Genomic DNA, 72,089 nt, shown 5'->3' with positions numbered 1-72,089 from the left:
CCTACAGCACAATCAAACCCTCAGAAGGGAAAAAAGAAAGTTATGCTAAGATAAAAAGGGTAAGAAGCAGTTGGCTTAAAATTACTGCCTGTTTAAATTGTAAACTTTTTAAGTAATTTGGAAGAATCCTATTTTCCCTGTATAGTTAATTACTTCAAGAACATGCTGTGTATTTTTAAGCTCTATCAGTGATACCTACTTGAGAGAAGAAATAATGCATTTGTTCTTCAACTCAGCTGAACATACTATGCTTGTAATTCAGGATGATATGTCATAATTCTGTGGTTTTTGAACTAGTAAACTCTGAAAGGTGCTTGTGAAAGGCAGCAACTGTACTACTATAGTAGGAATATAAATTCAAACCTATCTAGAGTATAAAGTACAAGGAACATTTTTGTTAACTACACTCCGAATCTTCACACAGCAATGCCGCTGTAGTCACTTGCTAAATGTTAGCTGTTTCCTTTCATTACAGTCTAGGGCAAGGGGTAGACACTTGCAAGATTTCCCAACTCCTGGCTCACAACCCAAAATTGAGTCACCAGAATGTGTCAAAGAGTCGTGGAGCTGGCTGGGTTCAGCTCCTCACCCTGGGCATTGCAACTTTGTGCGGCAACCTTGTGGCTCAGGTATAGTCTCACCGGGGGGTTGTAAGGGACAAATTTGAGTGAGTGCCACTGAAACCCATTGTGTCAGGTTGTAATGCCACTCACAAAAATTTGATCCTGCAGTGCCCTTTGGGATGGGCTAGGCCAACTGTGATTGGTGCTATGACCCCACAGGTCACAATGTGTGGAGTGGGGAGCTAAACCCAGCCAGCCCCACAGGAGAGAAACTGGGAGGCCACAGTTGGTGTCACATTCTCTGGTAAATACCGGGCCCCTGATCTATGCCCTGCCTGCAGATGCATGACACCCTATATTTCATACCCCCAGAGAGGGCCCCCTATTGTATCCCTTTCCCACAGTTGGGTCACTCTACCTCTGTCATGACGCCCATCCTAGTCCTCAGTCCGCCAGGTCTTTCTTATTTCATCCTCAGCTGCTTCTGCCCCCCAACTCCTTTACCCTATGTCCCCATGGGCCATGTTGCAGGGACTTTGTGTTTTTGAGGTGGGTCTTGGCTCACTGCCCTTCCCCACAGTTGCCAGTGTAGAGGGATTCCCCTGCTGTTCACATTTGGCCAGAGCAGCTAGAGTCTTAGCTACAAGCCTACCTCTCCTTCCGTCCTGATGGACTCTTAGCGGGGGGGCAATCAGATCTGGGAGCATCTCCAGGGATCTCTGAGTCACAACGGGTCATCAAAGTTTACAAATGGATTCTGAGCCCCAAAATATCATGGTAGAACATGCTGTATAAGGATGGCTGACTCAGACCAAAGAGATTAGGAAAGCACCAATGCAAGTAGCACTGACATGAAATTTCATGACATGGTATAGCTAATAAGTCCTGCAGGAGCTATTAAAAAGTAAATCACATGTATTCATTGTTGAAATTTATCTCATTGCTATATTTTCAAATTTTTACTTTATAGTTTGACTAGGAATAGTCTAAATTTTTAATTATGTGGCTTAGATATCATTGGATTGGTAGGTCACATGGCATTGTTTCTGTTCACTAATTGGTCCAGTGTGCAAACTTTCGGTCCAATTCCTAAATTTTTATTCCATGGAGGGCCAGCGCTACCATTTAGGCAGCCTAGGCAATCGCCTAGGGTGCCAGAATAATTGATGGGTGCCGTTTTGCCGGAGGGGGCAGCAGGCGGCTCCGGTGGAGCTGCCGCAGTGGTGCCTGCAGACGGTCTGCTGGTCCGCGGCTCCGGTGGAGCTGCCGCAGTCGTGCCTGCAGACGGTCGGCTCCTCACGCAGCTCCGGTGGACCGCCCGCAGGCATGACTGCGGCAGCTCTACCGGAGCTGCGGAGCACCGGACCCTCCGCAGGCACCCCTGTGGCAGCTCCACCGGAGCCGCAGGACCAGTGTGCGGGGTGGCGAAATTGCCGTGCGCCTAGGGTGCGCAAACCCCTAGCACCGGTCCTGATTCCATTAACAGTGTGGCTGTAAAGTTGATTGCTCCAATGTAGATGAAAAGAAAACACTCAACAGGAGAGAACATGGGCTAAGAGCACCCTACTATATAAACACAGAACAAACAGATGGTTCCTGTCCCAAAGAACTTACAATTTAAGAGATGATTGTTCGACATCATAAGCTGCTGCTTAGTGCAATTTGGACAAAACCAAAATTATTGTTCATATTGAAGTAATTCTTAGATGCTCCAATTGAAATCAGGCCCTCATTGTGCTTTACACTGTAAAAACACACAATAAGAAAGAGTTCCTGCCCTGCGAAGTCGATTATCTGAATAGATACGACAAACAAAGGGAGCAAGAAAGGCAGTGATACAGATGGGGAGTTGAGACAAAGAGGAATTAAATGCCTTGCTTATGGTTGCCCAGGAAAGCTGAAAACTGAACCCAGATCTCCTAAGTCCCATTCCAATCCTTTAAACTCAAGATTAAAATAAATAATATATTTAATAAATAAACATAAGCACATGCAAAAATATCACTTACCAAAAGTTTAATTTGATTTCTACTATTTGTTTGTTTCTTTTCTTTATTCCTTTTTTTTTTTGAGAATAAAAGATTAAGTGCTATTTTTCCCAAGTGACAGAACCCAGAATCCTCTTAACTAATTTGTTGAGGAAATATGCCATAGTGGAATTTAGTCTGACTGATTAAAGTATGCTAATACATTTTCCAGCTTTGGGTCTCAAGTCCCATTGCCCTATCCATGACCTTTCTTACTTGGGAATTATGTTGCTTCTGCTACTGCCAAGCATACATCCATGACCCAGGATAGGATGTTTGAACAGAAATTATTTAAAGCATAGGCAAAAAACAAGAGTGTGTGATACCCTAAATATATGTATTGTTGGATGCATTTACAAGGTAGGACTCGGATGATATTATTACCAGTGAATGTCAAACCACATGGTGTACTTTTCCTGTTGCTGCACAGATTCAGTCAGTTTTACATGGTTGATCCCTCCCATTAAGACTGTAGATATATCACATCTGTAAATATAGCACCTCCAATATCTTCTCCTTGTCTATTTAAGGAGGTATTATATGGTGGACAATAGCAGATAGGAAAATAACACTCCTTTCACAGATTACTTTTACTAGAGTTGCACTCAGCTGCTTCCCATGTGTTTGCTTTGGTGATTGAACTTTTCCAAGCTTCTGCTCATTTAGGTCCCTCTGCAGCAAAAGTTCGTAAGCATGTGCATAAATTTAAGCACAATAAATTCAATGTACACTCATACTGATTAGTGAGTTGGCTGTGTCTTTTTAACTTTCACCAATCCTCTTAATAATGGTGTGATCAATTAATTCCCAAGATTTATTCATTTGAGGATGGTGCACTGCATGTCTAATTTTATGAAGTATCAACAATCATCCATGCTTGTCTTCTTCCATGCTGACATCCATTCCTGAGCACTCATTTCCAGAGTCATCTTCAGAACAGAAATAACAGCAACAGACCAAACAGCATAGTCTAAGTATCAGCAAGAATATCTTTGCCATGTACAAGCCTAAGAGACAAGACCAGCAACCACCTGAGTATATGCTTGATTTTAAGTATGTGAGTTACAGCAGGGCAAAGCAGCTTTAGTGTGGCCAGGATGTTGCATTACTGGGTTTATAAGCAATCTGTAGAATCCTATTTAATTTCCATAGAAATCTACTGGTTACATCTCTCTTGAATTTTATAGGGATTTATTATAAAAATATACCATTAAACCTTCCTGTTTCTCTCTCTAGCAACCATCTAAACACATCCCTATCCAAAAAGTCCCATTGCATTTAAAAGTGACCAGCTTTTCCATGCACCAGATCCTCCCTGGACTACCCCATCCCAGAAATGTTTCAATTCTCTGAGCTGCCTTGAGTATCCAAAAGATAATTCCTCCCATTTTCTGGGACTCTGCTCTATAACTATCCTTTAGTCCTCTGTCCAAATGATGATGTTGGTTACTGAAATTAATGGGGCATGATTCTCACTTACATCTGCTTTAAGGTGCCTTTACATTACCTAAGTGATGTAAAGCGGCCTCTGTGTAAATAAGACCCAAACAGTTCAATGACATTTAGACCTGATGGTGTCAAGCTGCTGCTGATGCAGTGAAGTCTCCCTCTCTCCTGACCTCAGTCCTATTGCTGCTGCAGCATTTACTGTTTCCTTTCTAAGGTCAGGACAATTTATGGCCACTTTGAGGTAAATTGGAACTCCAGTTCCACATGGCCTGGGGGTGGGAGGCATTTGAGACCAGCTGCCCTGTCCAAATTTACTTGTGCTGCTGCAGGCAGCTTTTGAAAGAAAACTTTTTGTGCTTTTTTTCTTACTATGGTTATCACTCATCATGTGCATAACACTGGGCAAGCTATTTTTGGAAAGTAAGACAAAATTCCTATTATAAGTGTCTGCAGTCACAGGAGGTTTTTCTATACAACATTCTAGCTTCTACTAGTAGTTTCAACATCTGGAGGACTGAGCCTTAGGCACCACTACAAGAAGCAAGAGATTTGGACAGGATACATTTAATCTTGCTTTAATGGTATGATGTTCTGCCAAGATAAACTTCTAAGCTTTAACATATTTTATTTTGAAAAATGTTATCGTCAGGTGTAAAGGAAATTCCTCTTCACTAAGGAGAGTTCTGCACTGTGTATCTGATGACATAATTACTATATGACTATATATTTAATGATCATCTTTCCTGACCTCAATAAATAAGAAGCAACCAACAGTTTTTCTTGTGACAACTCTGTGCACAAATAGATTTTAAACAATGGAAGAAGGACAGGAGACAAATACTTTATTGTGCAAATGGTTTGAGATGGGATTCCTTTCATCAGGGTGCTGAACTTCAAATCAATTGATACTAATTAGGAATCTTAAACAGAATATTATATAATTTACTTGCAAGATAAGATGCAAGAGAAAGAGCTGTAAATCAAAAGAAAAATCTTATATTGTAAGTGTAGAGATATCTTTGAAATTAGGGATATAATAATTATTTTGGGAAAATATATTTCTTACAACTCTTGTGGTAAGACTCAAATCTCGTTCAACATTTGCAGTGGGAAAGTTGATTTGCATTTTCCTGCACCAGTGTTCTTCTGGGCTCTTGATGACACTGGAAGTGAAATGCCACCAGATTGTTTGTTCTCTTAGTATTTCTGATTGGGATTAAGGGCTCAATCTTATAAAGTGCTGACCACCCTCAAATCCCACTGACTCCAACTTTATATTGAAAGATCAAGCCAAAGAAGCAGAAGTGCTGGAAATTGCATAAGAAAGCCTGTTCTCCTGAGATATGACCCTCCTCCCTCAAATTTTGCAGACTCACATGGATAAGATTGAATCTAGCAGAAGGTGAAGTGAGGTGACAAAAGCTAGAAATACTTTTTTTATCTTTTCAAAATAAGTGATTATTTCTTACGCCAAAATGTAGTTGTGGCGTCGAATTGTGGGCGACTTGTGATGTCCCAAACAAAGCCCTGATGGAAAATCCAAGTCCTGGGATTCTGCCTTCTCCGTAGGCAGTGGACTGCACTTGACCGTGTTCAGACAATGCATGTAAGGTGTAAATATCTCCTCCACAAACGGAAAATCAAAGAATCGCCAAATTGTGCTTGTGGTGAGGTATAAACCATGTGACACTGCCCCCTTCACACATACAGTATTAACACAAGAGGGATTCACCTACCTACTCCAGAAGCATTACAATGGCTTTTGAATCTTGAAATTGAATGATAATCCCAGCCCATTGCTTTTCAAATGCCACATGAAAGAAGAAGAGCATCCTGCCGGTTACCAGTGTTTTCGATTGCAGGCTCTTTGGGAAAGGGTCCAGGCTTCTCTCTGTGCACCAGATTCTGTCTGACCTTTATGCATGTATGTAGAGTGGGAAAGGATGCAAGGCCCAGTGTAGAAGCCAAGTAGAATCGTAGTCTCTGAGTTCAGGGGAGCACAGGAACTGCTCAGTTTCTACACTCTGGCAGGAACTTGGAGCCAAAAGGGAGCATGGAGGAGATATTACCCCCCAAAACAGATTTAGGTTACCGCCCCAGAATTGCTCACCTATTGCCCCCTCCCTCGTTTGCTAAGGGTCCCTACTGAAACAGCTTACCTAGCCTGCTAATCTGTTTCTGTCAAGTGTGGGTTCCCAGGGTGGGCAAGGAATCTTGGGTGTACCAAAGATTCTCCCTTTGAGATACTCCCCAGGACAACTTGGGCCTGTTACCCCGAGAGGACAGGGATACAGCCTTCTGATAAAAATGATTGACACACAGGCACTCTTTTTCCAAAACAAGGCACCTCTTTATTTGGTGCAAATAATATAATATAATAATCTAAACCGAAATCCCTTTTATTAACACAATCTTTGATGCTAAAAGCATGCAAACAGCAATGACATATGATTAGCGCAGTACTCAATGGCTGCGCTCTGCATGCAGTGATCAGTCACTTGCTGTTCGCTGACAGCAATCCTTATATATATCCTTATTTAAATTTTATACATACAGATTAATATAACACACACAATATACACTCATTTTTATTAACTCAGACATATACATTCACATACACTAACCTTATATTATAACTACAACTAGCAGGCTCACTTTCTCTGTTGGCTTCTATCCCCTTTTCTGTCAGGGCTCCTTCTGCTCTGTCACTGCATGTGTTGGCGATGCTGGGGCTGCTGCTGCTTCGGCTGCAATAACCACACAACCCGATTTGACCCTAACCGACCTATCTTGACTTTCTTTTTCAACCTCTTGGATGACTCTTCCCTAACACATTCCATAACAACTCCCTTAATATCTTCAAAAGTCTCTCCTGGCACAGTGCCTTTTATACAGTTTAGCCAATCATCAGACTCTCATTTTAATGGCTACTTTTCTAATCCTTTCTTTATCCTCCAATCATAACTGTCAATCACCATTGTAGTATTATGGTTTGTAGTATTATAGTCTGTAACCGTTAGCCTATATTCACACTGAGTATACTTAGGTGACCTTTAGTCTACATTTGTACTGAGCATGTCAACATCTGACCTACTTTCAGTGGCTGTGTGGACTTTAGCCTACTTTTGTTCTGAGCATGCTCCACTTTTTACTTGGAGGCATGCCAATATTCTACACATACCAAACTATGAACAATTACCTCATCCTTTCAGTGCACACATACACATTTCAATTATTTATCTTAATGTTATGGTCTACTATTGCCACCCTATTTCTTGCCAATTTAATTTACCTTTTCCCTTATTTTCAGCTAAAGGTGGATGCTTTTAGTGATGACTTTAGTGCTGTGTTTAAAGGACAGAATGGAGTTGTTTTACAATCTTCGGTATCAGAGGCAGGGCCATAGCTCCATCCCACCCATGCACTGGCCAGTGGGCCAGGCCAGCAACATGGGGGCGGGAAATGACAAAGTCTGCTGCATCCCACAAAAGGATGTGCAGCCTCTGGGGAGACAGAGTGCTTCTGGTGCTCCTCGTAGTGCAGTGTGGCTCCTCCCTGATCCTTACTTGGGGCTGTCCCTACAACAAGCACAATCTAGCCTTAAGTTTGGACTGACTCAACACCATGGGGTGTTGATCCTGAGAGGGTCCTCGGGTGCAAATGTAATATAAACATTAAATAGTCCTTATCCATGTGTCTGCTGTTCTGTTCTCCTAATTATTCTTCTTGCTTTAAGTCTATTCCTTTAAGAATGGAAATGACCTGGCAGTCCCTGCCCAAAGAACTTATAATGTAAACAAGGAGTATAAATCAATGTTGATAATTTGTGTTAGTTATGGGCTAGATCCTCAACTAATGGAAGTCAGCAGAGCTCCACTGAAATCAGTAGAGTTATGGTGACTCAAGCCAGCTGAGACTCAGGCCCTGTATCTGTGATGGTATGAATGGTACAAATTAAGCCAAGTGAAAGGGGAAAAAATGTCATATTATCTTAGAACCCTAGAAGTTAGGAGTGTTTTAAAACAGCCACATTAGCAACAACAACCAAAAGTTCCTCTTCCTCCACCTTTTCCTGGAAGAATGGAATATTTGTATAGAGAAATACTTTTAACTTCACCAAAATCACAGACATGTCATCAACTACCATCCTATACAGCCCCCAATTTTCTGAACTAAACTACAGATGTGCTTAGTGTGATAGTAAAAAATCCACATTCCAACAGCTTTAACACATCTCCAACCTGGCTGGGTCATCCTTGACTTCATACTCACATGCACCATAGATGCAGAAAATAACACCTTGTGCATCAAATCCAGTTGTTTACTTTTCAATATAATGCTAATATACCACAACATGAATATTCCCACAGGAGAAGTATTTTATTACAATACAGGAGTAAATTCATTCACTAAAGCAATAGTTTGCAGAGCTCCTGGAAGTGGCTTGCTTCAGATAAGGAGGCCAGTGGATTAAATATAAGTTTTGACTTAATCATTTCCTTTATCTTAATCCAAATCCTCACTCCCTTTTGGCTGTTGTGACTGCAGCACTTCAGCTTCTGGCACAGAACCAGTAAAGGAGGTCCTGCAAGAGTTGGTAAATCAACTTATTCAGTGCTCTCTCTAGCTTCCTCTCTCTGAGGCCAAATGTGTTTGTTTCCAAATCAGTAAGAGAAGTGAGAGTTCCTTCATGTCTGGCTTCCAGCAAGGCAGCACAAGGACCAGCCAAAAAAGCAAAAGGATTTCCCCCAACCTCTATTTCTGAGTATGATTTTTTGACAAATAGTTCTCCAGAACAGACTCCATACTTCCCTGCACTATGGGCTGTACACTAAGGGTAGGCTACCTGACGTACTTCCTCCCCGCAAATAACCCATTACGTGGAGTTTTAACAAACAGAACTGGGAATTGTAGGATAATGAATGTATTCATATTTCATGTTTCATCATCCATTCTTCTTTTTCACTAATTCCCACAATCCAAACTCGGGAAAAAAATGCTGGAACTAATGTATAACTGGAGACATATGCCTGTATTTCATGAACAAAGGCTTGTACAAAGAGCAGATGCTTAACATGTAGTTAGTCCCTGTGAATGATAAGTTCCAAATTCCAAAATGCATTCATAACCTTAAATGTTAATATCAGCTCCAAAATGGAACATTCTTCTAACCCCTCAACAAATAAATGACTGAAAATCTCATTTGCAAATCATGTAGATAGGACTATGTGATGGCATGGAGGTCACTCCCATGTGCCTCCTTTTGGTCAGATGTGGTGCTACAGGTGATCCTGGCTTTGTTTCCCTTCACTTGGATTATAAACAAGTCCAGACAGACTTTTTAAATCAAAGAGCACCTGCTTCCAAGGGTCTCTTTTATTAATGACATCCATAAGCACAAGTAGAAGGTCACATCTTGGACTGCCTCGTGCGGGGGTGGAGTCGCTGCTCACCCAAGACTTGCCTGTCCCCTGTGTGGAGCTGCAGCTGGCATCACTGTTCACTTGAGCCTTGCCTGGCCCCTGACTGAGCCCTGCCTTCCCCCACCCTCCCCACCCCCGGCACAGGGCTGGTGTCAGTTCCTCCACACTCCACTTTTGATCATGTTGGCAAGAGCTAATGGGATAAATGTCCACTTTTGCCCAAAAAGTCGGGATGGCTGGGACAGGGCTTAAAAAAGCCTGTCCCAGTCAAAATGGGCCATATAGTCATCCTAGTGAGAGTGGAGCCTTGCCCCTCCCTCTCCGCAGGGCTCCTGGTCCTGGGCCCTTAAAGAAACAGGAACCAGATTTCTTGCACTCCCTGTCTGACAGTCTTTCCCAGGTCCTTGTATATATAATCAGACCTTTTGACCCACGTCATGAGGTGGGCTGACCATTAGGTCCCACTAACTGTAAAAGGCTGACTACTCCGTCATAGACTATCATTGCATTTCAGAATAGAGTGGCTATTGTTGAAATTTAACCTTAATTCCACACTCTTTATAATCACAGTGCTAATAAAAGTACCTATTTTCAACTAATTACAGTGACTTCAGCCCAAATCTTAAAGTAATGCAGTCAAGAATGACATTGCAGAACACAGAAAGGCAAGGTGGGTGAGGTAATATATTCTACTGGACCACCTTCTGTTGGTGAGAGAGAAAAGCTTTCGAAACACACACAGCTTATATCTCTCACCAACAGAAGTTGGTCCAATAAAAGATATTATCTCATCCACCTTGTTTCTCTAATATCCTGGGACCAACATGGCTACAACTACACTGCATTGCAGAACACATACATACAACTATCTTGACAGCTGGACCTGCCAGACTAATCTATTTGTCCAGAAAATGAATCACCACTTTAATATTTAATTATTGTGTGCCAAATATACCTTAATTTTTTACAGTGAATGCTAATCAACACTGGCACTTGAAATTTTCACACAGCTGATTTTCGTAGGCCTGGTCTACACTGGGAGGAGAGGGGCAGTCGATCTAATTTATGCAACTTCAACTACATGAATAAGGTAGCTGAAGTCAATGTACTTAGATTGACTTACCATGGCGTCATCGCCATGGTGAGCTGACTGCTGCCGCTCCCCTGTCGACTCTGCCTGCTCCTCTCACGGTGGTGGAGTACAGGAGTCGATGGGAGAGCGCTCGGTGGTCGATTTATCATGTCTAGACTAGATGCAATAAATCGATCTCCACTGGATCAATCACTGCCTGCTGATCCAGCGGGTAGTGTAGACATACCCTTAGAGCAGAGGTTTTTCGGTTGCCCAAGTTTATATGCTTTATTTTGTTAATTATTTTAGCTAATTAGTCAAAGACATGTATAGGACAGGCAGTTAATAACAGTATTGGCAGTATTTATAACAAACCTGCTACTAAGGGAAGTGATGGATTCTCCATCTCTTGAGTCTTCCAGTCAGATTGGATGCCTTTCTGGTAGATATACTTTAGTCAAATTCTAGTTACTGAACTCTATACAAGAGAAACTGATTGGAATTCTATGGCCTCTCTTGCACAGGGGATCAGATTGGATGATCTAATGGTCTCTTCTGCCTTTAAAAATCTAGGGATCTATGAACAACATATGGTATTTATATAGTTCCTTTTATCCCAGTTTAACAAGCTATCAACTACTTCAACTGATTCACCTACTGAAATGCAGCCACTGTTTAGCAGTACATACTATGCAATGGTGGAGAAGAGGAGGTAAAGACTGTCTCCAGCTGAATCTACAGGGAAAATTTGAATTATAATGGTAATAAATAATATATAGATTTAATAAACCCCAACAACTTATTGTTAGTTCTTTTCATCCACAGATCTTAAAGTGCTTTTTCAAAGAAGGTTAAGTATACTTATGGCCATTTAATATCTGGGAAACTGAGGCACCGAGAAGTTAAGGCCTATATTTTCAAACTTTGCCTACAGTTCGGCTCCTAAATCTGTATTTAGGCATCTTAATATTAGCAGCCAGATTTTCAAGTATGGTGAGTACCAAATGACTTGAATGGGAGCTGTGTGTGCTCAGCATCTCAGGAAACCAGGACACTTTTATGTAAATACCTAAATATGTTTTTAAGGGCTTAACTTCAGGACTTTAATCATTCCCCTGCCATTGCAGGGGCCTCAGGGAATGGTACACCTTGGTCCCTTGTACTGTTTACCTGCAGTACATAATAGTCTAGTCTCCTATGGGCTATAATACTTTGATCTAATTACAGTTGTTGGGTTGTAGGTGCTGGGAGGTGTGGGTGGCCTGTGATATACAGGAGGGCAGACTAAATCATCTGATGGTCCCTTCTGGCCTTAAGATCTATAACTTTATAATTTGGGGCAGACAAATTCAAAAAATCAGTCTAAAAGTCAGCAAGTTTATGAACAGAATGAAAGGGAATTCAGATGCTTTGTCTGCCAATCCTATACTTTATCTGCAGGCCCACAGCCCCTAGGTACAATGTAATCATCTGAGTTGGAGTTTGGTCAAGACATTGGATTTAACATTCCTAACTTATAAAAACATGCAGTTAGATCTTTAATACACATGGGCAGGAGTTTGCTATCAGACTGACTTTTAACCATGGCTTCACTAGTAGTGGCACCATGTTGGGACATTGTTTTGGCCTGGTGTCAGAAGAAAAGACTACTTACAGCTTTAGATGGGGTTCATTAGAGGGCTCCCATCCAAGTAATAGCAACCCAACTCAGCTAGTGAGATCAGATAGAATCACAGCTCAAGCTAGCATGGCTATGAGAAACATAATACACAGTGAACTAGGAGAAATAATACCTGAGTGTTTTCAAATGATTTAGCAGATTTGCTATCCTTATTCATCTAAGTTTTCTTTAAGAGAGATTAATTAAAAGTTCACGCATTGACAAAATTAAAAATCATCAAAATGGAATTTACAAGAACATATTTTGTTGACTTCTCTGAAACATACATAACAGATTTACTGTTTTAGCCAATCTTTCTTTCTGTGAATCAAAATCAAATCAAATAAATCAGAAGAGACCATGGTAAAATATCATTTAATCTATCTACCTACCTATCTATATCCTTTTCTTGCTAGGCGTGATACTTTTTTCCCCTCTAGTGGTAGTTAGGCCAGCTAGAGATTGATGTGCTTGCTGGTTGCAGCCTTGGCTAAGAGACATGTGTCTTTTAGCTCATGCAGTAAAAGCTCATGCATTTAGTTTCTGAGGTTTGATCCCCACTGCTGATGCCCATGGGTGGGTCAGCATTACATATCTATTATCTATCTATGTAATAATATTCATTCTCTGACTATTGTGGATATACTCTAGTTCAACTACATTCAGTTGGCTGGCATCCAATGTAAGCTTGTTACAGGATTGTTGGCTGACAAAAGAAAAAAGAATGCCCCTTTTCCTAATTATACACAACAGACTCTTTTTGTGTGATATTGCTTCCAGAGCTGGTAAGGAATTAGGCCATAAAGTGTCATGAGTCAGTGAGAGCAGGATACTGTCCAACCTTGAATCTGTGCTGCCATCCTGACTTGTTTCTGCCAAAAACAAATCTTCACCAGTTCTCTAAAACCTTGGCATAGGTGATTTTCAACATTGATTTATGCTGATTTGGCTGGCTGTATAAAGAATGCAAGTCAAAAGAGCTGGAATGCTATTATCATACTACTACCTTGCCAAAATGCTACGCATTTAGCACTCTGGGGTTGATGTGATGAAAGTTGTTGTAAGAAGTCGATGTGTGTAATCTCAAGCTGAAAATAAAATATAATAAAATTCCTTGTCACCATTTACTTATTCACTTCCTTTTTACATAAACTCTAGTTCTTTAAAAATAATGCACACTTCTGCTTTCTGTGGATAAAAGCACCTGTATACTGTACATCTGTAAATTATGCAGAAATATGTGCACAGTGTGATACAGGAGAACCAGGGAGCAGTGGGAGAGTGGAAGTATATAAGCTCTAGGCTAATTAAGGTGTGGTTCTCTGTAGACTAGGGAGGGTTGCTACAGGTTAATTGAAGCACCTGTAGTCAATTAAGGCCTGTCAGGAAACTAGTAAACCCCCCTGCTTCAGGCAGTCAGGGGAGGAGGAGGAAGGAGAGAGGATTGAAGCTTGGAGGGGGTGCTGTGAGATTTGAAAGACCAGAGAACTGAAGTAAGGGAGATTCTGCCCCAGCAGGGGAGGGAGACTCCCTTCCCCGGTGTCTAAGGACCGAAGGTACCCCACCCAAAGGGGGAAGAGTGTACGAAACCTGTAGGGATTGAGAGGGGCTGGGGCTCAGAGTGAGGAGCAAACCCAGACCCCTCCTCTGCTTCCCTCCTCTACCACCTTGCTGAGCCACTAGGAGGGACCTTGGTGCTCCAAGAGCAGAGGCAAGGGATAGCATCTTAGCCTGCCCACCAAGAAAAGTGCAGGACCCACCATACTAACATTGGCCATCTTGGCACAACGGGTATCAGAAACATTCTAGTAGCAAACATATTTAACAGTAATCAGTGTTTAGTGATGAAGTTATGACATTGTGAAAACAAATACCAGCATCATTAGCGCAGAAAGCCTTTAGCCAGACCTCACACTGTAACCGGTTCATACCTATTAAAGCACTGACAGATAAAACATTTAACATGTGATGTCTGATCACATTTAATGCAGTCTTCCAGTACAAAGGAAAATTACAGCTCTGATGAATGGGACATAAACACACGTATTTTAACTGACAGACTAAAAGAAAGAACTTCCTAATGAATGAAACAGAAGAATAAAAACAAGTAGCTGTATTTCAAAACCCCCAGGGCCATATTTTCTAAAGGTATGCATTCTTCAGTACATTCTATGACCCTGGCATGTTTTAAATAACATTGTTTAGATGTTTTGCACAGGGATTGAAAGGACTTTCTCATTTTAATTGCCATTTCTGCTACTGATGTTTCAGGTTTCCTAATCTAAAATCACTAAATGCCACCAATTAGCTGAGACCTTGTCAAAAGCCAAACCTGAAAATCTAAGCAAATCTAATACCTTAATTGTATGCAAAAGTCTGGGGTGCATATGCCCCAGATGTCAGGATGTTCATGCTACATTATGCCCTGGGTCAACCAACTTGGCTACAAGGCCAGAACCATTCAAGATAAGAGGGACATGTCTCCCCACAACTTTTAACTCTCCTGTTGATCTCACCTTCACAGTGGCTGCAGTGGGTTCACTCCTTATCCCCCCCAGCTTTTTTCTTAATATGGCTACAGCACTGACTAGCACTCACATACCATTACTTCCAGTTCTTGTCTGTTGTTCTTAACTTGCCCCAATAGTTTTGGGGATTAAGGCAGCAGTAATGGCTGTATGTGGTTGTGGTAGCAGGGAGGTGGTCAGGTCTAGATGTTATTGTGCTCAGGCACTCTGGTGATGGGCACCACATAACACCCCAAGATGTGTAATAACCAGGGACAATCCTACATAGCCTGTGTGATCCGAAAGGTTCACAGTGGAATGCTGCAGGCAGTAGGAAACCAAATCTCAAAGATAACATGTTTTTCCTAAAAGAAACATCCAGTTACTTGTTGCAGAGCAGAGACATTTACCATTAAGCTAAATTTTCTGCAGTGTTTGCTTCTAAAGAGCCATAGAGTGAGCAAAAAATTTTATTTAAAGCTTGGATATCTTCAGACTATAAAATAATCAGATGATGATCCTGTTGTATAATGATCAGAAATGCACAGAATTTTGCAAATCCCCTTTTAACCTTCTATTTAACAGAGTTTGCTTTATTCAAAGTTAGTATTTTTTTGTTTCTGTTGAGTATAAAGTGACTGCAGCTCTCCGTAAGCAGGAAAACTAGTCAGACTTTGCAGAGGAGTATATTATAGGAGTTGCTAAAGAAGAGCAGACTCTTGGTGCATCAAGTCCAGTATCCTGCCTCTCACAATGGCCAATAGCTTTGGAGGAAGTTTGAAAAAAAAACCCTCCAATAATGCACCCAGGCAACATTTTTCAAAAATTGGGTGCCTAATATTTGGAAAGAGTGGCTAGGACGTTCAAAGAAGTCCAGTGGAGGTAGGCACCCAATTCCTGTTGACAGTCAGTAAGCAACTTTCAGTTTTCTAAGGCTGATTGTGAAAAAAAGAGGAACTAATAGGATGTGTGTAGCCTCTGCCATCTCGTTCCAGTACATCTATGGTAAAGCTCATAGACTCATAGACTCATAGACTCTAGGACTGGAAGGGACCTCGAGAGGTCATCGAGTCCAGTCCCCTGCCCTCATGGCAGGACCAAATACTGTCTAGACCATCCCTGATAGACATTTATCTAACCTACTCTTAAATATCTCCAGCGATGGAGATTCCACAACTTCCCTAGGCAATCTATTCCAGTGTTTAACTACCCTGACAGTTAGGAACTTTTTCCTAATGTCCAACCTAAATCTCCCTTGCTGCAGTTTAAGCCCATTGTTTCTTGTTCTATCATTAGAGGCTAACGTGAACAAGTTTTCTCCCTCCTCCTGATGACACCCTTTTAGATACCTGAAAACTGCTATCAGGTCCCCTCTCAGTCTTCTCTTTTCCAAACTAAACAAACCCAATTCCTTCAGCCTTCCTTCATAGGTCATGTTCTCAAGACCTTTAATCATTCTTGTTGCTCTTCTCTGGACCCTCTCCAATTTCTCCACATCTTTCTTGAAATGCGGTGCCCAGAACTGGACACAATACTCCAGTTGAGGCCTAACCAGCGCAGAGTAAAGCGGAAGAATGACTTCTCGTGTCTTGTTTACAACACACCTGTTTATGCATCCCAGAATCACGTTTGCTTTTTTTGCAACAGTATCACACTGTTGACTCATATTAAGCTTGTGGTCCACTATGACCCCTAGATCTCTTTCTGCCATACTTCTTCCTAGACAGTCTCTTCCCATTCTGTATGTGTGAAACTGATTGTTCCTTCCTAAGTGGAGCACTTTGCATTTATCTTTATTGAACTTCATCCTGTTTACCTCAGACCATTTCTCCAACTTGTCCAGATCATTTTGAATTTTGACCCTGTCCTCCAAAGCAGTTGCAATCCCTCCCAGTTTGGTATCATCCGCAAACTTAATAAGCGTACTTTCTATGCCAACATCTAAATCGTTGATGAAGATATTGAACAGAACCGGCCCCAAAACAGACCCCTGCGGAACCCCACTTGTTATACCTTTCCAGCAGGATTGGGAGCCATTAACAACTACTCTCTGAGTACGGTTATCCAGCCAGTTATGCACCCACCTTATAGTAGCCCCATCTAAGTTGTACTTTCCTAGCTTATCTATAAGAATATCATGCGAGACCGTATCAAATGCCTTACTAAAGTCTAGGTATATCACATCCACCGCTTCTCCCTTATCCACAAGGCTCGTTATCCTATCAAAGAACGCTATCAGATTGGTTTGACACGATTTGTTCTTTACAAATCCATGCTGGCTATTCCCTATTACCTTACCACCTTCCAAGTGTTTGCAGATGATGCCTTTGATTACCTGCTCCATTATCTTCCCTGGCACAGAAGTTAAACTAACAGGTCTGTAATTTCCTGGGTTGTTTTTATTTCCCTTTTTATAGATGGGCACTATATTTGCCCCCTTCCAGTCTTCTGGAATCTCCCCCGTCTCCCATGATTTCCCAAAGATAATAGCTAGAGGCTCAGATACCTCTTCTATTAACTCCTTGAGTATTCTAGGATGCATTTCATCAGGCCCTGGTGACTTGCAGGCATCTAACTTTTCTAAGTGATTTTTTACTTGCTCTGGAGATACACTAGTAATTTATGTGACATGTAAATAAACAAAACTTCTACTTTGATTTACGAAAGCTGGACAGGCAATAATAAAATGTCTGAAGATACTTTCATTACTGCAAGAAGTGTAAAGCAGTTTCTCTTGCATTTAACAGTTTTTATGGGACAGCTTTGAAGACTGTCCCCCAGGTTATCGGTATGCTGCTATCTGCTGCATGTAAAATATGAACAAACAAAACAACCTAGAAAATAGTTTTCAAGTTGTGGCCCGTGTTTACAGCTGGAACCATGATGGGCCAGCTCTTCTGCTGGTGTGCATCAGAATAGCTCTAATGATTTGAAGGGAGCTACACTGATTTAGTCCAGCTCAGGATCTGGCCTGATATAGCTCTTTAGTTAGTCTTACAAACTTTTTCTCTCAGGTCTCAGGCACCAATACCATTTTGGGCAGCCACAAATAATCCTGGAGGGTTAATGCTCCTGTTACCTTGTGTTTGAAAATGAGTCTCAGATGCAGGAAATGAAAGCCTTCCCCTTAAACGTAAAGCAGATTCCAACTGAAAGCTAACGGATTCACGCTTCAAACCACCCCGTGAGGATGTCTTTTTCTATTTCTAACATTTGGACATGTTTGAAATGGAGCTAATGAAGACACGTTTATGAGACTGGTAATACTTTTATGTTCATAACTGCATATTTCAGATTTATCTCAGTGCATTATCTGGATAAATATTTCACCATTGATCTGAGATAATGAAACTTTAAAAGGGGTAGTGACTAGTGAAATGTTCTGAGCTAAATTTTCAAAAATAGGCACTAATTTGAGCCTGCAAAATAACACACAAAACTAAGCAATTCCTCACTCATGAAGAAAGTTACAAGAAAGAAAGATAAATGTAAACACATGTAGACATTTGAATGGTATATTTCAAACTGACTCAAAATATGATGCCAAGACTTCAGGGCAAGCCTTAAGCACAAACAAGTCCCCAGGCTTTTAAAGCAAGGTTTTTCCAATGTGCTCACTACCTAGCCTCTCCCACTCTGATGCTTAGGGTTAGCTTTTCAAGGAGGCTTAGCTCCCAGCATGAACCCATGAGCTCTTTAGAAAATCTAGCCACATGGTGCCTACATGTGAGCAGAGTTCTTTTGAAAAGTCTGGCAATGGGGCTCAGCAGTAGCCCCCTTTGGACTAGATTCACAAAGGGACTTATGCAGTGCAACACTCAATGTTGTAACCCTTAACTTTTAGATACCTAGAAAATTACTGGGATCCAGGGTCTTCCACTTCCTGGAGCCTATAATCACCAGGCTATAGAATCAATCTCATGATTGCTCTCTCTTTTGGGAGAGAAGCAGAATATCTCTGGGGACAGGGCACTCCCGAGAGGTGGCAAATCACTTCTCTCCCTCAGATGTAGGGGTCTCCTACATCCCGGGTGAAGTAGGGGTGCAGGAACAATTTGTATACCGGGGTGATAAGAGACATTGAACCAAACTGATGGACACCATAGGCACCGACTCCATGAGTGTTCTGGGGCTGGAGCACTTATGGGAAAAAATGGTGGGTTCTTAGCACCCAATGGCAGCCCCCATATCAACACTGCTCCCTCCCTCCACTTCCTCCTGCCCACCGGCAGGTCCCGCCAATCAGCACTTCCCCTCTCCCTCCCAGTGCCTACCAGGATCAGCACTAGGTGGGGAGGAAGAGGGAGTAGCGAGGGCACAGCATGCTCAGGGCAGGGGGCAGAACTGGACGGGGAAGAGGTGTGGTGCAGCGGGAAGAGGTGAGGAAGAGGTGTGACGGGAAGAAGCAGGGCAGGGGTGGGGCATTTGAGGAAAAGGTGTAGGGACTGGGTGGAGCAGCCCCTGGCAGATTAGAAACTCAACACCTATGATGGACACTACTTCAATCCAGGGGGTGTGGCAACACTCCCAGCACCACTAGATCCAGCACCTATGGGTGAATACCCTAACCACTGGGGTAAAGTTATGAAAAAAGTCCTCTTCCTCCTTCTTTCCCATGCTGCCATTTTGTGTGGACTTAGATGTGCTCGGAACATGCCTACCAGATTGGGTCCAGAGGCAAGAGAACGCCTGTCTTCCCTGGTTCATGCATCGCACTGGCATGTAGGCCTCTGGATGCCTAGCGTGAAGCAGCAGCCTGCATGCTCAGAGGCAGAAAGACAGGTGCTTAGAGAGCATCTATTGCAAAATCTTAGGTGCTGAGTGAGTTAAGGCACCTGCAGGGTTTGGTGGCAGCTGAGCAAGGCTTTTTTGAATACCAGTGGTGCCTAAATTTGGAGCTTAGGTGCATAAAGTGGCAATTAGTTAGGTGCCTACACCCCTTTGGAAATCTAGCCTTTGAGGGGAATTTGATGAAGCTGCTCAGAGGTCCACAAAAGCAAGTCATGGTCATACCTCCACTGTGTCGCTCACTAGCAGCAGGTCTTGCAGATCAGTTTCCTTTTCCTTTCACCAACATGGGGCTCTCTTTTGCTTGGGTATCTTCAAATGAAAAGGCTGATTGTGCTAGACAGGGTGTATTTTAAAAGTTGAGTCCAATACAATGCTCATTGATATCAATTAATCCAGCTGGTGTTGGAGTAGGTTCGAATTATCTTTGGTGGTCATGCTCTTGACCACCAAAGAGACATGGAAATGCAGGCAAGGGTTCGTATTATACATCACAAAACAACCCATATCTGGGCCAAGGCTGACATTCAAGAATTGGCTGCAGTATACATTTCAAACATCTTTGAGACACTGAGAACAACTGGTGGAGGATGAATATTATTTGTTTGTATTATAGCAGTGCCAAGGAGTCCCAGTCAAGAAGCAGGTCCTCACTATGCTAGACATCATACACACATAAAAACAAGAACCTATCTGTTTCACCTTTTAGCTTCCATCAGGGACAAAATGTAAACCCACAAAAAATCCCCAACCTAAATAGCTACATATTTTAAAGAGAAATATTTCTGACCAAAAATAGTTCCCACTTAACATATATTAATGTTCAAATTATATATCCCCACCCTGTAACTGGTCCATGAGGTACACTTCTTTTGCCACAGCAGTTGCCTTGCAATGCACTTTGCACGTCAACAAAATTTATGCTCTCCCTTGTATCTGTACATACAAGAATGTAACTAGAGAACAATCTACCTCTGAAAACATGTCACTTGTGATGATGCTGCATGTGTCACCTAACTCAGTAGCAAACACTTGACAGTGATTATATATCCGTCATATTAGGCTGAGGAAAGTGCATGGGCAAAAAAGTTTGAAAAAGGAATTATTCCTCAAACTTTGGACTACAATGGAAACGGGATTGGAACTCAAAGTATTAACACAAATAGTGGGGCAGAGTTTATGTTGTCTGGATGACAATCACTGAGAACTTTCTTTGCAATGGGGAGTGGGTGCAAGAACTGAGGCTAGTGTCAGAACTGTTTGTGTAGCCTTAGCTTGTGATTTCCATAATTTGTAATGCCCTGGTACTTTTTTATTTATGTGTTTAGTTGCTATGCTTTTTATTACATTACACTTAGCAGCCTTGACTGTAACTTCATGAAGTTCTTTGTTTTATAATACAACTGTAATGTACCAAATGCTTACATGTTTATCAAGCCATATATAGAGCTTGAAAAATCTGTTGTGAGTAGGATGCTTTCCTGGGCAAGTGCCATCAGCTTCTGCCAAAGCAAAAAAAAAAAAAAAAAAAAAAAAGGGTTCTAGCCCTTCTGATTTTGATGACAACCTTCCAAACCTGTGGGCTTGTCTATATGGCAATTTAGCATTGGACAAGCCAGGGTGTGACTCTACAGCTCGCTATCTTGTCATGCATTAACTGGCAATGTGGATCCTTCTACCCTGTGATTTGATTTTTAGGAACAGTAGTACATCAAAGTGCACCATGGACCTTTTATTGCACGGCAGCAGGGTGCACGCAGCCAGTTAGTGTTCAGCAAGTTAGTGCATTGTAGATTCACACCCTGGCTTGCTACACACCAAAATTGCCATGTAGCCTGACTGTAACCAATGCAGCGTTGCCTTCCTGAGTCTACAAACAGACAGGTCCTTTGCCAGCAGTAAAAGTGGAAATTGCTGCTGTCCAGAACCGTCCGAGTAGCAGGACGGAACATGTGGGGAAAGTAGAAGAAAGGAGACAGAAAATCTAGACAAGCAGGTAGGACACATAATGTAGAGAGGGAAAGATACAAGGAAGGGGACTCCATTGAACTGAGCTGTACAAATGCACAGGAAGACATGGCACTCTTATCTCAGTGAGGTCCCCTTTCTGCTATCATCCCCTCTCTACTTTGTGTACTACCTGCTCGTCTATATCCAAATGTTTCCTGTTAACTAGTGGCAGTTTGGTGGCCTGCTTGAAGTGAATCTAGGTGAAGTGACTCAGGTTCTCATGTGCACACAATGCTTTGAACACATATTGTACCGCATAAGGTACATGACTAATTTTTTAAAAGTTTTCATGTCACAGGAACCCACTGTAAGTTTGGAACCCTTGCCGGTAATTTCAGCAGAGACACTTCAGGCCAAATATTCATGGAACTTCTCTATCTCACAGGGTGTTTTGAGGATAAATATATTAAAGAGTGTAAGTTGCTCGTATACTGCAGTGGTGGACGCCGTGTAAGTATCCCAGATAAACAGAAGAATTCAATCGCCATTTCTGTAAATCTAGCATTTTTTAAAAGTAAAAAAAAGATAGAAAACCAGCTCTATCTTCAAACACCTGTCTTACCCAAGAATATTATCCATTGTCATTTAACAGATGCTGCAGAGTTCTTTGTTAAGTGAAATAAAGCATCCTACATATCATACTACCAGGACTGTGAATGTTCAAACTCAGGGCCTTATTAGTCATGGCACGGAAGGTTTTGCAATTCATTTTTGTGGGTTGGAGGCAAGGGGGCGGGAATGAGTTATTCCAATTACATAATGGTTTTGTCAAATACACCCAGAAGACCCCATGATTAAGGAAATGTTCATTCACAAGGGGGAAAATAAAATACATTTAGTGTGCAGTCAGGGACAAAGAAAATTGGGTGTTTAAGTGGAACATGTGCCAAGATCTGGGTGGCTCTTCCAGCATATCAAGTAATATTATCCTGGATTACTTTGGTTTTCTGAGAAGGCAGGAGGCTGGGAGTACATGAGGGAAGGAGATATATTTGGCCACATAAGAAGTTTTCATTGTATGATATTCCTTAATGAAAGGAAAATGTACAATAGCCATCACCATTAGCACCCACCTATCTTAAATATGCAGGTGCATGCGACTCCAGGGCATTGAGCACAAAGAATTGTAGGACTCATCATGAAGCCAGATTAGAGACCGCAGCACATGCTCTGGCTTTCACCACTAAGTTAAGAAGCAAAAGTATGTTTTATCCTTGGGTGATGTAAATGGTTTTGCGATGCTAGCAGTCCCATCAACTGATTTTTATGACGGTTGAGATAGTGAATCCAAAAGTCTGGGAAATGGTGGATGATAAGAGTGTGCACCCCTTGGAGGCAACAAGAGAAGGATTAGCAGCCTTAAAAATCCACCCTGCAGCAAAGAAAACCACACACAAAAACTGCAATAACACTAAACATTCTAAAGTTCATTATTAGTTCTCACAGCATGTCATTACATCTCATCTGCCCTGATGCATTTAATAAGGCTGCAGGCTTTTAGGGGCAGAAACTTTGTCTCCTTACACATCTGTAAAGCACCCGGGACCAGACTGTCAAAAGTACAATATTTAGGCAATGGTGATCGACTCCTCTTTTGGGTCAAGTATGATATTAACATGTCTGCTTAACTCTTGTTATATGAACAGCCATTCCTGATTGTGAACATTAATAAGGGATCGTGTTGATCAATTAGTTGGTATGCTATTTAGGCGCCTAACTTCCATTAATTTCATTTTTTGTTAATGTAAGCCAAAAAGAAAACAAATTTGTGCAGTCATGTCCATGCTTCACAGAATGTTCAGCAGGTGAGACTAGACTGAAAAAGGAAAACAACAGAATTGTATTTTTAAAAATATTTTTACATCCACAGTTAGCACAAAATGCTGAAATGCTGAATTAGATAAAGAAAAATATATTGTTTTTTTTTTTAAATCCTCCTTATTTCAATAACTTGAGTTAAGGTATCTGATTTCTTGCAGGACATCCACTGCCCTACCCCCTTTATATAAAACAAATATACAGGGAAACCTGTCTTGAGCAACTGACTACCCAAAGAAGCAGCAAAAATCATTTTCTGGCACAGGTGGTCTTTAATTAAAGATTGAACAAAATTGCAATGGAAACCCTAGGGATACTTTAAAATAGTCACTCACTTGAGAGGCACAGTGCAAGGGTCTGGTCTGAAGTTCTTTGAAGTCAATGGAAAGACTCTCATTGACTTCAGTGGGTTTTGGCTCAGCAAACTGTTGCTAGATTTTCAGTATCTATATTGTTTACTTTCACTATGGAAGTAATGTTAATAGCATACCAACTAATTGATCAACACGATCCCTTATTAATGTTCACAATCAGGAATGGCTGTTCATATAACAAGAGTTAAGCAGACATGTTAATATCATACTTGACCCAAAAGAGGAGTCGATCACCATTTCCATAAAGAAGAAGACCTCATTAAAAAGGCTACTGAGAAAATTCAGCGGAGACAGGAAATTATGAGAATACAGGGAGAACCAAGCAACAGATTTCTGAACATACAATCAGATGGCATCCAGTGTCCATCCTAGGGACACCTCCAGAGATAGATAGCTAGATACGGAATTCAAGAGCATGTGGGAGACATGAATAGTGAATTTAAAGGAGCAAACCATATATAATTGCTTAAAATTGAGTGAAGACCATGAATGAGGAGAATGTATAAATTGCTCACACACTAAGATCTCTTAAACAAGCTCTAAGCCACTAAAGGCTATTGATATGCAAGGAGAAAAAAATAAAAATTAAATAAAAACCATCCACACCTTTTTTTGAGCAGCCAAAATATACAAATTAATGCAAATTAATTATATTTAAACCTTTTATGGGACTTCACACCTTCAGAGTACAGAATACACGTTGATTAACTAATTCCCTTCTCTTGAGTCCAAAATGTGCTTTTGGGGCAGCAAAAAAGCTGGAGCCAGCCCTGGCCCCATGCAATGGGGGGGCCCTGTGAAGCTAAGTTGCTCAGGCTTCAGTTTCAGCCCTGGGCAGCAGGGCTCAGGGCCTCAGGCATCAGCCCCATACGGTGGGACTTTGGCTTTCTGCCCAGGGCCCCAGCACATCTCATGCTCAAACTGCAGACTCCCTGAAACCTGCTTGCAGCCCCCGCAGGGGGGCCTGGAGCACTGGTTGAGAACCACTGGTCTAAAGCATGGTGCTTTTACAATTCAATGTGCCAACTGAAGAGACTGCGGAGGGGATTTCCCTGCCTCTGGTAAGCTTCATCCCCGTCTGGAAGTTGCTTAGCCATTCTTCTCAGGGATCATTTTTATTTCTCACAATAAATATACTTGCTGAACAGAAAGCAGTTGACAGATTCATAGGTTTTAAGGCCAGAATGGACCATTACGATAATCGCATCTGGCATCCTGCATAGCAACGATGGAAGAGCCTCTCACAATAATATGTGTTTTGCCTTTGGAATACACCAGGTTGCACAAAGAAGACTTGGTTTCAAAATAAAGGCTCCTGAGAAGAATGCCCCAATCCCACCTCCCCGTGCTTGAGTATGTGCGAGGGTGTCACAGGGGGTTATACACTGAGCTGGGCCCTGGAGAGGTGCACTTGAAGTCCTGTTTTACCCTAGCTGCGGCTCCCGGATTATGAGACGGCAGACCCCAGGGTGTTTTCAGGACACTTCAAGCACAGCCCCCACCCAGGCATACAACCCTCTCCAGAGCAGCCCATCCCCTGCTCCACTCTCACCCCCCCTTCCCGGGCATGCCCGCCTAGAACCCAGCCGCTCCCTCCCCACCCGTCCTGCACTGCCGACCCTGAGCGCGCCTATGGCTCGGAGCCCGCCGCGCTGCTCTTGGGAAACGCGCGGCGCCTCCTCCTCGCGCTTCGCTTCTGCTGCCGCTCGCGTCCGCAAGGTGTCGCCTTTTGCAGAGAAAAGCCTGGGCAGCAAGCGGCATTTTAATTATTTATTTACAATGTGGGGGAGGGGCAGCACTAGGGAGAGGGACGCGGGTGGGGGGGGAGCTCCTTTATTTATTTACTTTGCAATCTGCCTCCTCTGGGCAGCGCTGCCGTGGTGCTCACACCCCTGCCCCCGCCGGGCAGACTGGGCTGTTATTTGCACAACAACAGAATCAAGCCGACACCTTGGATTGAACCCTCCATAATGACTTCCTTTTTGTCCTGGCCGTGCCGGCGAAGCTCGCCGCCTAGATCTTCCCTTCTCTTATTAGCATCTGCTGCAAAATAAATCGCGCTGGCAACCCTGAATGGCTACAACTCTCTTAAAAAGGGGGTGGGGGGAGAGATACAAAGGAGCAGGACCCTAAAGGCACCCACCCGCCTCCTCCGCGCTCCATGCAAAGCACTGAATAGGCACATTACTGGTGCAATTACGACCCAAATCCCCCCCACCCGCCCCCTTACAAAGTGCATCCCCTCCCCAACTGCTCAGGGTGGCCGGGCGTGCAGTTCGGACTGTGCATTCTCTTTATTATTATTATTTATTTGCAAAGGGAATTGGACCTAATTCTCCTTGCAAAGCATAAAGAGCAAAGGGGCTTTTGGCGCCAAATACCAGGCACCTCCCCTGCTTTTATGGAAATTAGGGAGGTGGGGTTAAGCCTCTCTCTCCTCTCTCTTTTTCCTCCCCGGGTGTGTCAGGTTTTTTTTTAGTTAATAATATCCAAGAGCTTCAAAGGCAGCCAGTGACAGTCATCTGTCTGCAAGCAAAGGGTGAATGTGGAGGCTTAAGCCAGCCTTGGGGGACGAGCGGGCTGGCGCTCAATAAAGTGCAACATACAAGATCATCTGCCTCTTTTTTTTTCCTGCCCTCCTCCCCCTTTTGCAACACCACCCATCACCAAGGAGGAGGTAAGAAGAGGCAGCTGCAGGGACCGCGGTTGTAATAAGAAGGGAGAGCAACACCAAATAAATAAATAAAACCTCACGTTGTATTGGAGTTGCAAAACTAGGGAGGATGGGTTGGGGGGGAAATGCCGGGGCAGTTCAGTGATTTGAGTGGGGGGTTCACTGACCAGAGGGAAATCCTCAGGGTTTCTAAAGCTGTTGCATGGAGATCGCTGTATTTTGTACAAGTTTCGTTGCTTTGATTCATTTTAAACGGTTGCTATAGATTTTGTAAGCAGAAAAATGGTACAATAGTGGAAGTGGTCAGGGGGCGGGGCAGGGAGAGAGCAGCTGAGCTAGGCTCGTTTCATTGCATTTCATCATAAGGCTTTTTTTTTTAATGGAGATTTTCCTTTTGGTCTCAGTTTGAATGTCAGCTGTTTGAAACCCAGCAAACCGATTTTCCTGTGTGTTGCGCTAGCTGAGGTGACGGGGGGCACTGAACGCCTGTTTCAGACTTAAAAGGTTATTTTAAATGTCTGATGCAACTGGGCTCCGGTGCTGGAATGGGGTTGTGGTTACCTGGTCGGGGGCACAATTAAGGAATCTTCCGGAGGGAAAGGGGGATCGAAAGCTTAGTTTGTAGCAGGTCTCACTGAATGTAGTGGCAATGCGCAAAGTTCCCTTGTTTCATCTGCAGCCTTTCACCCCTTTGCTCAGTGTGCAGCTGAGCAGGAGAGAAACTTCCTGTACCTTTTTGGCATATCAAAAGGCTTTGTTAGCGCCGGCTTTGTTTTTTTAAATTGAAATTATTATATAAGGTTGCTGCATTTTGGCTACTTCCGATTTCCCCTCCACCCCCCGTGTGTTGTGCGCGGGTTTCTCTGAGTAGCTTTAAGTGAATGAACTGGCAAGCTGTAAAGTTGCACTGAGCCGCCTCTCCTCTGCCCCTTTTGCCTCCTCTTCTGTTCCCTTTGCACTGGACTGCAGATGACAAAAAGGGGGAAACTTCCACTATTTTTGTTGGCATATTAAGAGGGCTTTCTGGAGCGATTACGGTATCAAGCTTTGCATATGTGTACAGTATATTGGTTGGGTTACTCTGTGTTTGGTTCTTTGAAGCAGTTTAAAGAGCTTGCAATGTGTAAAGCTGCACAGATACCTCTTTGCAGCTCTCCTGTACCTTTTTGGCCTGTTTTGTTTTCCTGCAGAGCACAAGATTAAAACAGAAAACTTTGCATATGTGTGCACAGCTCGGTTGTTGTTGTTATTGTTTTGTCTGAGTGGTTTAAGCAATATTAAGGGAGTGAAATGTATTTCTCCAAATTTGCACAGTGCTTCCTGCATTCCTTCAACATTTTAATGATTATAGGCTTTACTTTTTTTTAAATTGAGAGGAAGACTATTGTATTAACAAATCATATTTAAATGTATTTTCTCCTGTTTTAACTAGTTGCTTATTTGGGATTTTTTATTTTCTTTCAGGTGTTGGGAGAAGTCTCTCTCTCTCTCTCTCTTTCTCTCTCTCAGTGGAAACACACTCAAACCTCCCTCTAAATAACAGCCCAACCAAGGAATTAGTAAAAGGAACCCAGTAATGCCAGGGATGGTCAGTAAAAACCCAGACCTCGAGTTTGACTCTTTGCAGCCCTGCTTCTATCCAGATGAAGATGATTTCTATTTGTGCGGTCCGGACTCTGCTCCCCCTGGGGAGGACATCTGGAAAAAGTTTGAACTGCTGCCTACCCCTCCTCTGTCTCCCAGTCGGGCAGGACTTCAGGAAAACCCCCCAGGAGGGGCCCCACTGCTATGGGGAGGGGTGGCTCTAGGGGGATTCCGAACCCGTGATCCTCTGGACTGGGCATCTGAACTGCTGCTTCTGCCCCCTGAGGCTGACCTTTGGGGAAGCACGGATGGAGGAGACTTATTGGAGACAGGCTTTGGGGAGAGCAGCAATCTCAACTCCATCATCATCCAGGATTGTATGTGGAGTGGCTTTTCTGCCCGCGAGAAGCTGGAGAGGGCAGTGAGTGAGAAACTACAGGGCAAAGTGGGAGCAGCAGTGGCACCAGTGACAGCTGGTGCATCCACCGCCACCGCCAGCCCTGTGGGCACCAACAGCCAAGCAGAGCTCAACAACTCTGTGTCAGAGTGTGTGGATCCTGCAGTGGTGTTTCCCTTCCCCATCAACAAGAGAGAGCCAGTGGCAGCAGCCCCAGCAACAGGAGGAATGGCTGGCATCCGGGTGAACATTAGTGGGAGCAGTGGGATCGCACAGGGGGCAGCAGCTGCCACCCAGCGCAGCAGCTGCCATTCAGGTGCTACCAGAGCAAACAGCAGCTCAGGAGATGATACTCTCAGTGACTCGGGTAAATACTCCGCTCATCACAGATTTGTTAGCCTGTGTACATATCCCCAGAGGTATTATGTGTGCATGGTTGTCCCACCCTCAAGTGCAGCTTTATGGGCAGCATCACCTTTATGATGCATCTCCCCTAACCAAAGGTACAGACAAAAGGAGTGAATTCATTGGGGCAGCCTTGCAAAATTCAGTTCACTTAGGGTGCATGTTAGTTTCTGGTCAAGTAAACTAGCATTAGTTGTTATTTATTATCATCCTGGTAAGGTGGGTGAGTAACGTTGTGCCTGGCTGGTACGTTATCATGAACATTTTGTAGGGCTGCCTTAGGCTGTTGGCAGTGAGAAAAAAGAAGGGGTGGTCTTTCTCTCTTCACACTTTCCTTCCTGTAATCAAAATTAAGCTCAGTCTTCCCTTTCCCCACCCCCATCTCTGCACCCATGTGGTCAGGAGACCAAAGAAAATAAATCAGTGATCCCAGGTCATGCCCCCTGTCTTTGTTTCTTGCATCTCTGAGTCAATAAAAAAAAAGATTGGGGGAAAGTTGGTGGCCATATGCCTTAGTGCCTGAGGAAGCCCCTGCCTTGAAGCGCTTAGGCAGAGAGGGAGAGGAGGGGTAAGTAAGGGCAGCTGAAGCGTGGGGGAGTGGAGTTGGGGAAGAACAAATATTGCACAATCAGTTCAGTGTAAAACACGGCAGTGATGTGAGCCCTTAGGACATGAGAACCCCTGCTGTTGAAGAGAGGGGAGGCTGGGAGAGAGTCCACCACCAGCAGATTCAGAAGAGGTCAAATAGATGTATAGTGCCACTAAAGTTAGTCTGGAAGAGGGGAAGCTTGAAAAATCCCAGACCACTCACATTTGCTTGTCTTTATTGATAAAAACATAACCAAGAACAAAACTTGTTGCTGTCCAAGTGAGTGTGTGTGTTTTACTCCCTCCCATTTCTAGCTGGTATATGGATTTGCCAGTAGGTGGCAGCATGCTTGTCCTAGGACATTACCTTTTGGAAAGGATTCCTTGAAGGAGACCCTTTGGCAGGCAGCTGATGGTAAAGCAGACAGTGTTATATAACTAAAGGGCATCTTATCCTGGGCATGTTTATACTTAGCAGATGCTGGATGAACTTTGAGTGGTTTTTTTTAAATCTTCTTCCATGCCAAAGCGTACCGTGTAGTTAATCTCAAACTTCATTCATGTGGCCAAATAAAATGCAGCTTATGCAGAATGTATTGTGTAGTAGTGCATTGACCATATAGTAAAAGTGTTTTTAGTATAAAACCATCCTGCCTTGTACATGATTTTGAAATGGCTAAGCAGTCTAATAATTTAGCGGGGAAATGTTTGATTTTGGGTTTTTGGATTAAGACAGGCAGAGGAAAATTTAGATGCAAAAAATTTCTCTCATGTAAAAACAAACTCCATCTCTAGTTGCAGAGAAGCCCAGTTCAGTTGTAAACACAGTTTCTCTCATGTAAATGAGTAAATCCATATGACCATCATCATAAACTTGATGATAAGCCTCCTGTTTCAAAAGGCTCACTGTCCCTTTAATGTCTGTGCCTTGACAGCTTTCTGTGAGGAAGCACTTCCTCCCAACAGCTGTCTTCTTGGCAGTAAACCAAAACATTGGCTTAAAGGGACTCTCAGACTGGAACAGCTTCACGTTCTGGAGCAGAACAAATCCAGCAATTGTTTAGTTTTCCAGCTCCTTTTTGATCAAGCCAGGGAGGTGGTGTGATTGTGGGTGTGTGTGCTCACATACATGTATGTTCTGTACTCCAATTTGTTGGTTAAAGTATAAATTAGGGCATTTTCTCGAATACTGTTTCCTCTAGTGTGTTTATTTGGGTTGCACCTTTATGGATCCTCCTATTGTACAGCTTAAAAGTGCAGAAAACTACCTGTTCTTAGGGTTATAATTTTAATTTAGCAGAGATACCCACTGATTGTGTCCAGATCTGAGTGTGTGCATAGTGTGTATATATTTATCTAGCTCCATCTATCTGCAGATAGTTAGTATATGCACCCTATTTTTATCCTTATATTTGTGCATATTTTGAACACTTAAATACTTATGGGTTGCCGTTTGTCCTGAGAATTCACACAGATATGTTACTAGTTTTTAAATTTCAAGGTCCTGTGTGAATATTTTTTGGAGAGAACAACTTACTTGCTTTATTTTACATTTTGTATTTCTAAAGATGATGACGAGGAAGAGGATGAAGAGGAAGAAATTGATGTAGTGACAGTGGAGAAGAGGCGCTCTTCCTCCAACAAGGCTGTTACTACTCTTACTATTACTGTGCGCCCTAAAAATGCCAACTTGGCGTCGGTGAGAATGCAGCAGAATGAACTGATTCTAAAGCGTTGCGCCCCGATTCACCAGCAGCATAATTATGCTGCCCCTTCTCCATACATAGAAAGCGAAGATGCCCCACCGCAGAAAAAGCTAAAAAATGAGGTGCCCCGTCCAGTAAAACCCATGATCCAACCAAAGTCTAAGAGTTCAAGTCCTCGAAACTCAGATTCAGAAGATAGTGAACGTCGACGCAACCATAATATTCTGGAACGTCAGCGGCGTAATGACCTGCGATCTAGTTTCCTCACATTAAGGGACCATGTACCTGAACTGGTTAAAAATGAGAAAGCTGCAAAAGTGGTCATCTTGAAAAAAGCCACTGATTATGTCCATTCCCTTCAGGCAGAGGAACACAAGTTATTGCTAGAAAAGGAAAAATTGCAAGCCAGACAACAGCAGTTGCTAAAGAAAATAGAACACACACGGACTTGCTAAACTTTTTTTGTCTGACTTGGACAGTCACTGCCATTTTGCACATTTTTGATTCTTTAAAAAAAAAAATTGTGTTTTTTGACGTTAAGAATGTTGGTTTTACTTTCAATCCAGTCCCTCAAGTAGTTAACAATCTGTGTTATCCGGGTACAGAGCACATGGATGTTCTTGCAAGGAGTTCAACAGACTGCCAAACAATGATGGACGGCCCTTGTATTTTTTCTTAAGAACTATAGATGTTCGTTAAAAGTTGTGAGCCTTTGGAGCTGCTGATGACACCTAGTTGAGTTTAAAAATGTTCATTCCTAATTTTTAATGGTGCTTATGTTCTAACAGATGTTACTTTAGGGGTTACCATTTGTACCTCTTTGGGAATTTTCTGTAAATACCATCTACACACTTGCCTTTTGTACATGTCTTGGGTTATGAGAGGTGGCTCTTGCTACCTGTATTTGACTGGAAGTTCATACCTAAGTACTGTAATACCTCAATGTTTGAGGAGCATGTTTTTTGTATACAAATATATTGTTAATCTCTGTTATGTACTGTACTAATTCTTACACTGCCTGTATACTTTAGTATGATGCTGATACATAACTAAATTTGATACTTATATTTTCGTATGAAAATGAGTTGTAAAAGTTTTGAGTAGATATTACTTTATCACTTTTTTGAACTAAGAAAACTTTTGTAAAGAAATTTACTATATATGCCTTTTCCTAGCCTGTTTCTTCCAGTTAATGTATTTGTTAATGTTTGGTGCATAGAACTGGGTAACTGCAAAGTTCTGTGTTTAATTTCTTCCAACGATGTACATTTAGTGCTGCGTCTTATAGCACTTTGAAATACCTCATGTTTATGAAAATAAATAGCAATTAAATGATGTACTCTTCACTATTTATTTATAAACGTAGTTATCCTCTTTTATTGTAAGTTGAATGGTGCCCATGAGACATGATTCCAGCCCTTCCTTCACTTACTATCACAGGATAGAGCGTACACTTCAGGAGAGGTGAGAAGCCAGCAAATTACCATTTCTGGTAACAAAGTAATTGTAATGGGAACAATTTTAATGTACTTGTGTCAATACACATGTTAGATCTCTTCTTTAATATTGTGAGCTCACTATGGGCTTAGCCGAAGCCCATTGAAGAGTCCTGTTGAGTTCAGTAGACTTTGGATCAGTCACTGAATGCACAGCACTTTCAGGGCTAGGATGCAATGCTGTTTTCCACCAGCTGGTGATCTGGCTTTCAGTGGCTGAGACATATGGTGAGAGCAGAATATCAGTGGAATAAACTACCATAGGGAGGAAAGAGAAGTGTCTGTGTAGTGAACCAGAATCTTGGGATCTGAGCCTTACTCTCTAATTCTGTTCCTTCCTTCTTATTGTGTCAAAAGCCATACCCCAAATGTTGGCCACCGTTTGTTAGGAGAGGCAAAATTTGTGCTGGTCTGTGGTTTGTATTGTATCTAAATGCCAAAGTGTCTATTAACAATGTTCAGCAATCAATTCAAAATCCCACTTCCGCTTAGGTAGCAGTCTTGCAGTGCTTGGCACTGAGCTGTGCTGTGTCTCAACACTTCCATCACAGGCTTGCAATGCTGCAGAAATGCCATTTCTGAAGCCTGGGGGCAAGAACAGAAGCCAAGCAGTGTGTATGCTGCAGAATCAAGATTGGCAGGTTGCTTTTTCCTCAGGAGCAGGAAGGGCGTTTTTGTGGTTGAGACAGGCAGGGCCGGTGGGTCTGTGAAATGCACTTGATCACTGGACCATAACCATTCCTAAGGAAGGTGTAGTGGTCCCAAGAGCTGCTGTATAAGTAGGCTTTGCAGAATTCGATATTTTTTTAAAAATAATTTTGACAGGTAATACCAATGTTTATTTATAAGCACTTTTTTATTTTTACTGACTTAAATTTTCATAGGTGCAGGAAATTATGGGGAGGGATGAGACAGGAAGAAGAGGGTCAGACAATAATTATTTAAAGACAGCCGACATTGAGATTCATTTTAAAAGTTAATGCTTTATAACCATTAAAACACAAATTGTCAACATCGCGTGTCAAAATATACAAAGTAAATATCTTTAAATCAAACTTTAAGAAGCTCTGATGCAGCATTTTTCTTACTTTGCCTATCTAGACATTTGATTATTATAGATGGAAATATTTTTTGTCCATGAAATCAACCTGTCCCCATATTTACCTGTAAAACTCGAACCCTTCCAAGCCTATGTATCAGCCAGGCTGGGCAAGATCTCCACATACAGCCCTTATTCTGCAACTGCATGGAGTTTCTACACTCCAACCAAACTCTTTATCAAAGGCAGTGAGAGTTTTGCTTAAGCAAGGACATCAGGGGTTGGAACTACTTAAGTATAATCCAGTAAATGTATAGGCACCAGAACCTCATCTGGTATAAACTGGTATAGTTCCATTGGCTTCAACCAAGTCTGCACCAACTTACACCATCTGAGGATCTGGCTGTCAATTTAGATGTGATTCAAGAGTTTATTCCAGAAATAAAATTCTCAGTGAAGTGAGGGGAGTTTTGTGGGCTAGGGAAGCTGGATCAGGCTCTGATCAAAGGATCAAAAGCTGGGGGAATAAATGTCACTTCATTAAATGTAATACACCTCTTCTTCGATATAACGCTGTCCTTGGGAGCCAAAAAATCTTACCTCGTTATAGGTGAAACCTTGTTACATCGAACTTGATTTGATCCGCCAGAGTGCGCAGCCCTGCTCCCCCCTGGAGCGCTGCTTTACTGCATTATATCTGAATTCGTGTTATATCGGGTGATGTTATATTAAGGTAGAGGTGTAGTTCCATTTTAAGTGTTATAATTTCTTTCAAGAAGCCAGTTCTGAACTGCAGCTTCTATTTTAATGCTTCATTAGTTCTTGAAAATAACATTCAAGATTGGTTGGTCAGAAATAAGTAAAGAGGTAAACGAGAAATGATTCTCTCATGCACACTACTTCAGTTGGTTTTGATTTAGGGCTTGTTCCAAAGCCCATTGAACTCAATGGGGGTCTTTCCCCTAAGTAAGTTTACTGAATTTCAACCATTCCAACAACACAAAATGATGTTACTAAAAAAAAAAAAGAAAGTCTGAAGACAAAAAAGTATTTTGCATAGACAACTACAGTCTCGTCCATGCTGGAGCACTTAGCTGTACTAGCTACAACTAGTTTGAAAACTGTTCTCAAGCCAGTTCTACTAGCAACTCCTGTTAGAATGTTGTTCTGAAGCACTGTTTGTGAACAGTCATAAGTAGCTTGGGTTTCATTCCCATAGGGAAAGAGAGTTTTTTCATACATCCATCCTATTGCCTTCCCCATTTCCACCAGCACAGCTTCTTAACATTATTGTGTAATCATGCTGAATATTAATGTAAAAACCATATTACAATTGTCATTGTTTGCATATGCTGTTGTACATGCTTACAAGCCATAATATAGGCAGCCATGAATCACTAATAGAAGTGGCAGTACCCATTTATTGGATATGCAATATACAGAAATATTTCCATTATTTATCAGAAACAATTGCTATCTGTTCTGTTTATATGACATGTTCATTGCTGTGGCATCTGAGAGAATAGGGATGAAGATGAGTGTAAAACTAAGATGTAAAGTGTTTGTTTAAAAATTGAGTACAAAAGCCCATTTTTAAGTGTCCTTTCTGGAAGAATGGGGGCCTGATCCTACTTCAGTTTAAGTATCAGAGGGGTAGCTGTGTTAGTCTGGATCTGTAAAAGCAGCAAAGAATCCTGTAGCACCTTATAGACTAACAGACGTCTTGGAGCATGAGCTTTCGTGGGTTGCATCTGACAAAGTGGGTATTCACCCATGAAAGCTCATGCTCCAAAACGTCTATTAGTCTATAAGGTGCCACAGGATTCTTTGCTGCTTTTACTTCCATTTAATTAAACATCTGGCCCAGCATGGTTAATCAATAGTCCTCTACATAGCACTACCACTACCCTTCTTTGGAGTTTTCTTTTAAATAACTTAGGGGCTCATACGCTGGCTTTCAAAATTGCAATAGGTGGCAATTTGGCAAAGACAGGTTTTGAGTTTGTTTTTACAACGTTTGGAAATCTAAGTTTTAAGGACTTTTACGTCAAAATGAAGAGGAAGGGAAAGACAGATTTAGAAAATAAGTTTTATTTAACAATAGTTTTATGAAGATCCTTATGCAGATGTAGACAATAGACAAACTACTCTTTCATGCCAATCTACAGAGTTTAGAGTTCCTAAGTACTCATTCAAATACTATATAGAGACACTCCATCCTATTCTGTTAATGATATACATGTTATATTTTCATGACAGACCACAACATCTCTGGAGGAGCAGTTACAAATGATCAGGTCTGTTGAACTGCTTGACAAATTCCAGTGGAAGGGCCAAATTTTGCCCTCGGGTCTACCACAGGACTGCATTTAATGCAGACCTTGTCCCTATCTATTATGGGGGTTAAGATAATGTTCTCTATGAGCAGGCTATCCCATAAATGCTTATTTTGAAACCAATGTGGCCAATCAGAAAAAGGATGCTGAACGACATGGACCACTGCTCTGATCTACTGTGCCAATCCCTCAGTTCTTGTTTATAGAACACAGATTTACCATTGCTGCTGACTGAACAAAATGGATTTCTCCCTAGTATGTAATACCTGAGTTAAAAATATCCCCCAAAGAACACTCCCCAGCCCCTGATTTTCTGCTTATTTTGTTAAAAATACAATTAAAACACATGGAACTTCAAACACCCAGAATGAAATGGTCCCCCATAAGGCAGTGTAAGCAAAAATTCACCGTTGGGAGAGCTTAAAGAAGTGAAAAGTGTTAATTGTATCATTATCACTATGTCATCTGTTGCTAATAATGCATGTGAAAGTACATTTCCTGGATCCCAAGTTGCTATTATAGCAATTTATCACCAAGTCATGGTAGAAATTGCTTGAGTTTTCATTACATGTATAATTCACACAAGGTACTGCTTGCATTATATGTGCTGATGAACCTAAACACAATGAAATTACTTATAAATGATATCAACTTTAAGTTTGAATTGCCTGATTTGTTACTGGTTTAAATCAGAAGATTAAAGTTGTTAAACATTATGTTTTTGTGTTGTCATAACTATAAAAGGAAGGGTAACAACCCTCCTGTATACACTACTATAAAACCCCTTCTGGCCAGAGGCACCAAAATCCTTTTACCTGTAAGAGGTTAATTAGCTCAGGTAACCTGGCTGACACCTGACCCAAAGAACCAATAAGGGGACAAGATACTTTCAAATCTTGGGGGTGAGGGAAGGCTTTTGTTTGTGTTCTTTGTTTTGTGGGTGGTTCGTTCTTGGGACTAAGAGGGACTGGACATCAATCCACGTTCTCCAAATCTTTCTGAACAAGTCTCATATTTCAAACTTGTAAGTAACAGCCAGGCAAGGTGTATTAGTTTATCTTTGTTTTCTCAACTTGTGAATGTTACCTTTGCTAGAGGGAAGTTTATCCCTGTTTTGTTATAAGTTTGAAACTAAGGCTACAGTGGGTTTCTCTGGGCTCTTTGAATCTGATTACCCTGTAAAGTTATTTTCCATCCTGATTTTACAGAAATGATTTTTACATTTTCTTTTTTAATAAAATCCTTCCTTTAAGAACCTGACTGATTTTTCCATTGTCCAAAGACCCAGGGGTTTGAGTCTTTGATCACTTTGTAACCAATTGGTTAGGATATTATTCTCAAGCCTCCCCAAGGAAGGGGGTGTAAGGGCTTGGGGAGATATTTTGGGGGAAGAGGAATTCCAAGTGGTTCTTTCCCTGTTTCTTGTTAAATCACTTGGTGGTGGCAGCGTACCAGATTTTAACCTAAGCTGGTAGAAATAAGCTTAGGGCTTTCATGCGGGTCCCCACATCTGTACCCTAGAGTTCAGAATGGGGAAGGAACCCTGATATGTGTGAATTTGCTTCTCTTTGATTTTACATTGTTTATTGTGGTCTTTACAAATCTATATTCAGGACTTTTTAATGAAAAGAATGCTTTGCATTTTTTTAATCTGAGGATCAGAAAACAGTTTATGTACAGTATTTATAGCCTCACAGCACCCTTGTGAAGTAAGTCTTGATTGCAAGGAGAACTGTAGGTTCTCAGTATTTCTGAAAATTAGATTTTAAGAATCCCACAGGAAGTCTATGGCAAAGCCAGGAATAAGAGGTGAAATCTTGGCATAGTGAAATTAGTGGGACTTTGCCCAGAATCTCATGATTCTCAGTTCAATGCCTTAATCACTGTGCCATGCTTGGTCCAATTTTTCCATTTCAGACGTGTGGGTGAGGTCAGCAACATTTGGCCTATCAAAAATAAAATGAACTCGTTGTCCAAAGATTGTTTGTATATGTTGTAAAGATAATTTTAATGTGTTGATTATCTACCACAGCTAATTTAAAAGTAAATCCATATCCAAATATAGCAAGCAGCATGACTGGCTATTGTTGGTCCTTTGAAGAAACTGTATGGCTGTAGTTTCTTGTACATGTGATTGCAGTGTGACTATCCTAAATAACAGAAATGTAAACCATACACATATAATAAAGAAAACCTGATTATTATTTGAACCCCAGATGTTTATTCCCCACTAGAATTACCACTGAATTACAGAGATCACCTATCTGAAATATCAAGTTAAATTTTTTGTACAGCTACCATCTTGGGAGACCCTATCTCTGCTGTGATGCCTACAAATCGTGACTATCTACCATTGGTTAGGCAAGTGGTGAACAGGCTTTTATTTTTAGAGTAAAATTGGATTGATATCCCCCTTTCCCTGTTTTGTTCATTTGTTACTGTCTGTCCAACATTTAGATTGTAAAGTCTCGGGGGCGGGGGGAAGGAGGGGCAGGGACTGTTATCTTTGTTACGTGTCTGTAATCATAGGGCTGCCCTTGAGAGACCATCAAGTTCAGCCTCTTTTGCTGTGGCAGGACCATGTATATCCTTGACTGGTGTTTGTCCAACCTGTTCTTAAAAACATCCAAGGGCAGGATTCCACAACCTTCTCCAGTAACCTATTCCAGTACTTAACTCTCTTTAAAATGAGAAAGTTTTTTCTTAATATCTAACCTAAATCTCTCATGCTGCAGATTCGGCACACTACTTCTTGTGTTACCTTCACTGGACATGGAGAACAATGGATCACCGTCCTCTTATAACAGCCATTAACATATTGGAAGATTATTTTCATGTCCCCACTCCATCTCAAGACTAAACCTACCCAGTTTTGTAACCTTTCTTCATAAGTCAGGTTTCCTAAATCTTTTTCCATATTTGCTGCTGTCCTCTGGACTCCCTCCCATTTGTTCACATCATTCTAAAGTGTGGTGCCCCAAACTGGACACAGTATTCCTGCTGAGGGCCCAGCAGTGTCAAGTAGAGTACCTACCTGTCTTACAAACAGCACTCCTATTCATACAACCCTGAAAGATATTAGCCTTTTTTGAAACTGTGTCACATTGTTGGCTTATATTCAAATTGTGGTCAACTATAACTCACAGATCCTTTTCAGCAGTACTACCATCTAGCCAGTTATTCTCCATTTTGTACTTGGCATTTGGTGTTTCCTTCATAAGTATAGTACTTTGCACTTGTCTTTACTGCTTTTCTTCTTGATGATTTGAAACCAATTATTCAATTTATCCAGGTCATTTTGAATTCTAACCCAGTCTTCCAAAGTGCTAGCAACCTCTTTCAGACTGATGTCAGCCACAAATTTTATAAGCATACTCTTCGCTCCATTTTCCAAACAATTAATGGAATAGTATTGGACTCAGGACAGACTCCTACAGACTCCACTCTATATATCCTCCCAGTTTGACAGCAAACCATTGACAACTACTCTTTGACTTTGGTTTTTCACCCACTTTATAGTAATTTCATCTAATAATAACAACTCCTAAAAAGCAGTTTTGTTTTGCAGTATAGACAGGAGTGAATCATGCTTTTATTCTGTTCCAGACAGTATGTCACCTTGGGACTTCAGCAGGGCAACAACACTGTTCAGAACCATAGTTAAAAGATGATTCATTACAGTCTACCCTGCAAGACCAAGCTATAGTTTAAGTATGTTAGGTGACTTTCTTGTGAAAACTGCATCCCTCCAACTTGGTAGTTGCTCCAGTGTTGATGGAGCTTTCAATATTGGAGTCAAAGTGGTAACTTCAAGAAAACTCCACAGTTCATTGGTTTGGCTCGGTATTAAAATGGTCTGTCTCACAGCTCTTTGTGCTTTGTAAGAATAAAACAGTGGTTGCAACTTTATTGGAATGGAAGAGTATAATTAATTTCTTTGATATAATCTTTCTATTTGCAATTGAGTAAAATAGGTAAATAGCTATTGTCTTCATTTCGCTTCCTAGATGTACAAAATAGTGATTAGTTAGTATTCAAATGCTCCAAATGTGATTCACACACCAACAGAGAAAAGGTAAGGAGTTCAGGAATGGTGCAAAATAAGTGGTCATACTAGTACATCTAACGTTTCTGGAACAAATCATTTTATACATGTATAAAACAGCATGGAATTTACTTACTCAATGAGTAACTTTTGCTTGCACAAAGACAAGCTGTTATATTTAGGCATGGCCATAGTTTTTTAGTATAACAAAGGTTTAGTAGTGAATGTCTTGTAGTTAATATTGGAGGAGCTCCGATAACGTTGAGCATTGATGTGTGAAGAGATTTCCTTTACAACCAAGAAGACTAGCGAACAATTGTAAAGCATGTAGATGTTCTCTTTAACTCTAAGTCCTATGATCCATCTTAAAATCTCCTTGAAATGTTATGTTACATTTTCTTTCTAGTACATCTATTTTGTTTTCTAGGATTCTTCTGAAGAAAACAATATTAATGTGTATTACAAAGTTGTCCGTACATTGGTCAGGTACCATACAGATTGCATGGGACAGTCCCAATCCTTTATTTTACAATCTAAACTCAGGTAGCTCATAACAGGTGAGTGTAACAAAAGAGCAGAGGAATTGGGGTGCTGAGGATGAGGATAACAATCATGGGAACATGTAGTTCTGTAGACTAAGGGAGTTAGGCAGGGGCACAACAAGAGGGAGTGCAGGTAATTTAGTCCCCTTGCCCTTGGCCACAGATGCTACAACAAATTCACATGAATGTCCTTGCTGAGTCACCATCTCTGCTTCTGAACCAGGAGATGGTGGTCCAGAGTCCTGGGAAGCAGGGTCTGGGAAGTCCTGGGGGGCAGCGCCACATGAGGAGCCACTGCCCTTGCTCTGGCTAGTTGCTGAGAACTTCTATCACCACTTTTTCTCCATCTACAAGGACCATTCCTGGATGAGAGAGACTGGCTGAGACCTCTCCCTCATCTTCTCCTTGCTCACCAGAGAAACCAGGACTGGGTAAAAGTTCTTATGTATGCTAAATTTCTGTCTCTGAACATGTGCACTGGTTCCTCACTCTAGGTGACTGGATGCCTATATCCTGCCTAAACCCCTGAGCAGGGCTGGCTCTACCATTTTTGCTGCCCCAAGCAAAAAAAAAAAACCTTAGCATGTGCTGCCCCAGGCATGTGCTTCCTCCGCTGGTGCCTGGAGCCAGCCCTGCCCCTGAGTGATTCGCAAACTGGGGAAGACAGGCATTCAGGTGTCATATGCAGGGCCTGATCCAGTATGCGTACACAGACGCCCCTACTGAATTCAGAATCTGGCCATAGGAGGAGGAGGAATTGATGGTGCCAGCCTTAAAATGTTCAGCCTAGTGATTAGAACACTTACCTGAGATGTGGGATGCCTGAGGTGGGAGAAAAGATTTGAACAAAGGCCACCCACTACACAGGACAGTGTGCTAGTCACTGGGGTCTGAGGTATTCTAATGTGGGGATCCCTTAGGGCCATTTAAAACAGAACTACATCTACGCATATGAGGGAACTTTTAGTGCATTCCAGCAAGGTCCACTCAGGCTAGTTAATGCACAACATTGTGGTAGAATTTACACCCCAGCAAGTGTGCACTAATGCACTGTGTAGACAAATTGAAAGTAGCCAGAGTGACTTTCTTTTTTTAAAGAAGGGTTTGTGAACAGTCCATTCTTTAAGATTTTTCCCCCTAAGAAACTAGGAGTGTTTCTGGTTTCAACAAAAACTAAAGGGACAGTAAATGCACAAAGTTTTATTTGGATACACGGTCATAAAATGTCCACATGTGCACATACACAGAGCAATATTATTGGGGTTTCTGTAAGTCTCTCAGTTTTTTCCCTACATCTGCTAGCTTCCCAGAAATAGACTCTCCCATTTTCTCTACACCAAGGTTCCCATGCACCATTCTTGAATCAGTGAATCACAAATTAGGGTTATGTCTACAAGGGTTTCTCTGAAGCTTTATTGGCCTCCAGAGCTCCACCCCCATCCAAACTAGTTCTGAAGTGATCTGAAGCATTCTGAAGCCTAAGTGCATCACTTGTTTTGTGTTCACATTTGGGTCTAATGCCTGATTGCCACTGCAATATGATGACACAACATCAAAACACAATATATCACAATGTTGTGGTATTATATATTTATGATCCCTCCTCATTTCCAATATGTTGAGTGGATTGTAATTTTTACCCCTATGTTATCTCTATCTTTAGCCTTTCATTCTTTTTTTTGCAGATTATACTCATGCCTGAGTGCTAACTCATCAAAATCTATGGGGTTTATGAGTCTAGGTACTTTTAAAAATCCCACTAGATATCTATCTGGTATCTTTAGAGTGCCTAAAGACTTTAAAAATTCTGGCCTAAGTGACTTGCCCAAGATGGCATATGTGTGAGGTAGAGCAGGGGAATAGACACAGGCGCTTTCAATTCATTGGTTAGTACCTTACATTAAGACAATCCTTCCTCCTTTTTTCGTTTCCCACCGTTTTGCAACTGCTGAGCTGAAAGCCTTCTCCTCTGAGTCCTGGAGTCCTTAGATAGTTTTCCCACACTGACTCCCCATTTCAATTAAAACTCCCAGCAGAAAACCATGTCTTGTCTTTCCTTTTTAATTTGTCTCATTTTTGTTAATATTTCTTTGCATTATTTTGTTGCAGTTTTATTATGTAACTCTGCAGAGAGAGAGAGAGAGAAAACTCCTGAGAGTTACTGAGGAGCTGCATCAGCCCCTGTTTGCAGTGGGAGTGGTGGGTATGCAGCAGATACTCAAACCTTTCAGGGTCTGGCACACAGTGGTTATGAAAATGTTATGTGAGTGAAGGTGCTCTGTCCTGTATTGTCTTCTTTTCCTGTTGACTCCCAGCTTCTGAGTGTGCTCTGTTTGAAAACACTAGAAAGTGGTTTCTTTGAAGAATAATAGATCTTCAGATAGACTAATTGCCAGGGAAACCAGGGATCTTTAAGATCCAATTCTGTTCTTTGGAAGTATTAGCAGTCTGAGTGTGTAAATTCTAAGTGGAATCAGGAGCACTTAGTTATTCAGCATCTATCACTTTAGTGCAGAAAATTACACTGCTACCTGGGGCTGTCAGATCTCACAATATGAGATGCTTGGATACCACACCTCTATAAACACCTAAACAGGTAGCAAATAAAGGTGGTAAAAATGTGAATATTTCTCCCTTTTTTCCATTGGAAAAATATAGAATTATATATTTATTTATTGGCCAGCGTCATAGCCAGGTGAAAAAAGGATGAATTTTGTCTGAAGTCCCTGATTTTTATCAGTAAATTTCAAATTTTTCAACCAGCAGTCATCAGACTGAGTAAATACCTATACAGATGCTCCCTGACTTATGCAAGCTTTCCGTTCCGAACTCCTTGTGTACTTGAATTTTGCGTAATCAGAAATTTATTTCTGACCATTATGCAAAAAAAAACCCCAAAAAAACAAAAAAAAACCAACCCTAAACTCTTTCTAGTTTATGGAACTTTTTCTGTATGTGCGGATTTGCGTAAATCAGGTTTTGCGTAACCCGGGACGGGGTCTGTATAACAGAGTACCTGTACTACTGCGGGTTAGAAAAGTGATTATAGAAAGAATAGAGATGTACGGCTGGAAGGGACATCATGAGTCATCTAGTGAGTTCAGCTCCCACGCAGAGGCAGGATTAAGTGTATCTAGGCCATTCCCAATTATCATTTGTATATTATTATTATTTTATTTATTGTGTTTTCCTGAAGGAGGTGCTCAGCTTTTAAAAATATAGGAAATTGAGGCACAAGTGCGCCAACTGAGATCAGGGCCACATTGTGCTAGCATTGTACAAATCTACTAAGTGACACTCCCTTTCTGCAATGAGCTTCACCCTAAATGGACAGGCAGCAGGGGACAGGCAGGGAGCAGGGGAAAGATGAGGCAAAGAGAGGTGAAGCAACTTGTGCAGGGTCACACGGCAGGAGATTGGCAGACCTAGGAATAGAACTCACATCACTCAATTCCTGACTGTGATGCCTCAACCTATAAAGATCTTTGAGAAGAAAGTGTGGAATAATGGTAGGTCTTATTATCTATAAAAACTGAAGGAATGGATTATCTCAGTATGTATTTTATATGCAGAACCCAAATATATGCACGAAAAAATAACTCTTTGATTTTTCTTTCATGGCTAGGGAATAAAGGATCCCAGTGAATATTTTTCTAGAGTACTGTCCAGTCCTCATGGAAAGCACATGATCAGATTGTTTATACAATGATTTTCAGAAACATTGGGCCAGATCCTGAGCTCTTGTAAACTGGTGGATCAGCTTTGAAGTCAACAAAGCCATGCCAGTTTATACCAGGCTGGTGATCTGGAGCTGGGTAAATTGGAGAAGCCTGATTGCCACTGTACTATTCAACATTTGGAAATGCGTTGAAATCCTTTGGTTTTTTTTCTTGTGATTACATGCAGATCTGGTTTCTAATACCTAAGCTTCTTTAATGAGCTCTTAGTCTTTTAATTGGTATTAAAACATCTTTACTCCAGATTTTTTAAAATTTCTGATTGTACCACAAATGTGTCAATAATATTCACTGTGTTTAAAGAGTTTAATCCCCAAAGAGATGTTTATAATCATTTAAATTACCCTGGATTAATCAAAGGAGTTAAGGGATTTAATAAAAGGGCATTAAGAGCGATTGTCAAGGGTATATATACTATATATATACACCACACACAAAAAAAAATGTAAAGCTTCTGTACTTTTAAGGGGAAGGTGGAAAGGCTTGTGCGAACAAGGGAGGAGGAGTCCAAGATCAGGATTAGAGTATCTGTTAAGCTTCTCTTTTAACCTGTTAATTTGCAAATGTAGAACCTGAGACAGAGAAAATATTTTCAATTTTCTGGGCTACTCCAGACCAGGAAGACTAAAAAGGCTGGTTCTGCTGCATGCTGACCTATCCAGATCAGGTCCATCTCTAACTGAAATTGCACAAGTCAGAGAAATACCCTAGAGTAACTTTTTTTCCTGGGACTACTTTCTCCTGCTGTATTTTCTCACAATCCATAGTCCTTCCCCCATCGTCCTATCTCCGCAATCATCTCTATGGAAGCCCCTTTGTGCCTAGAAAACAGTGCAGAATTCAGAGGACTGAAATGGAATTTAAGTGAGACAGACGACAGAGGACCATCCCTGCTCTCAGTCACGCGGATGTGGACTGAGCACAGAATTAAGCCCCTAGGTGTGTGGCTCTCTCTTTCAATTCCCACAAATCCCCAGATACAGAGGGCAACAAACAGAGTGCTTGGAAGTACCAAGGCTAAAATCTGTCCATATGCACCTGTGCACACCTATCCCTGTTTTGGCCTCTCCCTGTCTCCTTATTTGCGTGAGTAAGGGCTGAAGAAGTGAACCCTACAACTGTTGCTAATACCATATTGTGTATTGTACACTGGAATGTTTTCCATACCCACACAAAATATATATAGGTCATAAAAAGAGCCTCTTCTCCCCAGTGGGAATGCATAAGGGTAGTTGAGAGAAGCTGGACATTGGATCATATGCTCGCCTTCAGATGCTCAGGCATAGTTTTCGATAAACTTCAGTGAAAGCCATATATGTGCAACCCAGGGAAGAATGTAGGGTGTTATGAACGTGAAAACTATTTTAAAAATATTTTTTTGGAAGCAGTGAGCTGAGGAAGGGAAGCAGAGGGAGAGGTAGAGTATTTTAGATGATTGGTTTGCCAAATCAGATCTTTGTAGCAGCAAAATCTAAATCTGAATTTCCAGAAGCTCACTGAAACCACAATGAGCACTGTTCTGAATTTCACAATGCAGTAATTCAATACAAACACAACTGTGTATGTTTACTCTTAATGAATGAGGCCTGTAGGTTTTTAATTCTTCTGCTGGAAACAAAGGGTTTGATTCACTGCACAGTAATTCAAGAGGATTGTTGCTGCTCTTAGTAGTAAAAAAAAATTGTCTAGGCATGAAATCTTATTATCTAATCTGCAAAAGCAAAAGAAGCTCTTTTAACACTGAAAGTCTCTCATACATGGTAAAGCCAGCCTTGGCGCTTCTTTTTTGGGCTAAGAACTTAGATTCTTGTCATAGGGAAACATAACATCACAGACTGCAAGTTCTTTGGGGGCAAGAACCGTATCTTCTTTAGCATTGACAGCACCTACTCATTTGGGATGCTATGGTTGTAAGGAGAATCTTTGTTGCAAAATGGCATAGCTTGACTTTCATGTAGTTTTACATATCCTTTTAGAATAGAGATAGCCATAGAACATAGGCACTAAAGCTAGATCTTCAAAAGTATTTTAAGCTCCTAACTTCCAGCAACATCAGTGGAATTAGGAACACCAATACCTTTGAGATCTGGGCCCAGGATCTGACCCTGCAGTATTGGATTCAATGAGAGTTTTTGCACTGACCTTCAATGGGTGCATCATCAGGTCCTAAGGAAAATCCCTTTACATCTATGACTCATGCCTACAGTCCTTGCTCAGGTAAACTCCCACTCAGTTTAATGGATCTTTTTTTTTTTGCCCGAGGAAAGATTTGTCAGGATGACGCCCTCATATTAGAGAAATTCAGATTTACCTAGAAAGTGTATAGTGTTTTCACAGTATAGTAAATGGAAAACATCCATTTGATCATATTAGGATGTTCCACAAATTCCCACGTGAAATACATATGAGAACTGATTCCTAAAGGACTCACTTCTGCAAGGTTTTCACCCCTCTGATCCTGATTCAGCTAAGCACCTTAACATTAGCAGGCAAGTAGTCCAATGACTTCAATTTCGCTTCCTTAAGGTAAGCATGTGCTTAAGTGAGTTGCTGGATCAGGGCAAGAGTGTTCAGCAGCTTGCAGGATCAAGCCCAAACAGGGCAATGTCTGCTATTCCCTTAAGCAAACAGGCACTTAGGACCAATAGAAAGAAAGTGGCATTCCCAGATAAACTTTTGCTCCATCAATAGGGTTGTTTTTTTATTAGTAACTTGTTTGATTCTCAACATCAGTATTGTTCATACAAACACAATGGAATACTGACAGGGTCAGTCAGATTTTGTTCATTTTCTACTGTAGTTTTCACTCTCTCATATTCTGCATTGTAGAGTCAAACAGTGAAAAACAGGCAAAGCCAAACTAAACAAGAAAATAAAAACTGTAATGGAATAATAAAACTCTATTCCTAATATGTGGAAAAAGGGTGTTGCAGTGGTTACGGCAATATGTTAGGAGACCTGAGTTCAGTTCCTACTCTGCTATGCTTCCTGTCTGACTAGAACAAGTCACTTGGCCTGCTAGTGCCTCAGATCTGTATCTGTAAAATGAGGAATAATGGTACTAATACTTCACAGGGTTGTATGAGGATAAATACGTACAGATTATGAGGGTGTCAGATACTATAGTAATGGGAGCCATGTAAGTACCTAAACTAGATTAAATGTGATATGTTTATGACTTGATCTCCTGCTCCTAATGCATGCAAACTCCTGTTGAAATTAGCACATTTGTAGAATGAAGCCCTCAAACTGTTTTTCTGGGCTAATTTGAGCCACTTTATATATTATATTAATTATATTATATTATATTATATATTATATCATATTAATATATTATACAGATAAATGACAGAAAAAAACAGTCCAGGAAAAACTAAAACAAAGCAAGCCGATCCAAAGCCCAATGAAGTCAAGGGAAATCTTTTCATTGACTTCAGTGGACTTTGGATCAGGCCCTAAACCAGGATGAATTTTCTTTCAAACTGAGATACCCTTACTGTTTTAAATATGCAATGCATCCTCTGTGGTACTAATTCTATATGTTTCTACAGGTATAAAGAAAAACTTAAAAAAAAATTTATTATGTCAGTATTTTTCAGGCCAGATTGTAGCTGGTGTAGATCACTGATGTCCAATGATGTCTATGGAGCCAGGTCAGTTTACATCAGCTGAGGATCTAGTCCTTCATATTCAAACTGATTACAGACTTTAGCTAATTACTCCATACAGTATTCTTATTCCTATTTTACACAGGTTGGAAATAACGTAGCAGGTTTTAAGTGACTGCCCAGAGTACAGAAGAAGACAGTATCAGGATAAAAATCCTGGATCCAGTCCTGTGCCCAACTACATCCTTTTCTCTGTTACAGAATTTCTTGCATTGTTCTCTTACAAAGAGACAAAGTATCTTTTTTAAACTGAAATACCTCATGTTGCAGCATTTTCAGATTATGAAGAAATATTATTTTCCGTTTTAAGATGTAAGGTTACCAGTAGCCTATCCGATTGCACAGATGGAATTTGAAGCCCGGACATATTTGTGTGTGCCCAATCCTGCAGTCTTACTGCGCGTCATGCTCCCGTTGACAATGTGAGAGCTACAGGAGTGGACCCCAGTTGGAAAAGAAAGCCTTATTCACTTTTCAATAAAGGTAAGGCATTTTTATCATCTTTTTCATTCTCTTTCTTTTCTTTCTTTTTTATAATTCTGTTATTGGAGCATAATATTCTAGAACCAGAGAAATTAAGGTTGAAGAAAGATCTATGGAGCCTGAACCAGCTCTTACTGAAGATCTTGACACACTTTCCATTGACTTTAATAGGATTTAGACTGGGTCCATTAACACTCATGGATCACCCAGTGTAGCATAGTTCCTTTCAGTACATTTCCTAGTGATCTGTCCAGTCAAATTTGAGATTTCCTATAACTAAATCTTTCATGAGCATCAAACAAATTACATTTCTTAACATGCCATAGTCAAAAGACACTTGAACCTGCTCCTACTCACTGACTCAAACCATCAGTGAAGTTTGGTGGATGTGCGAAGTGGTGGCCCAGGGAGTCTGACCTATGGGGACATTTTCACAGGGGGCAAGCGGGGAGAGGAATAGAGTTAGATGGACTACTGTCAAAGTTACTAGAGGGGAGGGTTTATATTACTGTTTAGTTGCGTATATAATTCTGTTGCTGTGTTTTTCCCAAGTTTATGACCTGTGTTTCCTTTCCTCTCATAAAGATATCCTAGTTGATACTCAGTCTCAGACTACTTGAGAGTGGGGAAAAGTCTGCCTGTTAAAGGCAGCCAGGGAAAGTGCATTAGTTTTCCCGGGTTTCTGGGTGGGGGTTGGAGCAGGTTTAGTTTTTTGTTAAGAGGGACTCAGATATATTGAACCTGTTCCTTGTTGTGGCCACTAACCATCTGGCAGGAAGGTTATGTATAAAACAGAATCAGGCCACGGGTCCCAATTTGGATCTTTTACATAAATTAGAGAGGGGCTAAAGCAACTCCCCCAATCCAAATTCTCCTAACTTTGAGACTATTGAGAGCCAAATCCAAATCCAACCTCTTCATCCCAGAACCAGCTTTAAAATAAATATTGATCATAGAAATCTCTCACCCACAAAAATCCTATTGAAATCCTAGTTCCTGTGTTTTTTACAGGAATTAATTTTGAAATAATTTTAATTCAAATGTAGCCCCAGAATTGACCCTCAGATAGGTGGTCAGTGAAGTAAATGAATTATGGCACAATCAAAGGAAAGGAGCATTAAGAATTAATGTAAGCCATTAAATAGCGAGGGGGGGAAAGGAAACAATGTCCTATGCTGTCTGGTTTTTTATATTTCCTGTATATGTTTTTTCTGTTTTGTATCTATTCTTATATTCCTTATTCATATTTTTATACATATTCCCTATTCCTTATTCATATACATGTGGGGGTGGAGAGTCTGGCCTTGACTGGTCTGGGCAGTGGGGACCTTCAATAAGGCTCACATGCTGGGATTTCCAGTCATTGTTCGGTTTCTAGTTGTCATGGAAACAGGAGCAGCTGCTAGATTATAGGCCCTAGCTTGTGTTTCCTGGGCAGCTCTGTCTGCCTGTGTGTCCAGTTCATGTGATCTGCCAGCCATTTCACCCTCCCCGCTGCGGATGGTGTCATGCCAGACTGTGCGAGATAATGTTTACTAACATCGGCCACATGGCTCCCTTTTTACCACAGCTCTGCCCAAAATATGTCAGCCCTAGTGGATTGTCAGGCAGGGTGCCAACCTGTCTGCAACATGCTGAAAAATCTGTCACCAGGGGCTGCAACCCAGCGCTCTTTTGCCAGCGATCTTTCTTTCTTTAAAAGAAAAGAGAGTCAATGTGAGCCTCCATGGGTATTGTTCAGCATAATCTGTTGATGGTCTAGAATATATATTGAGTCATGTTGGAAGCTTGTTAAGAGCAACCAGGTACAGAAACATTATTGCAGTTGAAATTGTGCAGTTCTTTGTTTACATGACATGTTTCAATTTTCCTCATAGTACAAAAGTTTCCATGAATGCAGCATTTAATACTATTGATAACACTGATGAGGCAGAAGGAAATCAGTACCGTAATGCCGACAATATTGTTAAATGCATAGTACTACCGGTGTGTTGCTTCTCTAGCAAATTTACAGCAGGAGATTACTGTAGTAGCTGACCTTTTTTACTTCAGTCAGAGTAATGACTTCAGTCAGTTGCAGTTTAAATGCTTTGCTTCGGTAGCTATGTGTTTTAGTATTTAAAAAAGCAGCACGACTCCTGGGAAAGTCTTCTGTCACCTTAACATGAAACCTGAATACAAGCTTTTCTTGTGGAAGCTGTTGAGATAGTCAATAACAATGTATAGTATGTGTATACAGTGCAATTCATCATAAATCACTTTATAGCTTTTTAAATATGGACTAGCCCCTGAGTGGATATTAATCAGTGTAGCTTCTTAGAGCTATGTTGATTTACACCAGCTCAAGATCTGGTTCTACTTCGAGAAAGAACTTCACCCACTATTGAAAAGTATCATCTGTTTACCACACAGCAATACACAACAGTTTAGAACAAGTAGTGAAGAATAACATAATCAAGCAAAATGACGGGGAATTCCTGTAGTCAGTGTGCAATTGCACAAATTAAACTGTGCTCAACATTATCTTCCTAAAAGTACTATGGATGCTTTAAGTACACTTAACTGGTTAGGACTCCTCAATTGAAAATATGGGTCTTTCCAGGGCCCTCTAACAACATCCTGGGGACCTGATTAAGGGCACACTCTGAAAAAAGTGCTCCCTACTGAACTGACAATGCCCCATCATATAACATGTAGGTATTCCTTGGAAGTCTGCTTTTCAAGTCATATGACCAAGCCAAATCTGCTTACATCTTGAAATGTGATAATGTTAGGATTGCAGGTATAGTCTGTGTACTCCTTATGAATAAAGCAGCATGTATAATTAATCTGGTTTTTAAGCTGGCAGTTTAGCTGTAAGATATATGGGAAAAAAATCCCCCAGTGGGAAAGTCCCTTTCTTGAACTGCTGAAATCAAGAACCACACCTGTGCCAGAGATAATTCCTAGTAAGAGAGGGAGGATGCTCTTTTGGGTAGGGCATAGGACTGACATTCAGGAGCACTTCTGAATACAAATAATAATTATTCTAACACCCACCCAAAGTGATGCCAAACACGACTAGGAGGATACCTTCTGAAGGGAGAGCAGACACCACTTAACACTGAATTATTTATCCAGAAAAGAAAGATCAATAAGATTTTTAACATCCATCTTAATATGGAAGTGTTCCTACAATACAATTGAAGAAACGCAGAAAATGGTGTCAAGATATTAGACAGAACAGTACTAAGATTACACAAGTACTTGAAAATGAAAAAAATGGTTAATATTATGGATTTAAAATGTTATTCAAAAAATAATCTCACATAATGTGTAAAATTGGGAGGCTTGGCATTCATTGTATTAATAGAAAGAAACTGCATAGGGAAAAAGGCTTTCATGGTAATTTATTTAAAAATGTGGTTTAACTAACCTTGAAACAGAACCTTTGACAACATCATCTTTTTAATGCTGCTCCTTGCTGCAGAAAGACCATGCTAAAACCAGAAAAGATAGTAGATGGGTTCACAATGTTTTTATTTCGAACATAGAAGAAACCTGACAGTTGCTTTACCAGAAAAAGCCCACTCCCGGAATAAGTACATAAAAATAAGGATAAAATCATGCCATGTCTGGAGGCTGACATATTCAGTCTATGCTACTTTCATGGATTCAACTCTAAGGTCAACCTTTTATTACACCTATTAGAAAATAATTTGCTGAGGTGCTTTTGTTGCCATGTAGGTAAGTAAAATGTTCTCCTTGGAATTCCTCTCCTGCCCAGGACTGGCTGGAGAACAAGAATTCCATTAGCAAAAAAATTCCATGTTGCAATATTTGTTTCTGTTCCAATGTGGAATGAAACCAAGAACTTTCAACATTTTTCACAAAATAAACAGAGATTGAGCCCCCTGAATAGCCAATTGCACAGTGGGCAGAGCACTGATGTGGGAAAGCAACGTTCCTATTCCTATTCTGCCTGAGTCAGACTAGGCACTTAACACTTGACTCTGCCACATCTCATATAATTGCTGTAGTTATTTCTGGGGTGGGTTCTCACTCTTTGTTTTTTACCAGAAATTCCACCCTAGACAAAACCATATGTTTCCATGACAAGTTTTGGTTTCATTGAATTGTCATTTTCCAACAGAAATAAATAAATAAATTGTTGTAACGATCCAACCACCTTTACTCCCATCCTTGACATCATAGCAAGACATATTCTACATGTTGACCATATAGATTGTTTTTAGAGCTTTCAAATATCCTCCTGTTTGAACCTTTCCGCGGCTGGATTGTGGCTAACAAATCAGCCTGAATAAAGGGCTGTGCAGACTTATGTTGCTCCAGAAGCAAGGCAGTCACCAGAGGGTGACCCTGAGTTTCACATTGTGGTTCTGTGCCCTTGCTCTAGAAGGGGAGTAAGCTGACACCAGTTTATCTGCTGGAGCGAATTACTCACCTGCTGCGCCAGATCTAGGGCATGAGCTGGTATGTTGGGAGAGTGGCACCAACAGCTCTTCCTGCTCCCTGCCTCTCTCCTGCCATCAACACCTGACAACAACTGCTCTCCTTCCACATAGCCTCCAGCAATATGGGTAAGTGGGGTCTCCTTATGCCTCATTGCTCCCCATAAGGCACTCACAGCTGAGCTCAACTCTGCGCTGGTTAGGCCTCAACTGGAGTATTGTGTCCAGTTCTGGCACTGCATTTCAAGAAAGATGTGGAGAAATTGGAGAGGGTCAAGAGAAGAGCAACAAGAATGATTAAAGGTCTTGAGAACATGACCTATGAAGGAAGGCTAAAAGAAATTGGGTTTGTTTAGTTTGGAAAGAGAAGAATGAGAGGGGACATGACAGCAATTTTCAGGTATCTAAAGGGCGTCATAAGGAGGAGGGAGAAAACTTGTTCACCTTAGCCTCTAAGGATAGAACAAGAAGCAATGGGCTTAAACTGCAGCAAGGGAGGTTTAGGTTGGACATTAGGAAAACTTCCTAATCTGTCAGGCTAGTTAAACACTGGAATAAATTGCCTTGGGAGCTTGCAGAATCTCCATCTCTGGAGATATTAAGAATAGGTAGATAAATGTCTATCCGGGATGGTCTAGAAAGGATTTGGTCCTGTCATGAGGGCAGGGGACTGGACTTGATGGCCTCTCAAGGTTCCTTCCCGTCCTAGAATCTGTGAATCTATGAGCCCCAAGCTTGAAGATCTGCATATCCTTGTTCCTTGTTAGAAGAGCTCTCTGCTCCACTACAGTCTATTCTAATCTGGTTCTTTTACCATGTCACATCCTATCATTGTGATATCTGGGTTTTACCATCCCCAACTGACCCTCTACTCCAGTACAACTTCCTTTCCCTCTCCTACCAAATCATAAAGAGACATTTTTATTTCAGAGACACACAAACCCCTTCATATAAATGAATAAATAAAAGGGTGTTTAGGTGTTATTACAACACAGTATTGTTCTACTTCACACTTTCACAAGCTCTGTCTCCTTTCACTGAGAGCCTGGACTGCTAAAACCATGGATAAGATTGAGTCTAAAATGTCATGTGACAACATTTGGAATTTACGCTTGATATCTAGTTTCCATGCTCATGATGGGATAGAGATTTGAACGAAGGAGTGTTCTGATTTTTTCTTTACTTAGGGTGATAATAAATCAAACAGCCCTGTGAGAGGAAAATATATCCCCCCCTTCTTTTGGCAGAACTACTGAAAAACCAAAATATATAGGGTTTTTTTTTTTTTCTTTTGCTTCTAGCGGGAAACTTTCCACATAGACTTCAGAAGGAATATTTCTCCTTTGATTCTAAGCATTTGCAATCCTGAGGCAAGCCTAACAGGTGAACTGAGGCTTGCAAAGCCAGGGTCTTTTAAGAGAAGCTTCTTCAACACCGTTTGAATCTCTGGTGAATAGCTCACTGCAGCTCTGTTTATATGGACATATGGTTGAAGAACACTAATACAGTTGTCTCTGCACAACTGTAACAAACAATCTGCTTATTGTGTATTTTTTTAAGCAACACTTCATGCTGTCTAACAGGTGGCCCAAAGTTACAATAGACACACTGTTGGGGTAGAACAAACCCCATTTACACAAGAGTCTTGACTGGAGATAGTGACTGAGACAGGCTGAAAAATCAACCTTAAAACATTGTAAACACTACATATCTCAGATGAACATGAGCCTTGCCTCACATAGCCTCCTGTTGCCCTCAATCTGTCTCAGGATCAGTAGAGTTAATGCCTCAGTTTAAATCCATTGCACTTCAATAAGCCTCAAGTTTGTGGATATAATGTTGTATGATTTATCTAAGAGTTGGGGCCATATTTTTGTACTCATCTGCCTAAGCAAGTATCTCAATTTTTATTATAGATTTTGGGTTCATTAGGAACATGCTCTTTCAATATTCTCTCAATATTTAATTGTGGTGCCTTGTACTGACATCTAGTATGATGCTATAACATGGGGCAAAGTTACATTAGTTCCAATAGAGGCATGGTGGGCCCTTCCTATAACCAAAGATTCTTTCATTCAAACTCATCTTTAAAGAAAAGCTTTCTCCACCTCCCTAATATATTTCATTCTCCCTTGAGATCTTTTTCCAGTCCTTGCCTGCTTTCACTTGCTAATAATTCTCTTCTTGGTAATGCAACCTGCAGCCTAACAATTCTACTTGGAAGTGTGTATCTTCTGTACAGGAACTCAGTGATATTCAAGTAAATTCCCTGAAGGACTGGATAAATTTAATCTCTCCATGGCTTGCTTTGTCTTTTTTTGCAGGCCTGATTCAGCTCCCACTGAATTCCAAAGACTTTAACATGAACTGAATCAGGTCCTAATGAAAAGCACAAGAACAGAGGACATGAAAATAAATGAGCAAGGGGTTGTAGACCAATGTACAATCACAATACAAAAGAGTTTGAAAATCTGATGCCATCTCCACTGTTACTTACAGTAGGTTCAAAAACACTACAGGCCCAGTGTTTCAGCTACACTTGTGAAGTAAGGGTATGCATTTGCTTCAGCAGGTCTGCCTGTCAGTGCCCCTACTTGTGTACTTAAAATGTCATCTTTGAAATTCTACTGCTATGGACCCAACCCCTGCAAGATGCTGAAAGTCTTCTCTGAGGTGTTCGAGTTCAGTGAGAACTAGTGGTGTTGAGTATTAATAGATGACATGAAGAATTTCAGTGGTTGTTTCTAAATGATTCACTTAAGATTTTGTTTAAACTTTGGATGTGTTTTATCTCTAAAAGCAGGGTGTGAAATGACATTTGTTTAACTTAAGTGATCATTTACAGAGAGTGACTTGCTCAGTTTAAATGTTCTTATTATTTCTCTATGATTTTGTCTTCTCTTCTTCTTCCATCCCACTTGCAAAATGCTGCTCCATTTTGAAGCATGAATATATGTTCATATTGGACCATATCTGGATGAGATTATCCAGGGCCTGAACCAAAATGGTCCTTTGAATGACTCCCATTGATTTCAAGGGCCTTTTGATCAGATCTCTAGACCAGAGAAAGGCAACTTTTGGCCCATAGCCCGTCAGGGTCAGCCCCCGGAGGGTTAGGCCAGTCTGTTTACCTGCCGAACCTGCAGGTTCAGCCGACTGCGGCTCCCACTGGCTGCGGTTCGCTGCTCCAGGCCAGTCGGGGCTGTGGGAAGTGGCGCGGGTGAGGGATATGCTGGCCACCGCTTCCCGCAGTCCCCATTGGCCTGGAGCAGTGAACCATCAGTGGGAGCTGCGATTGGCCGAACCTGTGGATGCAGCAGGTACACAAACTGGCCTGGCCCGCCCCTCCAGGAGGCTAACCCTGGCGGGCCGCATGCCAAAGGTTGCCAATCCCTGCTCTAGACAGATGATTCATAAAGCTCTCTAGCTCAATTTAAAGGAAAAGCCACTTTATGCATCTTCCAAGGGGGCAGACTGAGCCTTCTGTGGGGAGGACTGAAACATCCACCCTAATGTTACCCATAAAATATCCAGATAAACACACACATATGAAAGTCAGGGCATAGAATGAGCAATTGCTCAGATTTTGAACTCTAAGGAACCCTGAGCAATTTAGGGATTGAAATATGAATGGTAAAAAATGTCTCTATTTATCTAGCTCATTACAATGACTTTAATTTTTAAGGGTGATTGCAGTAAATTATATCTAGATAAGATAATAGGATGGTGTTTAATGCTGAGAGAATGAAATGAAATGTGTATTGTATGTGTGTGTGTGTGTAAAGCAAACACGTGAGTTCAACAGAACCTTTTTCAGACTTTTCAGACAGATAATATAGGGATTGCCAGCCTGGATCAGACCCTTAGGTCCATCTAGTCCAGTATCCTGTCTCCAGTTTATGGCACATACCAGATTCTTTAAGAGGAAGATATAAAAACTGCAGTTGGCAGATATGGGCTAATCTGACTCCCCACATTAGATTGCATCCTGATTTCTAATAGTTTGAGATTTTCTCTAACCTTGAAACATGAGATTTAATCCCTTGTAAAATTTTTGCAATTAATGATAACAATGGTAGATTATCTTGTAAGCCATATAAATGTCCAGTCTCTTTTTGAATCTTACTAAGTTCTTGTCCTCAATGATTTCCTGTGGCAAGAAGTTCCACATTCTAATTGTGCATTGTGTGCAATAGAAATAGAGTTTCCAGAATACAAATATCTATAAGAATCAAGCTCAGAGTTTTTTTCTGGCTGCCATTATAAGCTTTTCAGATTTTTAAATACTTACTACAACTGTAGTTCTCTGATTCAGAGAAAGCAATAAAAATATGAACATTGAACAAAGATGTGGTCAATGAATTCATTCAGTAAAAAGAAGCTTGTATGCTTTCTTTAAAAAAAATAGTTATACAAATAGCTTTCTGAAGGAGCCTCCTTTTGCCCCCTCATTAAATAACTCTTAGCCCAGCAACTAAAAACACATTTCTCATCTTTATGGTCCCCCACCAAATTTCTTCCAGTTTCTCCTAGCTTTAGATCTGGGCAATTATTTTTTTCCATGAAATAGTTTTTTCATCAAAAAAGCATTTTTCAGGTACAAAAAATTATTAATTGAATGGGGTCAAATTCAGCAAAATACTATTTGTTATGATTGAAAAAATATTTTTGAAAGAGTTGAAAAGTTTCATTACTGCTATCTTGAAACATATCCTTTCAACCATGGTGTTTAGAAATGTTTTGTTTCAACTTTTTTTATAAATAAAGCACCTTTTAAAATTGACATTTGAGAAATAAAAAAAAAATCCATGAAAGGATGAGGAATACCCGAAACAGCCAATATGAATCAAACTCACCACCTCCACTACCAAATTTATTTTGAGTCACTTCAAACACCTTAACTAAACTCAAAGTGATTTTTTTTGTTTTCATTTCAACAAGAACTTTGGGATAATAAGTCGGGCTGTTGATTAATCACAGTTAACTCATACAATTAACTCAAAAAATTAATCATGATAAAAAATGTATCTCACTCAATCAGTTTTAATTGCACTGTTAAACAACAGAATACCAACTGAAATTTATTTAAATATTTTGGATGATGTTTTCTATATTTTCATATCTATTGTTTCTGTGTGTAATTGAAATAGAAATGTAATTATTTTATTATAAATATTTGCACTGTAAAAAATTATAACAAAGAAATAGTATTTTTCAATTCATCTCATATATGTATGTAGTGCCATCTCTGTCATGAGAGTGCAACTCACAAATGTAGGATTTTTTTTGTACACAACTGCATTCAAAAAGAAAACAATGTAAAAACTTCAGAGCCTACAAGAGGGATCTCCATGGGCTTGCCGGGTAAGCACCTGGAAGGCCGGACTGGTTTGTTTACCTGCTGTGTCCACAGGTTGGCCAATCGCGGTTCCCAAGGGCTGCGGTTTGCCATTTCAGCCAATGGGGTGGCGGGAAGCGGCGACCAGCACATCCCTCAGTCCGTGCCGCTTCCCACCGCCCCCATTGGCCTGGAATGGCGAACTGCGGCCAGAAGGTAGTGTTTCAGAAAACAGTGCCTTTGGAATATACTATGCAATGTACTAAGTATCTGTTGGGTTTTGCTGATCATCTCCCACTACTTGAATTCACAAGTGGAGTTCAAGTGTGTTGGTCACCTTGCAAGATCATGTTCTTTATTATAGGCTAAAAGGTATTACAGTTTGGCTCAGAAAGGAACAACTGCAAGGGCTGAAACTGAGCATGGAGTCAGCAGAAAAATATTCCCAGTTTCCCAAAATATTTGGATTGTCTCAAAAATAATGAGATTTTAAAAAACCTGGATTCTTTTTGATTTTGGGTACTTGAGTTTTTAGATTGTATGTTTTCAAGCTTTTCTCTACAAGCTTTTTGGAAGCTAGAAGGTTGTTAGTTTTTGTTTTTTTAATGAAAGTTGAGATTTTCATGTAATCACTTGACTCCAGAAACTGGAGCTTTAAGAAAAACACCAAATATCATTAGACTCTCAATAAACAACAAAAGCTTTGTTAGGAAAGCCAGGGAACAAGGTGCTATCTGTTTAGTTCAATAGGTGTGGCACAAGGATAAATGATGGGATAACTGGCCCCTAGCAATTACAGTTTTGTGCACGGATTATAAAAATAAATTGACTCTTTTCATATAAAAGGAAAGAGGTAGAAACAAAAAAAGCTTCCCAAAACTTGACGTATATTGTGACAGCTGCACTGGACAATTGTTATGGAATTGTTGGAAGGAAATTAATATTTAAACCCAGCCTGTCATTTTGTTCCATGTGTGAACGATGTCTAGCACTGAATCTGTACTATAATAGGGGCTCTTAGGCCTGATGATGTTGATGATAATAATAATAATTAATAATAATAAAAGTACAATGTCTCAGCTGTTTTTTTCCCAGAAGGGTGCTGCACCTCAGGCTGTTTTGAGCAGGAACATCTGCTTTACATAACAGCTTCATCTAACACAGACCACAGGCTCCCCAAATTCTATCGTTGGCTGAAGACCAGTATTTATAAAGATTATTGACTGATGTGAACTCAATAATCTTCATCTTTGTAAAGATTATTGACAGGGATGTGAAGGATAACAAGAAGAATTTCTACAGGTATGTTAGCAACAAGAAGAAGGTCAGCTCCCAGACTGCTGCACTGGGCAGCACAGTGTGGGGAAGAGGTGAGCAGCCCTCAGTGGTGAAAGAACAGGTTACGGACTATTTAGAAAAGCTGAACACGTACAAGTCCATGGGGCCAGATGCAATGTATTTGAGGGTGCTGAGGGAGTTGGCTGATGTGATTGCAGAGCCATTGGCCATTATCTTTGAAAACTCTTGGCGATCGGTGGCGGTCCCAGACAATTGGAAAAAGGCATATATAGTGCCCATCTTTAAAAAAGGGAAGAAGGAGACTCCGGTCAGACTCACCTCTGTGCCTGGAAAAATCATGGAGCATGTCCTCAAGGAATCCATTTTGAAGCACTTGGAGAAGAGGAAGGTGATCAGGAACAGTCAACATGGATTCACCAAGGGCGAGTCATGCCTGACCAACATGATTGCCTTCTATGATGAGACAACTGGCTCTGTGGATAAGGGGAAAGCGAAGGACGTGATATATCTTGACTTTAGCAAAGCTTTTGGTATGGTCTCCCACAGTATTCTTGCCATCAAGTTAAAGGAATATGGATTAGATGAATGGAATATAAGGTGGCTAGAAAGCTGGCAAGATCATTGGGCTCAGTGGGTAGTGATCAATGGTTCAATGTCTAGCTGGCAGCCAGTATGAAGCGGAGTGCCCCAGTGGTCAGTCCTAGGGCCAGTTTTGTTCACATCTTTATCATTGAGCTGGATGATGGGATGGACTGCACCCTCAGCAAGTTCGCAGATGACACTAAGCTGTGGGGAGAGGCAGATATGCTGGAGGGTAGGGATAGGGTCCAGAGTGACCTAGACAAATTGGAGGGTTGGGACAAAAGAAATCTGATGAGGTTCAACAAGGACAACTGCAGAGTCCTGCACTTAGGATGGAAGAATTCCATACACTGCTACAGTCTGGGGACTGACTGGCTAAGCAGCAGTTCTGAAGAAAAGAGCCTGGGAGTTACAGTGGACGAGAAGCTGGTATGAATCAACAGTGTGCCCTTGTTGCCAAGGATGCTAATGGCATATTGGGCTGAATTAGTAGGAGCATTGCCAGCAGATTGAGAGAATTGATAATTCCCCTCTATTCGGCACTGGTGCGGTCACATCTTGAGTACTGCATCCAGTTTTGGGGCCCTCACTACAGAAAGGATGTGGACAAATTGGAGCAAGTCCAGCAGAGGGAAATGCAAATGATTAGGGAGCTAAGACACATGACTTCTGAGGAGAGGCTGAGGGAACTGGGCTTATTTGGTCTTCAGAAGAAAAGAGGGGGTATTTGATAGCAGCCTTCAACTACCTGAAGGGGCATTCCAAAGAGTCTGGAGCCAGGCTGTTCTCAGTGGTGACAGATGACAGAACAAGAAGCAATGGTCTCAAGTTGCAGTGGGGGAGGTCTAGGTTGGATATTAGGAAAAAACTATTTCACTAGGAGGGTGGTTAAGCACTGGAAGGTTACCTATGGAGGTAGTGGAATCTCCATACTTAGAGGTTTTTAAGGCCCAGCTTGACAAAACACTGGGTGGGATGATTAAGTTGGGGTTGGTCTTGCTTTGATCAGGGGGTTGGACTATATGACCTCCTGAGGTCTCTTCTAACCCTAATCTTCCATGATTCTATGATTTTTTCAAATGATATATTCATTAACGGACCCATTTATAAAAATGTATATGTTGTTGGTTAGATTTCCTCTTTGCCAGCCATAAGTTGCAAGCATGATAACTACCATACCAAAATAACTTGTCCCTATGGATGAAAAATTTCACTCCACAATACTTAAAACTCCTCTGTTCTATGGTGTATTTCTTTAAGGATAAATTCAACTGAGTAACAAAGAGTTCCTGTGAAATCTGCAGTCATTTCCTGCAGGATAGGACAGGTTCTATGGGAGTTTACAATTATTTTTTGTCCTAATTGCATGAATAACTTCACTTTCACTTTGCTGAGCCTTTTCAGTTCTTACCCACTGAGATATGTGAGCCTACTGGCCTATACTCAATTCAAAGATAAGTCACAGTGGCAGACATCTTGGATTAATGTACCTGAAATCTTGCCTCAGTCCTTCAGAAGAATATTCTCCTTTCCCATAAAAAAAACAAACTTGTGGGAGAGGAAAACATGAACTTCATGAGGCTCACCTCACAGGGTTAACTCACTGTTGGAGCTGGTTGACAGTTTTTTCAAATTTTTGATGAAAAACTGGTATTATTTTTTGGAAGGAACTTTTCATGAATTGCCATGTTTATGGACTAATTTGTAAACAAAAAACTTGCCCTTTTTTGCTCTTCAGAAACCCTTCACCAGTTTTTGACCAGTTCTACTTTGTGTGCAACTCCCAAAGGCTTTGGGAGACTACAGAGGTATCCTGGGGAGGTAAACAGACCTGGAATGCTTTTGCAGTGGCTCCTACTCTGCACTCCAATCCTGGACTGCACTCTTCTCTAGTAAGCTCATAGGCTTGTCTCTTCCTGGAAGCCAGGCCCCTTTGGGCACAGTGCCTCTCCTGGGTCTCCCCTGGAAACTGAACCCTTATGCCCTCAGAGGACTGACTCTGGTTTCTGCTGGTTCCTCATCCTTTCATTAAACGGAGGTCCCAGTACCATTCCCTCATGCCATACCCCATCTTCACTCCCTTTGTCTCAGCTTGTTTTCTGTTCAATCTCTCTCTCTCTCCTTGTATACTTTTGTTTCTTCTTATTCTTTTTTGTTTTTGTTTTCTGTTTATTTTGCTTTATGTTTGGTTATTTATGTAGCTTTTTAGCTTGTTTTTGGCTTCCTACCTCATCTTCTTTCCCTCAGTTACAGTTTTTTTCTCTTCCTCCTCCCTCTAGTTTTTTCCCTAGTTCTCTTTGCTCTCATAGGGCCACCTAAGGTTGCATTGCACTGGTATAGTCTCCCCGGCTTACCTTGGAATGAGACAATATTTTTCCTGTGCTCTGAGGTTTGTGGTTCAAACACTCTCCTGTCGGCCCATCTAATGGGGTCAGAACAGTTCCACCTATACTAGACTAGTTCTCTCTTGGGTAATATGCTTGTGTGCAATGTTCTGAGAAGTCTCACATTTGATGGAGTCAGAGAGAATGATAGCATTTATTAAACACTATTTCAAAGACAAATATCATGGATGGTTGGAAACATGACATAAAAATGTAATATGCAGAAATCTTACTACTAAAAGGCTCTTTTAAGATGCTCTTCAGACGCCTGGGAAATGTGGTTACACAGGAAGATAATATAAGACACAGAAACATCCATTCTTAGAAATCACAGCCTGCCTTTTGTCTCAGGAGCTGACAGGGCTAGAGTAGGATGAAGGGAAACTTCCTGGCTACTCTTCCTTCTTAACTATTTATCTCCTCAGGCATCATATCATTCCCTCTTCCCTTCTTCTGGAGTTCAGCTATGCCCATCTCTGCTCCATTTTATTTAAAATGCTTTACCTTTTTAGCATGTGGAAGTTTATATGTGCCTAAGTATTGGCCTTCATCCTGTTTTGGGCATCACATCACTGGCAGGCAGCCTGGTTCTGCCTTTGGACAGTCTGAAGTTCAACATCCTGGGTGGGCCCTGACATTAAGGGCACTTCCATTGTGGGGTGGGCAGTTTTCACACTTGATCCTTCGCCATAGTGGGTGTCTTTGGCCAAAATGTCCATTATTCTTACTGTTGTGCAGCATGCCCCATTGCAGTTATCCACATAGTTCCGTTCCCCACCCCAGAGACAACTAAATTTTGATAATGACGTAATGTATATAACTTAGTCAGCTCTTTGGGATCCTTTGGACTGAAGGCACTTTATAAATTATGTAGCATTCACATAAAATTTCTTGATGTGCACATGTGGTACGCAATGCTATAAACAGTCAAGTAATACTTGTAAATCTACATGGCCTCAAATTTCAGCAAAATTTGAAATTTTTGCCTTTGTGTGCAAATGACTGTATGTACACGTAGGTATCTAATGGTAATTTTTAATGCAAATAACTGCAGTGTATTCCCCACTTTCCTCCTCTTTTGTAAAACATTCACCACATTTTGTTTTTTTGTTTTTTTGTTAAATGCCTTGATAGGCTACTAGTAATCTACCACTAATCCTTTCTCCTCAGTACACATATAAAGAAATAAAAGATGCCAGTTTGTGGCTTAGCTGCATTCAGGAAAACCTCCATATTGCTGCCAAGAACTGCCATCTGCCACCTACAAACGCAGGTGCCAGGGAGTCTCCTCTGCACACAAAGCATAATAATATAACACAAAGGACCAATGTGCACTAATAATTGCTAAACACACAGAAAGAGGGGCCAGAACATTTTATGAAAGTTTACTTAGTCTGTGGATTTGCATACAGATGGCTAGGTCAGGGTGCTGTGTATGCTGCCTGGGCCACTGTGGGGTAGGACTGTCTTCAAGCAGCCTTTATAAGCACACACGGCTTTTACTATAGCATAGTGTTGTGGAGAGACCTCATTCTGCACACACTGAATAGTCATTCAAGTAGCTTGCTTTGAAATGAGAAAAGACCTTGGATGGGGAGGGGGAAGGAAATTCTTTTCTTTGTGAGACAGAGGAGGAGTGTTGGGAAAGGGGCCAGAGGACTTAAAGAATGTGGGTTAGTAACGAGGAATTAGAGGAAAGTTTCTGTGGAGACACACAATTAGATATGTGGCATTCACCCCTCTCCTTCTAGTGGGTAACAAGAGCAAGCACATTTCAAAGGGTTCATGGTCTGCATGAAACAAGGAGAAGGGGGAGAAAACGCCCTAATTTTTAAAGTATAATGAAAAGTGTAACTGTCTTAAAATAAAACAAACCAAGAGGTTAAGCAGCAAGAAATTTCCCTCTGAGTAAGAGGCTGACAGTACAAACCCTGAATTTACTGGCTTTCCTTTTTGAATGCCTGTAAAATAGTGGATGTTTTAGACTGAAAGCACTGGAAATGGAGATGGCTATGAATTTATGGAACTTCTTATTTCATGAAGTCATCCTGACAGGGCTACCTCATTCAGAATACTGATGGCAGGTGTCAGGGCTTAGCTACAAGGTGCTAGGTACTGTGGAAACACCACAGGTTAGACAGATAAGGGGGAGATTTTCAAATGCTCTCAAATCCCATTCTCTCTAGAGAGAGGCCTAACTGCCTTTGAAAATCTCCCCCTTAATAGACATGCAGCTTAGCTGTCCTCTCTCACCAGCTTTACACCATTGTGACTCCATTAAAACCAATGGATTCACTCCTGGTTTACAGCATGAGAGGGAGAAGAGAAGCCAGGCCTATATGTCTTTCTCCTGTCCCTGTCATTTCACCATCAGCTGTAGTTCTTTGCCCCCAAATTGTCACGATGCTTTGTGGAAAATTACAAATGCAGCTACCTAGTTACAGGGCATAATTACATCTTTTACTGCCTTATGTATAAACAGAAGCCGAGCTCCAAAGATACTATTACAGTTAAGTTTGTGTGTATAGGAGCAACTCACACTGCCTTACATTTTCAAGTGTCTATCTCTAGATACTTACACATCAGCTCATCAGTATCTGAACAACCTCACGGTATTGATGGACATTTATCCAGTAGTGTAGTGAGGCTAAACAGTACCCTCTTCTCATTTGGTAAATATGGAGTTTAGCTTACCTACATATTGTTTACTACTACGCCACTGCGATTATCCTCACAATGCTTCGGTGAGGTGAGAAAGCTGTAGATCTGTTTTACAAATGGGAAACAGAGGCAGATTAAGTGACTTGCCTAAGATCACACAGGAAGTCTATGTATGAGGCAGGAACTGACTCCAGCTCTTTTGAGCAGCAACCTAGTATATTATCCCCAAGTCCCATTTCTTCCTGCCCTGGAAATACTTATTGGTTTTGAATGTCTGACCTTGAGACACTTTAAAGGGCATGATTTTCAGAGATTGGTTTGTCAGGACTTTAAACCACCTTCAGAGCGCTGTGGAGCTCAGTGTGCAGGAGAGGCAGGGAATGAGTGGGGCAGAGGAGGGGCAAGATTGGAGGCTCCACTGTTGCAAGGATTCTTGTATTCTCCCACCCCCCGTTTCCCACTGCCAACAGGCCTACATAGGCTTCTTCGCCATTGTGCTGCAGTAGCATCCACTGAGCAAAACACAAGACTTATTTATCATTTTCCTCGCTCCTCTTCTCAATAGCCAACCTGAGTAGCAGTGTCAGTTGTTAGGCCTAAGCTTTCTTGTTTATGCTGTTAATGCCATAATTTCTGCAAGGCTCATCTTTCTTCTCGGTCTTTGGGAGACTGTGACTGTTGGAAATTGTGATTGTAGGGGTGTGGATTTGCATGATGGATTTGTGGTGAGCTACCTTAAACTGACTCACCTGGACTGGATTTTTAAGTGATGTCAAGGTGCCTTGAGCATATGAGCATAAGCGTGGGACTCTATACTTCAAAATTAATAAGTCATCCATCACTTTCTTGAAACTGCAATTTGTTTTAAAAGGGAAATAAACTTGAATTGTGTATTTGCAGTAAAAAGTCTAGTACTTTCATTTTGTTGTTGTTGCTGTTATTATTATTATTATTATTATTATTATTATTATTATTATTATTATTTTATTGGTGAAAGTGCTTATGTTTTATATGGCTAGCACTCCACAAGGTTTGGATTTCTTAAGCCATTTTGACTGCATGGAAGATTTGTAACCCTTCTCTGAGAAAACACCTCAGTCAGAAGAGGTCCCCCTCATAGATAGGAGGTAGAAATTGGTCCAAAGAAATGAAAGAAATGAAGTGGGTGATCTCCAGTCACTCAGCAGCAGTGTGTGGCTGCTGGCCCAGGTGTTTTTTAACAGCTGATTCAGTATCAGACACTGTGGATGCCAGTTTTGAGGTTGAATCACACTGTTTGTTAGATTCAGTTTGTCTCCTTGTACATACTGTACATTTCAGGGTGCTATCATATCAATGGCTAAGTATTACAAGGCTGATACAACCAGACAGATCTCCTCTCAGGATCATCTCATATGTTATGGTGGGAATATTTTTAAACAAAATAGCTTCTCTTTATTTTTAAATTTAGGGCTTACATAATCACAAAGCATTTTACAAGCTTTCTGGTGAAACAGAAACAAACAAACAAATGAACAAAAGTAGTGGTGAACACCATCCAGACTCCTGAATACCAAAACTGCGAAATGTCCATATAAACGATCCCTTCAGGAGTTTGGTTTTTACTAGGAATTCCTTCTTGGTCTACAAGGTCTGAAATTATGCCAGTTTTAGGAGTTCCGGGTATTTTCCATAAAGGCTGCTTTCCAAACTCTTTCAAAGTAATCACGGGATCTCTAAGGATGTTCTAACCATGTGCTCCTGGGCATCCCAGCACATGGAATCTTAACCTTTTAATCACCTCTCTTCATTCCAACTTACTTATCATGTATCACAAAAGCCTCTTCAACACATGTATTGAAATGTTCTTTAAGATTTATTGCTGGATAATGGGGAGGGGGAGGGAGACTGCTTCAAATGTACTTACAAAAAAGCTCAGAGTAAATGACATCTTAGAAAAAGTTAACACAAAGGTTTCTAGGGACAGACCTCCATTGCAACCCCAAATCTTCATCCCCCACAGATGTGAGGAAAATTTGGATCCAGAGTCAATCTTTGGGGCTTTATAAATTATGGGAAATATACTTCCCTGACTCTGATTTATTAATGTTTGTGATGTGTTCATATATATATAGTATGTGGCAGAGGTGCCAGAACAGGGATGGCTAGGTCCTCCCACATTTTACAGGCTGTAAGGGCAAGTGATGGGAGAGAGGGCAAAGAGGAGTGAGAAGGGGCGGGGTCTTGGGGGAAGAGGTGATGCAAGGGAAAGAGGTGGTGCTTGGGGAGAAGGGACGGTATGAGTACAGTGTCTTGGGGGAAGGGGCAATGCGAGAGAGGGGACCTGGGGATGCACAGGGGTGGGGCCACAGTTCGGGCACTGGTGGCCCCTCCACTTTTAGGGACCTTCTGGCACTCCTAGTCTGGGGACCATATAATTATCTGATAGATCAGGATCCAGGTGGTTCATCTTTAACACCTTCCAAGAGTGCTTGGAAGCATGGCTGCTTTCTTTTTAGAATAGTGAGTCAGCCCAGCAGCTCATGTTCCTCCTATATATTTTTATTTATATCCAAGTGTTTATTTATATCAACTCACTGGATTTGATCTAATCCTTCAAATGAAATCATATTGTTGAGACACATTTTCTCAAAGGTGACTTGCAATGGGTTTGTGTAATGGGGTCTACAAACATCATAGTAAGCACAGACAGTGAGGGGAGGAGAGTCTCTCCTGTTACAAGCAAGCAGCTTGATCTCGCCCCCACGCAGCTGCGAGAAATGCCTGTCATGGAGGCAGGCACTCACAGATGCAACCAATAGAAAAAAACAAGGCCTGACATAAAGGGAAGAGCACAGAGAAGGAAGGGAAGGAAAAAGGCCTGAGATTGCAAAGGGGTGACATCCCGCACCAGGTTACCTCCAAGAAACAGCCAGGAAACTGAAGGAGACTGCAAGCCCTAAAATTGTAGGGGTGATAGACTTAACTGGACGTAATGGTCCAAGAACTGAGTTGATGAGAACTAACTAAGGAAGTCAGTCAGGAGAAACAGAGACCCTCTCAAAAGACCACACTAAGAGACAGTGACAATGTGGTACTAGAAGTGGGATCACAATTAAACATCGCTGCAGAAAAGAGAAGCCAAATAACCCATTTTCCCTCCTTTCCCCTCATATATATACAAGAGAACTATAGAGGTGAATCTGCTCCTGCAATGGCCGGCTGACTCACAGACACAACATATTAGAGAACATAGACACTGGATCTGACCCTGGTGGGACATAAGACACTGGAGAAGGGCCATCCATAGGCCCAAATATGACATTCCATCCACAACTGGACCTGGAGAAGTTAACTGGACTCTCAGATTTCCACATGGAGCAAAGGAAAGATGAGACTTTGAGCCAAGCCTTCAAAGAAGTAGCCACAACAGATGATGAAGAAATGGATCCTGGACAGGCATGGCAATGCCCCCAGTTTGCCCATAAGACAGACTAGCTATATCACATAGATCAAGACAAGCAGACATAAGAAATACAGACACAACAGCTAGTACTTTGGGTATCTTGCTGTGAATTACTGCATTTGGCATAAGCAACCACATGTGCAGGACATTTTGGGAAGGCTAAGACACGTCTAGGATCCTGGACTGATACTTTTGGCCAGGGGTCATTAAGGAAGTTGAAAATTTCTGCTCATCATGTCTTGAATGCCAATTAATAGCTCCTTAGGGAGTCCTGCGGACTCTACTAGTACCCAGACCATTGGCAGAGACTCCCTTTGAAATAATTGGAGTTGACCTTATAGAACCTCTGGTTAAGAGAACCTTGGACATGAGCATATGTCACTAGATACCCAGAAACCATACCACTCTGGTCTACGAATGCTAAGACTATTGCTAATGAGCTGCTGAAGGTCTTTGCATGGGTAGGGTTTCCTAAAGAGGCCCTGACAGAGACTGGGACAATTTTCACATCCTGGCTGATGAAAGAAGTTTGGGAATTATTAAAAATCAAATCAATATGCACATCTGTGTACCATTCACAAATGGATGGCCTAGGAGAAAAATTCAGTCAGACACTCATGAGGATGCTCAAGAAATTCATTGCCCAGGATCCTCAACACAGAGACCAACTACTCCCCGCTTTACTCTTTGCCATCAGAGAAGTGACCTAAACCTCAATGGGGTTTTCACCCTTCAAACTGCTTTATGGATAACAACCAAGTGGCATACTTGACCTGGTGTAGGAAACCTTGTAAAGCCAAGCACTGAGAGCTGAAAACAAAGTGCAGTATGTTTTAAAGTTTGTGATAGACTGGAGGCTATGGCGACATACACTAGAGAGAATCTCCAGGAAGCACAGGGACAACAATGGTAGTTTAATAAAGGGGATGTTTGTCTTTCAGTTGGGTGACAGAATCCTGTTACTTCTTCCAAGCTCAGAAGCAAAGTTACTGGCAAAGTGGCAGGGCCCTTACAAGGTAATAAAGAAAGTGGGACCACAGACTATTTAGTCAGGCTAGGGAAGAAACTAGGGAAGAAAATGGAACAAGAAATTTACCACTGAAAATTTACCGAAACCTGAAAAGCCAGGAAAGACCTTTTCATCACACCATATCCTGAGGAATAGGAACTAGGATCCTTAATTACAGACTGCCTGATAGAAAGCTCAGTACCTCTTGGAAAGGACCTAAATCATAAGCAAAAGGAACAGGCACTCCAGCTGGTGACCGCTTTCCCACAAGTATTCTCAGCTCTCCCTGGGAAGCACAATATTGCATTAACACAGAACCCGGTACGGTAATACAGGAAGGGCTCTGAACAATCCCCAGCAAGCTGATGGGGGCTGTCAAGAAATAGATCAAGACCTCATTAAAACTAGGGTAATAGAAGAATCCCAGAGTGACTGGAGGAGTCTTATCGTGCTGGTCCCAAGCCAGATGGCTAACTACATTTTTGTATAGATTTCAGAAAAGTAAGTGTAATTTCTAAATTTGTTGCTTACCATGCCATGAGTGGATGAAGTCTTAAACTAACTGGGAGAAGCCCAATGCATCACCACTTTGGATTTGAACAAAGGAGTATTGGCAAATCCCTTTAAATTTAGATTCCTAGGAAAAGACAGCTTTTTTCTACACTGCTAGGCCTATTTCATTTTAAGACTATGTTCTTAGGGTTACACCAGGTTGGCAGCACTTTTCTTAATTTACTCTAACAGCACAGTCAATATGTGACAGCATACTTGGACAATGTAGTTATCTATAGCTAAGGCTTAGGACTCCCATCTGGACAAAGTAGCTGCCATTAACCTCTCTCTGAAGGAAGTTGGGGGTTAACAGCAACGTTGCTAAATTTGCAATAGGAAAGGAAGAAGCACCATTATCTGGGCCACAGAGTTGGTGTAGAGCAAGTCTCCGCCCATTGGTGAATGAAGTTCATGCCTTACAGACATGCAAGACTCCTATGGCCAAAAGGCATGTGAATGCCTTCTTAGGTTAGCTGGCTACTACTGATGTTTCATACCTGTAGCAGGGTGTTTACCCTGCTCCTGCCCTAAAGGGCTTAAAACAGCCCTGGGGGAAGGTCGTGGCTGGGAGCTACTAACTGGGCTGATTGGGAAGTGGCTGCAGCTGGGCCATGCCCCAATCAGGCCACAGCTCGCCTGTATAAAGAGGCTGGGAGTCAGGAGCTCAGAAGTCTCTCCCTAGCTGTAGAGTGAGATGGGCCTGGCTGCAGGGAGCTGGAAACAGGGTACCTGAGTGAAGCAGGGCTGGGGAAAGGCAGAGGAGTTGAGGAGCTGTAAGTTGGAAAGCCCCAGGCTGTGGCCTAAGCTTGGGCTGGGTACTGGGGGTTGCAGAATGCAAGGCAAGCAGGTCCAAACCCAACCTTGCCAGTGATGAGTAGGCTGATACTGCAGTGTGCCCCAGGGCATGGGGGCTAGACGATGATTAGCAGTAGCCTTATACTGAGGCAAGGTGGGGATAGTGGGTGGGGAGGGGAGACCCTAAGGGTACGGGGATTACTGCTAGCACCCATGTAAAAAGGCACCGAGTCCATGGAGGGACACGGGGGCCAGAGGACAGGTGGAACACGGGCCTGCAGAGGGCTTTCCGGAGCTGAATCGAAGCTAATTCCCCGAAGTCATCAGCAGGAGGCGCCGCAGGGGTGAGTCCGCATGTCTACAATACCTCATTTTGTTACCCCATAGCAGAACCCCATAGCCGCCCCAAGACAAGTGCTGTGGACCACCACCTGTGAAAGTACCTTTTCAAACACTCAAGGCCATACTCTGAAGGCACCCAATGCTGCATAGCCTGAACTTTGAACAGAAATTTGTACTACAAACAGACACATCAGAGTTAGGACTAGGGATTGTCCTTTCTCAAGAGGTAAGTGGAGAAGAACACCTGATATGTACATCAACTGGAAACTCTTCCCTTGTGAGAAAATATACTCAGTGACAGAAAAAGAGTGCTGTGACTGCCAATGGGCAATAAGAGCCTGTGGTACTACCCGCTAGAAAAACTAATTCACACTAATAACTGATCATGCTCCTGTGCTGGCTAAATGTGATGAAAGACACAAAACCCAAGGATCATGAGATGGTACCTGCTGCTACAACCATATGCCTTTCAGATACAGAAGTGTGGCAAGGAAGTTTCTATCACCATGCTGATTTTCTGTCCAGGGAAGTAGCCTATGCCAGCAAAGGCCCGGCCTCAGCCTTCAGAGGAAGATATCTAATGGGGTCTACAACCCTATACTGGGCATAGCAGAGAGGGAGGAGCGTCTCTCCTGTTTACAACAAACAGCTTGGTCACACCACCATACAGCTGCCAATCATGGAAGCAGGAACCCACACATGAAAATTTGGTTTTGCATAGCACTTCATTTCTATTGCTTTTTGGAACATATATTGAAAGCAGGATCTTTACAGTAGTCTGTTATTAGTTGTAAAGATCTTTGCAGTGGTGTAGAGGGTTTCATACAGATGGGGAATTGC

The 72,089-nt window shown here is 41.4% G+C and overlaps 1 protein-coding gene across 3 annotated transcripts; it reads left to right on the top strand.

Moving 5' to 3' along the window:
• The first annotated feature begins 26,159 nt into the window (after positions 1-26,159).
• Positions 26,160-32,356, top strand: MYCN (MYCN proto-oncogene, bHLH transcription factor). 3 transcript variants are annotated; one of them, XM_030555393.1, is made up of 3 exons: positions 26,160-26,368; positions 27,830-28,713; positions 30,908-32,356. In XM_030555393.1, exons 2-3 carry the CDS (start codon positions 27,942-27,944, stop codon positions 31,498-31,500), a joined length of 1,365 nt encoding a protein of 454 aa, XP_030411253.1. In that variant the 5' UTR covers positions 26,160-26,368; positions 27,830-27,941; the 3' UTR covers positions 31,501-32,356. The 3 variants fall into 3 exon arrangements, with proteins under 3 accessions (XP_030411253.1, XP_030411254.1, XP_030411255.1); XM_030555394.1 differs by lacking the exon at positions 26,160-26,368 and adding an exon at positions 26,713-26,869; XM_030555395.1 differs by lacking the exon at positions 26,160-26,368 and adding an exon at positions 27,311-27,402.
• The last annotated feature ends 39,733 nt before the right edge of the window (positions 32,357-72,089 follow it).

This window comes from Gopherus evgoodei, chromosome 3 (genome assembly GCF_007399415.2).
Source record: "Gopherus evgoodei ecotype Sinaloan lineage chromosome 3, rGopEvg1_v1.p, whole genome shotgun sequence".
NCBI lineage: Eukaryota > Metazoa > Chordata > Testudines > Testudinidae > Gopherus > Gopherus evgoodei.
Note: the sequence above shows the minus strand (reverse complement) of the source record. Positions and strands in the feature narration are given on the sequence as shown.

What these genes read in the sequence shown, in the direction of transcription:
- MYCN (XM_030555393.1), top strand. Translation starts at nt 27,942, where the DNA reads ATGCCAGGGATGGTCAGTAAAAACCCAGACCTCGAGTTTGACTCTTTG. An exon ending in TGATACTCTCAGTGACTCGG is followed by an intron (nt 28,714 to 30,907) that starts GTAAATACTCCG and finishes GTATTTCTAAAG; the next exon opens with ATGATGACGAGGAAGAGGAT.